The sequence below is a fragment of the Amblyomma americanum genome, chromosome 7 (assembly GCF_052857255.1).
Source record: "Amblyomma americanum isolate KBUSLIRL-KWMA chromosome 7, ASM5285725v1, whole genome shotgun sequence".
NCBI lineage: Eukaryota > Metazoa > Arthropoda > Arachnida > Ixodida > Ixodidae > Amblyomma > Amblyomma americanum.
The window spans coordinates 18,215,408-18,282,594 of record NC_135503.1 but is presented as its reverse complement, the minus strand read 5'-3'; the positions used below and the strand labels follow the sequence as shown (position 1 = coordinate 18,282,594).

At 46.7% G+C, this 67,187-nt stretch overlaps 4 protein-coding genes across 4 annotated transcripts in view; 2 read left to right on the top strand and 2 right to left on the bottom strand.

Annotated features, from left to right (window-relative positions):
* Window positions 1–12,469: 12,469 nt before the first annotated feature.
* LOC144098596 (uncharacterized) lies at window positions 12,470–14,151 on the top strand. The gene is made up of 3 exons (XM_077631363.1): window positions 12,470–12,661; window positions 12,949–13,170; window positions 13,576–14,151. Exons 2-3 carry the CDS (start codon window positions 12,955–12,957, stop codon window positions 14,062–14,064), a joined length of 705 nt encoding a protein of 234 aa, XP_077487489.1. The 5' UTR covers window positions 12,470–12,661; window positions 12,949–12,954; the 3' UTR covers window positions 14,065–14,151.
* A 13,422-nt stretch (window positions 14,152–27,573) lies between these two features.
* Window positions 27,574–30,893, bottom strand: Tcs1 (Threonyl-carbamoyl synthesis 1). The gene is made up of 5 exons (XM_077631362.1): window positions 30,694–30,893; window positions 30,258–30,450; window positions 29,766–30,000; window positions 29,541–29,677; window positions 27,574–27,734 (listed from the first exon to the last, which is right to left on the bottom strand). The coding sequence occupies exons 1-5, from the start codon at window positions 30,830–30,832 to the stop codon at window positions 27,671–27,673; spliced, it is 768 nt and encodes a 255-aa protein (XP_077487488.1). The 5' UTR covers window positions 30,833–30,893; the 3' UTR covers window positions 27,574–27,670.
* A 155-nt stretch (window positions 30,894–31,048) lies between these two features.
* On the top strand, window positions 31,049–47,848 carry LOC144098594 (putative ATP-dependent RNA helicase DDX10). Its single transcript, XM_077631361.1, has 19 exons — window positions 31,049–31,268; window positions 31,476–31,536; window positions 32,090–32,220; window positions 32,611–32,769; window positions 34,458–34,578; window positions 35,692–35,806; window positions 35,949–36,045; window positions 36,501–36,605; window positions 37,641–37,803; window positions 38,271–38,355; window positions 38,619–38,717; window positions 39,112–39,199; window positions 39,797–39,885; window positions 40,736–41,000; window positions 41,863–42,003; window positions 42,729–42,893; window positions 43,369–43,431; window positions 44,152–44,303; window positions 47,630–47,848. The coding sequence occupies exons 1-19, from the start codon at window positions 31,059–31,061 to the stop codon at window positions 47,811–47,813; spliced, it is 2,493 nt and encodes an 830-aa protein (XP_077487487.1). The 5' UTR covers window positions 31,049–31,058; the 3' UTR covers window positions 47,814–47,848.
* Window positions 47,849–59,293: 11,445 nt separating this feature from the next.
* LOC144098593 (uncharacterized) overlaps window positions 59,294–67,187 on the bottom strand; it is a 24,529-nt gene continuing 16,635 nt past the window's right edge. Inside the window, exons 6-12 of the mRNA XM_077631359.1 lie at window positions 66,810–66,992; window positions 65,914–66,003; window positions 64,709–64,804; window positions 63,111–63,233; window positions 62,252–62,386; window positions 61,426–61,542; window positions 59,294–59,558 (exon numbers count right to left, since the gene is read on the bottom strand). Coding sequence (XP_077487485.1) covers window positions 59,445–59,558; window positions 61,426–61,542; window positions 62,252–62,386; window positions 63,111–63,233; window positions 64,709–64,804; window positions 65,914–66,003; window positions 66,810–66,992 — 858 coding nt within the window. The 3' untranslated portion in view covers window positions 59,294–59,444. The remainder of the gene's footprint in view (window positions 59,559–61,425; window positions 61,543–62,251; window positions 62,387–63,110; window positions 63,234–64,708; window positions 64,805–65,913; window positions 66,004–66,809; window positions 66,993–67,187) is intronic.

The following is a 67,187-nucleotide window of genomic DNA, read 5'->3' as shown; positions in this document are numbered from 1 at the left end:
CATACCCACGGTGGGCGGTTGGTCAGGGTTTGGTGCAGATCCAAAAAGGAAAAAAAAACTCATCCAGGTTTATCTCAAGCGGCTCATTTGTGCTGTGATCTTCTTTCTTCTTCTTCGTCACCTTAGTAAACATGGCACATACCCTTGCGGGGGGATTGGCCAAGGTACAGTAGAGATGCTGTCATCTTCTTCTTCTTCTTCTTCTTCTCCTCAAGTAATATGGCACATACCCACGTGGGGGGGATTGGCCAAGGTATAGAGTAGAATGCCAATGAAGCATTTGCGCGGGGAAGGAAACGTCAGAAGACTGAATCAAGATAAAAAAATTGGAAAAATAATCTGCCGTCTGTTCTTTCTTCTCCTTTTCCTTCGATTCTTTTTGTATTGTGAGCGGTGTCGCGCATCAGAATACAGCTAAGACGCACTAACTAGTAGGCTGGCCGAGCAATATTGAATAGTTAACTTTTTAATTATTGCTGTTAGTCTCTTGTTTATTTAAATGCGTGCAGCCAACCTTATGTAATATTCATATCAGTTTTTATAATTTACAAAATTTTGTGAGGCACATCAAATTCTACCTACATCGCGCCGAAGCTTGCAGGCAAAGTAACGACTCCAGTGCACGTAACTCGTCGGAAGAGCCAACATTTGTTGGTCCAGAGCACTGAGGGGAACAGCGTTTTCGGAATTCTAAAAACTGATATAGACATTACTCACGGTGGGCTACATGCCTCTCAATAAATAAGGAGACTAACGGTAATAGTTAAAAGTTAACTATTCAATATAGGTTAACCAGCGTACTATAGTTAGCAGGTCTTAGTGTATTCTGATGCGCCACGCCACTGGCAATGCTATGCCGAAAAAAGCACTCTTCTAACTTAAAAAAGCCTATTTTAAATATCACAACATGTTAGATTAAACACTGATAGTCAATCAAGGACCGACAGTCAAGATAATAGTCAATCAAGGCTTAAGAATAAGAACAGGTAGCGAAAGCAGTTATGCGGAAGTCAAACTTAAATAAGTTTCTGGAAACAAGGAAAAAAATGATAGAGGTAGAAAAATGAGCGCTGTATTCCGGATGATGTATAGCAGTCCAAACTTTCCCGGAGCTACGCACAGCTGTGGAGAGAACTGAGACAGCTAACGTGTTTTTTGTTGCAGTTGTTGACCTCTTCCGCAGAGAGATAGGTCGTGGTATGGGGATGAGTGCTAAATAAAATGATCGCCGATATGTAAAGTTAAATGGAGGCTGTTGAAACATATGTGCCCAAAATTATAAAATGCGAAGAATTGAAGGAAAGAAAAGAATCACGAAACAGTGCGTCGCAACCGGGGTGCAGTGGAAGGAAGAAGAAGCATGGTTCCGAACCCGGGTTGGATCGGCGTACATTAAACCCGAGCGTGAGTACAGTCTCTACAACGTGCCCTCCCCCGGAGCAGAGGCCGCCATGCAGGAGGAGCTGCGGATCCGCGCGTCGGCGGAGGCCATCCCGCGCCGCATGTCCGCCATTCACGGCCGCAAGATGCGCATTGTGCTCATCTCCGGGGTGGCCTGCATATGCGTCGGCCTTGGTGCGCTCGCCGTCATCGTCCAGAAGCCGGCTACCTTCTACGAGGCACTGGACTTCCTCGGAATACCGCGCACCAACCTCAGTCAACTGTTCCTAGGTTCATCGGGCCCCTCCAAGGCTTTGGTGCACAGCAACGGCAACGGGTCCATCACGCTCTCCCCTGCAGCCTCAGACAACGCGTCGTCGTCGTGGCCAACAAACGTCACCAGTAGTCCTCAAGACCGGGATGGCACCAACCGAAGGCGTGAGGTTTCTCTGCTGGCCCCCAGTGACAACGGCAACCAGAAGACTCGCATCAACGATTCCATGGAGCCCGTTGCCGTTCAACTGAACATCACGGCGTTCTCTCCTTCTCCGAACAGAAGAGCACCAGTCGTACCACTGCATGCGAAACCTGCGGCAATGGAGAGCATTTACAATATCAGCGTGACGGTAACAACGCTGTCCAGAAATGTTTCCATCACCGTCGAATCGGGCACGCCGAGGAACATGTCGGAGGGATCCAACGTTACGTCCAGGATGGCGTATGTGGTATCGGGCACACCCAGGAACATGTCGGAGGGATCCAACGTTACGACCAGGATAGCGTATGTGGTATCGGGCACACCCAGGAACATGTCGGAGGGATCCATCGTTGCGTCCAGGATGGCGTATGTGGTATTGGGCGCACCCAGTGACATGTCGGAGGGATCCAACGTTACGTCCAGGATGGCGTATGTGGTATCGGGCGCACCCAGTGACATGTCGGAGGGATCCAACGTTACGTCCAGGATGGCGTATGTGGTATCGGGTGCACCCAGTGACATGTCGGTGGGATACAACGTTACGTCCAGGATGGCGTACCTGGTCGTGGGTAACGACAGTTCCGAAGAGAGAGGACAGCGGCCCCAACCTCTCCTGGTAGAGGCCGACACCGGCACTCCGGCGACGACGGAAAGCGAACCGCACACCCCGCCCTCCGCTCCTCCAGCCTCTCCTCGCAGTGAACTCTCTAAACTGTGGTACTACATAGGCAAGCCAGAAAACACGACCTCGGATGACGCAGAGGATGATGTCTTGGTTGTCGGTGACGACACAGAAAAGCCGTAGCCGTTGCTTGGAACCACAGCCACTTTTTTGTACTCTTTCCTTCCGCTTTGCTTTGTTTTCATTTCAGGCGGCCCCATAAACTTGCATGACGTCGATCAGTGTTTCCTATCCTGTGCTATTCTTTTTGTCACTGTGTCCACCGTTTGTGCCAGTCATAAAACCACATGAATCTGCAGGCATGCGGAACTGTCGTTCGATTACAATAACTGAGGGCCACACGTTCAAGAGCCCTCATGGTTCACATGTTCAGCGCGGATCTTGCTGTGCCGCACCAAAGTGGACGCACACTTTTTTTTTCACTTTCCTTTTGGTGAAGACTATAGCCGTTAGCGCGAACGCATTTCCTAAGAGAGGAAGAAATGGGCCTGGGCAGGGCATGTGATGCGAAGGCAAGATAACCGCTGCTCCTTAAGGGTAACGGAATGGATTACAAGAGAAAGTAAGCATAGCTGGGGGCGGCAGAAAGCTAGGTGGGCAGATGAGATTAAAAAAATTGCAGGCATACGGTGGGCGCAGCTGGCAAAGGACAGGGTTAATTGGAGAGACGAGAGAGAGGCCTTTGCTCTGCAGTGGGCGTAGTGAGGCTGATGGTGGTCTTGGCCAGAGAGCGCCATGGCCAACTTGCATGGTCTGCTCGAGGTTAGAATCAACGACCCATTCTCCCAAACATTTCGCCCTATAGAGATACTGAGCACCAGGCCAGGGGAACTATAGTGCAAACTGAAAAGCCCAGCCGTGCTTGTCGAAAGAGGGACGAGCCGTTGCAACAGCTGGACTCCTACTTTTTGTAAATACGTGAGCACTGCCCGAGGATCTCCCTATGGTGCGTTCGCGGCGGCCACGTTCTGGTAGAGGCTAAATGGGACTCCCCTCCGCTGAGCGATGTCAGTGCACGTTAAATAAGCCCAGGTGGTAGAGATTAACCCGTAATTGCCTCTTTTTCTCCTTACACTGCCTCCTCCATAACTTTTTTCATAGCCTTTTGTTGCTCTTGTGTGCCGTGACTCAGTTCCTGATAAGCAGCAGTCTGTCGTTGCAGATAACGAAGAGTTGAACGAACGTGTGAGTGTTCTATGCGTATTTCTACATCGTATCCTGCTCCCTCATCATACCCCCTCCAACATAAATATTTATGAACGAACCCCCCCCCCCCTTTTTTTTTTACAGCGGTAGCTGTTAGTATTTACCCTCGAAAATTAGACGTTGTACGGCGTCACTCTTGATTCATAGCATGCGTGTAACCACGAGGGTCCTCACTCTGCCTACACGACCGAGGGTGCGCGTCTGCGTAAGGGTTAGGAGTGGGCTTGTATGGAATGAGAAGGCGTTGTAGCAATCCCATGATGGGTGGACACCTGGAACATGCCTTGAAGGAAGGGATGAAGGGAGAGGTGAAAGGGGCATAAATTAAAAAACAACAAAACATTACAATGCTTACGATAGCTTTCGCTGAAATTGTCGATTTAAGCTAAGCTGTGTTTATGCTGACTCTAAACTTTGTAAATATATTATTGTTATTGCATGGCTGATAATCAATGAGCCCCCAAGGTTTCTTTCTGCTGCGAGGAAGATGTGCATATACGCCAAGCCGACATCATAGGTGAAGGCCGCTAAGCGTTCCACTGACGACGACGGAGTTTCGGCGGGTGATCTTGAATATGTCACCGAGCTCAAAGACAGACAGGAAGCGGCGAACAGGATCATGATAAACAACTACGGCTCAGTAAGGTAGAAATGCGTCGTCGTCGTAGCCATAGTGGCTCGGCTGGTTCGGCACGTTAGAGCAATAGCGCTCACAGGCAGTTCCTCCCGAATTTCTGAACGGGCAGTCTCGAATTCCTGTGGAAGCCAGGCTAACCGTATTTACAAGGGTTCGGCGTGTTCATCTCCTAGGGGAGCCTAGTCAGCCAAGCTTCTCGGGCTTATGACGAAATGGTGGCCTCGGATTAATTTCAGTTAGGGTAACAGGAGAGGAAAGGCGCGCAAAAACTGTGACACTTTTGAGCGGACATCTGCACTGCCATTATTGCCTTTTCTGCATAACACACGAATGTCCTGAAGGTTCGTAATGTGGCTCGTCATCGCACGCTGCAAATGGGTATTTGGCCAGACGTGCAGCCTTTATCAAAAGTAAAGAGACCATGGGACTTGATTCTAAGCCGCGCGCAGTGGGGGTCCTGCAGCATCCGTGGGAGTCCAAGAGTGTGGCCAAGAGTATGGCCCTAGCTCTTGTCTTCGAGGGACCTGGAATGGTAGTGAGGCATTAAGAGCTACACAGCATGGCCCATAAGCAAACCCGGCAGGCTGGTCACTTTTGGCAGGTGGTGTACATGGGGTCGGCTATAGTCACATCAGTAACGGGAATATGCTGCCGTTGAACGCCGGTCATCGAACGAAGCACGTGCGGACGTGATCGCCTCGTTTACCGGGAATATACTTCAGAAATAACGATGATGACCGACCGATCGAACTCAGATCCCGTCATTGCTGCGTTTTTCTTGCGTTTCTCACGGGAATCAATACGCACCTGTCCGGCCGTTAGCCTGTCTCGCCAAGTCGTAACATGTTTGCATGCCTACCCCTGTTATCTGAACCATTGTTCTAACCTACCGGGCTTTGTCCGCTCGCTGCCCAAATCAAAACGGAATATGTGCTATCGCTGCAGAAGCTTATTGTGCGGGACGGATTCTGCGCCGCGTAACACCAAAATTGGAGTATATAGGATTGGCAAATAACGTCGGCCACAAGATAACTGACGAGTGCTTGTTTTAAAGAGAATTAAAAAAAGGGGCGTTCCTTGAAAGAAGACACTAAAAGAAAATGTTCGTGGTAAGTCCTGCAGGCGCTTAAACGTATAGTAAGGCTTGCAAGCAGCACTTTAGAAAATACAAATATATTTTCATATTATTTTTTTTAATCAGGTTGGGGCACTTTCCGCCCAAGTGTCCTTTTGGTAGTCAATGCATGCATATGAAGCAAATGGTATAACAATTTTTTTCATTGAAACGAGTGCAAATATTTCCGAACTGTCAAGTGAACAACGAGAAAACGTAGACATAAAGAAAAAGAGAAACACAAAGAGAACTGCAAAAGGCGGCAAAAGTAAATACCTAGCGACAACAACAACGATGTAAATAAAGCACAAAACATAAAGTGATAATAAACAATTCCACTATTTTGAGGTTAGATTTTATATTTTCACGTGCAGTCTCAGCAGTTAGGTCTTGTTGACAATTTCGTTTGGGAATGCGTGCTGTAGTTATGGTAACTATAACAGGCGATGGATGCTTCTCAATGCACTGTGCTTGCGCATATAAGTCATAATCATTCGGCGTCGTGATACAGCAGTAGAGCCGAGCGGTTTCCTTACACGCTGATGCCGACCATATAATTGCACACGTGGTCAGATTTCGACAGGCATGAAATGCAGTAGCTTCTGCGTATTTATGTTTCACTGCAATGGGCATAGTCGGTCACAAAGCTTCATTCATTAGGCTCGCGGCAACTTCGTTGTCATTGGGCTTAAACTCATTAGTTAATAGTTATCCCACCCTCTTTCACCCACTTTTCGGCTTTCGTTTCTTTCTGCTTAACTTCCGCCTTCTTTCTCTCCTTCCTTAAGCTTTCTTTCCTTGTTTCTTATTTATCTTCCTTCTATTCCTTCGTTGTTCGTGTCTTCCTTCTTACTATTTTCTCTTCCTCCTTCGTTAATTCTTCCCAAAGCGGGCCAAGCTTGTCAAGGGCGAGTGACTGTGGAAGGAAGAGAGGCCATCACGCAGTAATGCAACAAGCTGGATATGCATAGTTCAAGACGCAGCACGGTTATTGCATGTAATATATGCACGCACAAAACATTCACCCAGGAAAACCGTAGAACTGCTTACAGGGCTTAATGAAACCCGCCCCTGTCCCCAGGCGTTGACTCGCTCCACGCCTTTTTTGTACGAATACCTGCGATATGAGCTGGAGAGGCTTCCTGGCTTCGTGACGTGTGTCGTGAAAGTATAGTTACGAATCGTTCATGCTGTATTGCCCGTGAGCAATAAGTTTGCTACTGAAGCAATTAAGTTAATGGCGATTTTCAGCAAATGCAGAGGGCCATACGAAAGCCTGTGTCCGCAGCCGGGCCTGTGCTTCAGGTAGGGGCGCGCAGCTGCCAGTGCACATGCGCAGTAACGTTTACGGCACGTTGTTGGATGGGGGCTCGGAGTCGCTTCGACATTTGCCATGCCTGCGAAGATTAGCGGGCGACGACCTTCAGCTCGCTGCCTTATTCCGGGAATGAGGCCACATTGGTCCCCTCAGCTTAGTCACGGCCATAGGGGATTAGCTGCCGCTCGGTCCCTGCGGCGGCCTCTCCGCTTCGCCAAGAGACCATCCAGTGTAGCCGCACTCGCTGCTGTCAGGTGCTCGGCGGCTGCGGCGGCGTTCCGCGGACCCTCGCTTCCCTTGCTTGGTTCCCGGAATCCACCTGGGCGACGCTCTCGGTACTCGGGTCTCGAACGTGGGAGAGATGCTTATCGCGTGGCTCGGAGCCATACCGAAGAAGCTTAGTGCTGGCTTCCAGCAGGTGAGCCTTGCTGACGACGCTGCCAACCCAGACGGGCGGGCGCCCGAATGTAACAACGTGTAAACGTTCCTTGTCTCTCGTTGTCGTGTCTTTGTTGCGCTAAGTTTTTCTCATTATGAAAAATCAGTTCGCAGAGAAACGTGCTTCTTTACAATGCACAAAACAAAATGAACAAAGGGCGAGGGAGAGCCCCAGTCCGCTAGCCAACGTTTCGGCGAGATGACCTGTCCCGGTTTTTGTCGGGGATTAGCCTAGACGAAGACGAGAGCTCTTGTCGAAACGTTCAACTAGCGGACTGATGCTCCCCGTCTGCCTTTATTCATTTCGTCTCGTGTTGTCAAGACACTCATCTTTCTACTGGCGATGCGCTTTACTGCAGCACATCTCATAAATGCAAAAGCTTTACTGGGGCAGACTTAGTCTTGCTCTCAGTTTCATGCGAAACGTGTAGTAATGATAATATTAACTTGAAGAAATGAAAGGCGCAGTAATTGTTTCACTCGGGGCAGTCACCTGAACTGCGCCCCGAGGTAAGGAACAGGGGAGACATTAGAGACGCCCTTATGAAGGGCTCCTAATAAGTTTCGACCACCTGGGGTTCTTTAATGTGCGCTGACATCGCGCAGCAGCCCATGGACGTTTTTGCGTTTCGCCTCCATCGAAATGCGCCTGCCGCGGCCAAGATTCAATCTCACGACCCCCTGCACCGCAACCGAACGCCGTAACAACTGAGCCGCCGCGGTGGGTCCAAAACGTGCAGAGTCGTGGAATCTAGCGCTGAAATATCAGCTGACCACGGACCGAATTCGCAAATATATTCGCACGTGAGGCCTGTTCTAAATTGGTCGACACTCGCGCGCTGACTAACAACTACAACAACCGATATATGACTAACCAAGGCCGTGTGCGAGGTTTTGCGGAGTCGGTCACCGATTAACCTCTACAGCTTCCCCAGCGCCGCATTGTGTTAGTGTGACAAAGAGCATTATTCCGCGGTGCAGTTGCCAACCGGCCACTTCTCACGTGCCGCTCGAGCAAGCAGAGAATGCTCCGCGGAGGGCGGCTTCTTGCCGACAGCGTGTCCGATAGCGCCCGATAGCACCACAGGCGTGCAATGCGGATAACCGACGGGAAGCTGTACTCTCTGGAATGTATCACGCACCTATGTACTACTACGTCCCCACAACTTGTTCGCAGTGAGGTGGAAGCCACAACTACATGTTTAGTACGTAGCGCTGTTACTTCGACAAAGGTTACCAAAATACAGAGCATGAATAGGTCCTTTTGATAACCATTTTTCAACGTTATTGCTTTGTCCACTACAGTATGAAGTACCAACAAACCCTGACAACGGGTGACATCGTCAAAAATGTACCCTCTCACGCTCGCGAATCAACCCCATTGCAGGTCTCTGAAGCCGTTGCGTCGCGCTCATGTACTCCTGCTAAGGCAACAAGTTGTGGAGTACAGGCTAAACGCAGATGCTGCTGAGACGCGAATCGCATGTGTACGCGCTGCGAACAGCAAACGATTCCCAAGTGAAAATGTCCAACTCGATGTTCTGCTAGTCTATCTGGGTTACATGTCCGCTTTCACTTTCGGAATTGATTGCTGTCAGTAGAAACTGATGCGGCGGGTGTCTCAGTGGTTAGGCGCTCGGCTACTGATCCGGAGTAGCCGGGTTCGAACCCGACCGCGGCGGCCGCGTTTCGATGGAGGAGAAACGCAAAGGCACCCGTGTGCTGTGCGATGGCAGTCCACGTTAAAGATCCCCAGGTAGTCGAAATCATTACGGAGCCCTCCGTTACGGCACCTCTTTCTTCCTTTCTTCTCTGAGTCCCTCTTTTATCCCTTCCCTTACGGCGCGGTTCAGGTGTCCGCCGAGATGTGAGACAGATACTGCACCATTTCCTTTCACCAGAAACCAATTTTCAATTTTTTCATTGCCATTTGAGCGTGAGTTTATTGAGGCGCTTTACTGAGTACGCCTTTAATTTGAAGGGCTGTGCTGGGAACACATGTCAACGATCCTCGTTATCGGCGCAGTACTTGGTGGGCAAATGCGGATTTCTGTTTTTCTAATACGGTAAAGGGATTTTTAACGTGTTTTTTTAATACGGTAAAGGGATTTTTAACGTGTTTTTCTAATACGGTAAAGGGATTTTTAGCGTGTTTTTCTAATACGGTAAAGGGATTTTTAACGTGTTTTTCTAATACGGTAAAGGGTGTTATGACGTGTTTTTCTAATACGGTAAAGTGATTTTTAACGTGTTTTTCTAATACGGTAAAGGGATTTTTGACGTGTTTTTCTAATACGGTAAAGGGATTTTTAACGTGTTTTTCTAATACGGTAAAGGGTGTTTTAACGTGCACCCAGTATTCGGTCCGTGAGATTATTCGCATTTCGCCTCCATCGAAATGCGGCCGCCGTGGCCGGGATTGAACTTCGACACAGATGCGGGAAAGCTGAACGCAGGAGCAGAAGCACTTCAGCGGCTGCCTGTTTTTACGGTTTCCATCAGAATTAAGATATTGGTGGACGTTGGTTTTCAGCCGTTGAGCTGTATATATAACATATACATAACATACATAACGGAAGCCAACAGTCTCCGAAACCGAGAAGCAGAGGGGATGCTTTTTTTTAATTTGTGGTGTTCATCAATGGAAGATTAATAACCTGGTTATTATTTTTTAAACATAATTAATTATAAAGCAGAAGAAAACACAACTATATGCCTCCGGTGAGATCCGAACCCACAACCTCCGAATTTCGTGTCCTGTGCTCTACCAATTGAGCTACGGCGAATCAAGAGAAGTTTATTGTACTGTGAAACAATGGTTACAAAAATGACAGGCAATCCAGAGGGGACAAAGAGGTCATGCACATCTGCATAGATGTACTGTACATACATATATACTCATATATATACACTTTTAACATATACACACACATATATACAATGACAACCCTGCTGCCTCGGCTAGAAGGAGCAAACAATAAAATGGTAAGACAAACCACCCGCTGAACTGCTATACATCGCACAAATACCACTAACAAAAATACACAAATACTATGCTTGTTTTCGGTGTTATTTATATGCAGCGTAAACGAACCTTGAGAGAACTTTTAAGGTGCTCTAGCGAATATTTGATCGCAGAGGCGCCCTAACATATTTGCAGAATTCCTTCGCAAGCACATCGTTTGGAGTTAGGTGGCGCCGGTGGGTCGTTCCCCTCCACCCCGTTCCCGGGAGCGGTCATCCCCATGGGAAATAGAGGAGTGTACGTCGAGGCGTGACGCCCGCGATTAGGGTGCCTCGATGCCAGCTACGGCACTAATCCTTTCGGCTCTGGCGCCGAGTAATCCCCTGCTGACCGGCAGGGGGCCGACGACCTTGTCCCGCGGAAAACATTCCTTTGCGGACAGCGGAGGAGACGGCAAATCCGATGCGTGGAAATCGATGGAATGCACATGCAGCGAGCTGCGCATGCGGAATCACGCGCCCTGCACGTTCCAGGAGGTGAGGGGTCAACTGGGCTCGGACCGGGGAGCCCTAGGCTCCGCCCACTTGCACATACGGTGCCACTGCACTGCTATTGGTTAAAACTGGGCGAGAGCTAGTTTACTAAAGCTCGGCCCAATTATCGAAGGGGTTAAAAACCCGCTGGAAACAATGACTTGGACGAGCGCGCCGAGTCTCAAGCTCGGCCGTTTTCAAGAGCCTTTTTTAAACAGCCTTTTTAAAACTGCACTTTTTGAACTGCCTTTTGCTCACCTGCCTTTTTATGTCGGTCCCGTCTTGAATAAATCAGTTTTGTTTGCCAAGAAGTTGGAATTGCTGCCCCAACCGGCAACGTGTCGCCAGACGAGCGGACGAAGACCGCTAATCCCTTCGTACTGCTAACCGCCGTATATCGATCACCGGCCAGCGCGCCATCACCATCCACCGCTCGCGACGAGCAAGCGACCAGCCCAAACCGGTCATCCCATCAGAAGGAGGGCAAGACGTTAACTAAAGCCCTGTTGATTTTGCTGCCACGAATCGTTATGCGTGACGAAAACCGCTGGCTATTTACCTGTACACAAGATGAGCTGGCTACTCTGAATAAAAGCACTTGTATAAACTAGTGAGGGGATTCGCGATAAGCATCACCACAATAAAAAATAAAAAATTTCCAGTGCTGCACTACTCAACGTGTAAAAGCTGACTGCACATGGTCGAAACTTTGGGAACACCCTATACTTTCGAAAACTTCATCTCATTTGCCCACCTGACTCTCTAACGCACTGCTACATTTGCCTTAATTTCCTTGGAATGCACAGTCACTTCAAGCGACCATGTTCTCATAAAATAACATGTCCCAAACGAAACGAAGAACAACACGCCATCTGAAATTCAAAAGAAAAAAGTTGCGGCTTCCACAGAGCGACCTTGATGCCCCGCCCATACAGAGTAAATTGTACGTAAAACACCTGTCTATAGGACCAAAGACTTGGTTAATCTATGTCCAGAGGATGCCCACCGCGTAGCACATTTAATCAACGGCATTAGATACGATGTTGATGTCCACCTGGCCGGGGCCACTGCAGCCGCACGGCTTTCTCAAGTCCTCACAGCTCAACAACAACAAAACGGCTTGATTCGGGCCACGATCTCGCGGCTGCGGCCACATTTGGCGGTCGATGTACGCTAACAATGACTGAGTTGAGATCTTTAGACCAGGGAGACTGTTTCTTAAGCGGTAAAGTTTAGAGAAAGCTTCGTTATGCATTTTCATTGCCACCGGGAGGTTGCACTGAAGCAGTTCGGATGCTAGGCGTCGTTAATTTCCTTATCAAAGGCTCCAGCTGTCCAGAGACCATGTTCCGTGCACAGTCGGAATAGCGCTTCATCGGTCTAAACCCTTAAAGTGCACCCCCCGCAGGAAGTAGAATAAACAAAAATTAAGGCTGTAGGAAAACTCGCAACCAACATGCATGTCTAAATAATCCCCACCAAATTAACCCCGTCCACAAGCGCTGGTAAATACGTTTCTCGAGTGAAACGCACGTCTCCCCATTTGCATTCGAGAACTGGCCGCCACCGCCCGGGTTCGTTCGGCCCAGTTTGCAATCACCGCTTCGGGTCAAGTTGACTGTGTCATCTCGAGGTGATAGGCGCGCGTCGAGGCCGCGGATATCGCGGCTGGGACGCATCGGCGGCGGCCAACGCCGCAGTGATAGCGCGCGGCCGCCGGTGGGGGCGGTGCTGCAGTCAATGGACGCATGTACGGAACAGTAGCGCCCGGTCGGCGGCCACAGAAGAGCCTATAAAACAACCCTGCCCTCACCCCTCCGCTGTCACTCTGCCCGCGGAACCGGTCCAGTCCACTCGGCTTCGCCCCCTAACCGCAGTTTCTTCCTCGGATACTCAAAAAGACAACAAAGGTGGGTTTTGAAGTGTGCGCGCTATATTTGCCCCCTACTCTTTGAGTACATAGTCCAGGGATGTTTCTTTGCAGAACAGCTGGTGCGACGCGTTATCGACGCAATTAAGATCTACGTAAAGCCTCGCAAAATATTGTAGAGATCTCGGGTCGTTGTCTTCCTTCGTTTGGAAGCAACTGAAGTGCAGCGTCTGCTTCTCCGTGTTATCCGTGCCGGTGGAATGCGCATCTGTTTAGCTGAACGTGACATCCTGCACCGCTCATGGCAGATTGCCTTCTCCCTTCCAGGCAGCAATGGCAACTGAAGCTGTTACCGGGCCTGAGGAGACCGTGAAGGACATGCCGCCTGTCACCGAGGAACAGGCAGGGGAACACACTAAGCCAGTGGAGCATGCCGAACCTGCTGCGGCCGCCGAGACGAAACACGAGGAGCCTTCGAAGCCTGCCGAGTCCGCAGAGCCCGCGAAGGCGTCGCCTGCTTCTGATAAGAGTGAAAAGGAAGACCAACAGGTTGGTTCCCCGAGGCGGTCTGCATTTCGCCGTTTCATATCGTGTTCCCTTGTTTGCTTGCTTTTAACGGATGAATGCAATCTACTTACGTGTTATGGGTATAGCAAGCTTTGTAACCAAAGGCCTCAAGCCTAACGGAACTGTTCTTCTGTAGGTTGTAAAGTACGCATTGCTGGCACTTCTGCACGACATTCATGGTCCTTGCGCAAGCCGATTTCCTTAGTTCAAACTTCCCCATTTCGACCGTGCCGGTCATGGAGGGGTGGCATCGATTGAGCTAGTGGGAAGGCTCCGCACACACATCGCTCCTAATACACGGAAACCAGCTCCGAGTGCGCCCCACGCAGTTTCCACTATCCTGTCTGCAATTCTTCGACCTGATTCCCTCCGTTTCTATCTCCGCAGAGCGACAAGCCGGAAAGCCAGCAAACTCCTCCCGCCGCACCCAAGTCTCCAAAGGCTGAAGCCGCTCCCAGCACCGAACCAGCGCCTGCGGCTCCAGCCACCAAGGCAGAGGCTAAGGAAGAGGCCAAGGCAGCAGGAGCCAGCGCCGCTGCAGATGCCGCAAAGTCGGAGGCCAGCGCGAAGGCGGAAGATGCAAAGTCTGAAGCCAGCGCCGCTGCGGATGCCGCAAAGTCAGAAGCCAAGGATGCAAAGACGGACGCCACAGTGGACGAGGCCGCCGACAAGCTGAAAGACCTCGCCGTCAAGGACGAGGCCGAGCCCAAGAAAGCTGAAGAGTCCAAGCAGTCTGAATCTGGCGACAAGCCTGCGTCTTCGGAGGGCGCCGAAGCTGCAGAGGCTTCCGAACCCGCGGCGACGCCGGAAGGCGACAAGCCAGCTGCCGAGGGCGACGACAAGAACAAGAAGCTCAGGCGCTGCGTCATCGTTTAACTATAGCTCTCTAATAGATTAGACATTCACTATTTATGAACATATTTTTTACAAAGTGTTCCTCAATAAACGTTTTACACAACCGCTGGCGCTGTTTTTCCTTTTTTTTTCATGGCGCCCTGTGCAGGAGACTCCGGTTTATTTGCGCTACATTGGAAGAGTTCGTCGCAGAGAGCACTTTACCGAAAGCCGGACTTCGAACGATTTCTGCTATTCGCCTGCTTACTTAGACGATCGCGACTGCATCGCTATCTTGTAGTCAGCGCAGCGGACTTGCGCATGTTTACAACAGCGCACTCTTATTGCATCCAGTGCGTGATATCCCGGGTACGATGAATCTGCTGCGCTCGCCAACGCAATCCAGGCGCATGTAGACTCACATCCTGTCTTGTACGTGATGCGTACGCGTCGTATGCACCTCGTCGACCGATATCTTTAAAAGGAGGAGGCGTGCCGATGCCTTTCTTTTCGTGGCTTAATCTTGTTGTTCTCGTCTATTGTTTCCGGCGAGGGGTGTTACGCTTCAGTCGCTATCGTTCACTGCCTCAATCGATTTACCGACAATAGGCGGCATTTTATTGCGGGCGAGGCTCGCACCTTGAGGTAGGCGGGACTGCATTTCTGCGGGTGCGAACTGTCACGTAAGCAGACTCGTTTTCAAGTGGCAGTTTGACGTGAACATTTTTTGGCGCTTCGTCTTGGAATTGTTTTAATGATGCGCAGTAATTTAATTGTGACAACCAGGTCACTAAGACAACGAATGTCGGCAATATACAGCCACGCGTGGTATTGTCAAATTGAAAAAAAAAAAATTCCTCGAGTGGTTCTCTGCACATTTTAAAAAGCGCTGTACAGGCACGTTATCACACGGGTCTTTCAAACCCACAACCAAAGCGTTGGAATATTTCCAAGTATCGGCATCAGTCAATCATTTAATTGACAGCATCTACGCACATCATGTGGACGTGACGAAAGCGGGAGAGAAATTTCGTCATCTCCGCCACGACTACTCATCGACAGTGGAAAAATGTGACCGTTATCATGCTCGCTCGACGCTGAGTGCAGAAATAATCTGCGAAATTGGTGCATGACTAACTTTATTTTTCAAACATGCTGACCTTTGTTCATTACTTAGTTCAGGTCGCCAACTGCGCATTTCCGCCGGCGCCGACAGAATTAACGAATTCCTGACGCCATTTCTTTCTGACCTTCATCAGCTATCCTGCTGCACTGCAGTGACGTCACAAGTGTGTCTGAAGTGAGCAAACGCTAAGCTTGCTAACTGCCGAATCGGTCGAATACGGAAGGTAGGCTGCATCACTGCAGCACTCACTTCTGCTCCTTATCAGTTGGCGCGAAACAAGCACTTGCATCACGCCTTCTGCTAGCATTTAACGCCACTCGCTCGCCGAACGGAACATATACAACAAGAGTGCCGCGAGCTTATAGTGTCATAGCATTAAAAGCGGCACAGGGCTAAGATGTGTCGTCAGTCATAAAATTCGCCCATTGGCTACAGGGAAGTGACGTCACGTCCGGTAAAGACATAACGCTATCGCATTGCAAACGGATAGTGGAATTAGGTGCCCCTGTGAATTTTTTTTTGTGACGCCTGCTACGGTTCTTCCCAACACGACATGGGTTCACAGATCCGATCGACAGTCTCGCTGTTCGTATTAACACCTGTAAGGAGACACTGCTGCGTTGCACACATGCTGAGGGGTGCAACAGCTGCACAACGGCTCCAATTTTCGTTGCACATTTTTTTTGCAAGGCAGTAATTCATTTTTTTTTATAGCGTTGTTTATTGCCTCTGGGCATAAGGGGAGTTGGGAAGAAAAGAGTGGGTGGGTGTTAAAGCAGGAAAGGTGAGCCGATCTAATGAAGGCGAGGAGGGAAAGGTGATGTGGCCCCTGCGTCCAATCAATATATTGAAAATTTGAAAATTGTAAGATGCTGTTATGGAAATATTGAAGGTAATGGTCCTTTCTTCTGATATATAGCAAAATTTCTCTTTTAAACTGTTTAAAAGTGTCTTTAAAAAATGCAAGACTGCCGTCGGGTGACCTGCGCATATATTGATTGTTATAGTGAAATGTTCCATTATATGAAAAAATTGCGCTCATAAACGTTTCACCGCTCAAAAACGCTTTTGTTTTCCTACTGGGTATGTGCGTTTAGTTGGGCTAGTTAGTACTGGATTTCGGTAAGTGCAAACCATTGCGACTGTCCTGTCTGCACCTGTGTGAAGTTCGTTGAACTTTCCTTAGCGCCAGTCGGTCTTGTGTTCGCGAGGAATGCCGCACCTGTGGAGTCACGTGGACTCAGAAGGGCGCCCGACGAGGACTCGGCGGCGGCTGTATTGTGATCAGTGAGTCGCCAACAAAGGGACCTGTCGCGTCCCCGTCCCCCCATCGGGCAGCGGATGTCTTTGTGTTCTTCGCGTCGTCAGGGGCATAACCCGTCTTGAAGAAGCTTAGGCAGGTACAGCCGTCGACATGTGTGCGGCGTCAAGGGGTTGCTGAGACTTCGGGAATGCAGGAGATATGTCTGGGTAGAATCAAGTGACCATGAAGCGAATGCTGAAGGAAGGAAGGAAGGAAGGCCTTAGACGTTGCTGGCACATACCCACTACGGGGAAGTGGCCAAGACACAGCGGGTTAATTGCTGGATATACGAATTCTTCTCTTGACAGCTGTCTTCTTTTTTTTTTTCTGTAAAGAATTTGAGTGATCGTCTGCTCGGCATACGTTTGTCTCGCGTGCACGTATGCGAAAGAGAAAACAGATGACAATGTTAGAAATGTAGTAACTGCTGTGCCGTGGGAAATGGTGGTCGTGTATGTGCTGTTTGTGAGCTTGGTTGCAACCTCTTTTTTCCAAAGTGTTTGGCTGGTCGAGGGAATTGCATCCCCCCCCCCCCCCCGCTACATCCCCTCCCCTCGTCCCCAAGACTGATGCCCAAAGGGCCAACATACGTCGAGACCAGTATCCCCCCCCCCCCCCCCCCTTCATAGCAACAACCACCACCACCACCACAGTTTTGGCTTCCATTTTCCCGACAATTGTTTATTCAATATTCTTTCCCCAATCTGCGATTAGTGGGCGGAAAGCTTATTTTCCTTTCCATAACCATTGATTGGTGAAGAGGGTCGCTTGTAACCTTATTGGTTGCTGTCCCCGCTAAGGGCGGAGACAGAGGGTTTAAAAGCAAGCGCTATGGGTTGAACCAGGGCTGAATTCGTCTGATCAACGGTTTAGTTATGTTGTAAATAGCTTTCTCGTTGCTCGTTTCTTCTTGTTTTAATTATGTTGTAAATAAATAGTTAACCTTCTCCTTTCCTCGAGTAACGTGAATGTTTGCGAGCTAAAACCACCGGGTCATGAAGAAACCCCGATGTTATCATCAAGAAAATGTTTCCTCTCATCGCCACCTGAAGGGGATTGCAACTGGCGAAGTCGAGTCAGGATCGCAACTGACGGAGTCTGAAGGGAAAGTCAACTATCTGTATTTGTATTTTATGCATGGGTCGAAATACGGCCGCAACAGCCGGGATCGAACGCATGACCCTGAGGTCAGCAGGCGAAAACAAAAGCCACTGAGAGACCAAATTTGGTCCCTGGTACTTTGCATATTCTCAACAACAAAAAATAAATACGAGAAAAACACATATCAAACTAAATACGCACGTGTGTCAACACAACGCACTCATATGTTTGATTGCCGATTGCACACCCTCTGAAAGTGCTGCCATTTCACGATGATAACGCTAACATAAAGTGTGGAAGGCCATATAAATAGCGCCCGGAGCGCGTGTTTGGAGATACGCTTAGTGAAAACAAGCTGTGTAATGGCTTCTTTTGTAAATAATTTACGTTCCCTTAGCACGATGAAACTCAGACACACGCACATTCCTCGACGTCGATGCATAACACCTGGTTGGACATTCATACACTATATCGCGGAACACTATATAGCGTACGAACACGATCGAATGACACTAGGTGCTGAACATAAAATGGCGAAAGGCTGCATGCGTTCATTCGATACACGGTGTTGGCATCTGATTCTACCTGTAAAGTAACATGTGGACAAACACGCTTCGCGTGGATACTAAGCAGTTTGGTAAAAAGTAAAACTGAGTCCAATTTTTAGGGGAATCCCCCAAGTTGGAATATATCTGTAATAAGGGACCAATTACTGAAGAGTTGGAATCTGCGTCAGAATTGATACATTGTCAAGAATAAATAAACCAGAGATGCGATGAAGGGCAGAGAAGAGACGAGGCAATGTGTCCGGGGTTCGAACCCCGGACCAGGAGGAATTTTGCTTTAACTACGAAGTTTCTGAGAAAGCTGTATAGCTTTCCTTTGTAGCCGTATGGCAGCGCTCGGGTGGACGCCAATGAGTAATTACCCCCTGATTATAAAACTGAGTCAGAAGGTCAGTGGGGGAAAAAAATCTAGTCTATCTTGTCGCAGAGTAGGTGTATGAAATGCATTGTTGCAAGGGGGGACGAGCGAATTCTAGGGCGTCCCGTAGATGGCAGTAAGGGCACTTGGTTGTCGGTCAGCTTTATTTGCTGCAAAGCCTTAGTTACGTGTTTAGCCGCCTACTAACCTTCGAGCAATCTTCGTTGAATATAATAAACCCTTATATATAGCCTTCATATATTACAATGAATCATTTGACTCAGTCAAAACCCAACAGTCATGCAGTCGCTGAGAAACCAGGGTGCTGAAAAGGCATATGTAACGGTACTGGAAAATGTCTATAACGGCTGCACAGCCACGGTGGGAAGGTGGCAGCATCCTTCCCAATCAGGGAATGTTTCAGGCAGTGAGACACGATCTCTTCATCACTATTCATAGCGTGCGTATACAGGAGGCATTCAGGGAACTTGACTGGGAAGAGGTGGGTTAAAAGGGCCATGACTGCCTATAGCTGTTATATACTTTATTCCAGAGGAATATTAGTAGACTGTCATTCATGATTAGAGAGAACTAGCAAAATGTGCTACACTGGCGCTGCAAGTGGCATGGGAAAGCGTCTACTCAGGGCAGGTAGTGACTGCAGATCCGGATCACGAGAGGGCAACAACTATAATAATAATAATAATAATAATAATAATAATAATTGCTTTTGGGGGGAAAGGAAATGGCGCAGTATCTGTCTCATATATCATTGGACACCTGAACCGCGCCGTAAGGGAAGGGTAAAGGAGGGAGTGAAAGAAGAAAGGAAGAGAGAGGTACCGTAGTGGAGGGCTCCGGAATAAGAGAATAAGAATGGAGTGGAGCGCATTTGGCTGGTTCTCTCAGATCATGAATGGCAGTTTACCAATATCCGTCAAGACAAAAGTATCTAACAGCTGTATCTTACCGGTACTCACCTACGGGGCAGAAATGTGGAGGTAACGAAAGGGGCTCAACTTAGGTTAAGGACAGCACAGCCAGCTATGGAAAGAAAAAAAAATTATAGGTGTAACGTTAAGAGACAGGAAGAGGGCAGAGTGGGTTATGGAACAAACGCGGGTTAATGACATCCTAGTCGAAATCAAGAGGAAGAACTGGGCTTGGACAGGGCATGTACTGCGAAGGAAAGATAACCGCTGGTCCTTAAGGGTAACTGAGTAGATTCCAAGAGAAGGCAAGCGTAGCAGGGGTCGGCAGAAAATTAGGAGGGCGGGTGAGATTAAGAAGTTTGCAGGGATAAGGTGGCCGCAGCTGGCACAGGGCAGGGTTAATTGGAAAGGTATGGGAGAGGTCTTAGGCCTACAGTGGACGTATTCAGGCTGACTATGATGAAGTCGAAGACAGCGCAGCGAGCTATGGAAACGGAAATGATAGGTGTAAAGTTAAGAGATAGAAAGAGGGCAGAGTGGTTCAGGGAACAAACGCGAGATAATGATATCCTAGTTGATCTATGCGGCCAGGGCAAAAATACAAAGGAAGACGATGATATGCGCGCGCACAAGCGCTGTTCACCCTTTGTGCAGTCTTCCTTGCCGCCGCTCTCTGCAGCGCAGGACAATCTAATCCAAGACCGAAGTTTAACCAGGCCCAGTTGTGGAAGACGCGATATGCCTAACCTCCGATACAAGGAAGTCTCGTAAAGTGCATGTTTATGCATACGGCAGTATTGGTCTTGTGGCGGGTGGGGTGGTGGGAGGGGAGGGGGAAGAGAGAGAGAGAAAATTTTAATGCGTAAAAAAAAGAGAAAAAGTTTAGGGGCGATCAACTGGATTTATGCGGATGAACTGTGATAGCAGTCTTCTTTCATTCGCCAATCTGTTCCAATTCTGATCCTATTACAATTATGAGTCCATTCCTTTCACATCCCAATCCATTCCAATTCATATTCTATCCCAGTTCCGACTGCGCAACTACGCAAAATCTGTCACTCTGACAGATCGCGGCGAGTCCTCATGCCACCACCAGCGCCGTAGCGCAGCGGTTAATCGATGCGCCACTGCACCGGACACGTGGCTCGCGATGTGGATTTTGAGAAACAGGTCGCTCTTACCGAGCAATGCAAAGAGGAATGGCTCCCGGAAGAATCATTTTTGCCCAGGTAGTTCTTCGGGAGGCTGCCTATTTTGCACGTAGGCCTGTTGTTGTCCGGGTTATTTTCTTGGTTGTCATTATCGTTTTTTTATGAATGATTCTTCGTCTGGCATCTCCCTCCTCTCCCCTATGAGTGGAGAGGGGGACGGTTGACAGGTGGAGAGAGGGGAATCCAACCAAACATCACCTGCCACGGATGGCAGGTGTAGGCTTTAAACAGTCGCCGATGGGCAGTTTTCACCTTCATGACCGCCCTAAAGAAAAAAACCCCCACTGAACAGCTAGTACTGTGTAACGCGGGCTAAGCAACTGCTGTGGAGCTGCTATCATTTCGGGATATATCGAGGTAAATAGTTTGACAGCACTCTCTTTAGTTTTCCACACATACTCGTTCTTTGACTAGCCCTATCTCTTATCTGGTCCGCCGTTCCAGGCTCACGTCGCCATATCTCCTGATGCGCTCTTGGGAGGGCCCGTTTTGCAGAAGCCTCCGCAGACGGCGCATGCCATATTCCTTCCCCTTCCACGGTAACCACCCTCCGATTATGCATTCATGCCCTCTCGCCATACCTTCCCGCTTCCTCGGCAACCACCCTTTGGTTACGCTGGCTGCGATTATTTGTCTTCTATGGCAGCCGTCGCGGTGGCTCAGTGGTTATGGTGTTCTACTGCTGACCTGGAAGACGCGGGTTCGATCTCGGCCGCTGAGGTGGAATTTCGATGGAGACAAAATTCTAGTGGCCCCTGTGCGGTGCGATGTCGGTGCACGTTAAAGAACCCCAGGTGGTCGAAATTTACGGAGCCCTTCACTATATACGGCGTCCCACATAGCCTGAGTCGCTTTGTGACGTTAAACCCCCATAAACACATATACCCTGCCTTCTATGACAGAGTGCGCGTGGTGTCACTGTGCTGTCATTCATGAAATCACCGTGTTCGGGCCATTCGCTGTGGTGCGTTGCGGTGGCGTTATTATGTTATTAAGAAGCTGATAGAGGAATTTAAATCGAGCGTGCTTTTGTCCCTGTTGCTATAGACCTCCTGCATGTTTGTAAACAAACGAGGTGGCGCTGCAGTCGCTAGCGAGCTCGTGGTAGGCAAAAGGTCGGGGAGTGGCGTCGGGGATAGGTGTTGAGCGCGGGTTTTCAAGGCTTGTAGGCGCGTTTCCAGTTTCTGCGAATCATAGCAGTGGTCGATGCTTCCAACTTGTAATTTGTAGAAGTACACGAGCTCGCGTTGGCCACGTGCGGCCTATAAAGAGAAATAGTTTGCCACTGTATTGCATATATGGTTAGTAGTAAACGTGTAGAAAGCGTTCCTGCCGTTTATTTATGCGCTAGGCATTGAATAAAACAAGTTTTGACACTCTGCACTAGTGTCACTGCACTAGTTTTGCACTCTGCACTCTGCATTAGGACAATAGTGAGGGGAAGCGCTGGCCTTGTTTTGTCGGAGCAGACATGCGCTCATCGTCTGCTGACATATGTACGTGTCGCACTGTGCGAAAAGTGGGGACAGCGTCGTGTCCCTGATCTCCTGTCTCGCTTAGCGCTGTTTTTAGCCGCATGACCACGCACCAGCCAGGCCGACTTGTCCTCTTGTTAAGCTGGTCGATTTGGTGAAAATTTTTTATTTCTAGAATTATTTTCTTTCCTAGCCCTGAAGTCTAGTTTCGTGACGAAAAATTATAGCAAAATATTGAGTACAAATTTATAAATTACGCTTTTTAGAAGTGTGGTCGTCAGAAATTGTGAGGTAATTTCTTTGATTTCAGTGCCGCATTTCCTTGACAAAAGCGAAAGCGAAGATGCCATAAACGAGGGAATAAACTTTAAGGTTCGTTTTGTGACCTCTCACATTTTCTGCGACTGGATCACTCACCTTCGTAATTCGCATGAAAATCAGATGATTCCATTTGTCGCAAACTATTCCTGAGACGTTGAGTAGCGTAATAAATCTCTCGATTTTTTTCCCTACACGTGCAGTAAGTACTGTGTTAGTTATTTCTTGTAAGAAACGTTTTCATGTAACTATGCATTCATAAGTACTGATCATATAGATAAAGAACTAATCGCGTCATCGTACAGAACAGGGCTTTATGTACATGCTGGCATAAAAAAACTGCTCACTATCTACTCAATTATTTGAGACCTTGGGGGGACTTGACGACGGTGTTAATTATAATTACCCAGAACTGCACCACGTATAGCTATACATAAAAGGAATTACTGAAAATAGCGTAGGAATTTCATATTTGCACCAAGTTTAGTTACATATCGCATGCATGAATAACGAAAACACTTTTCATTGCCGCGTCCCCTCTCAATCTCGCCACGTGTCTGTTAGTAGCATGCCTGCGGCTGCTTCTTTCCAAGCAAGCTTCGCGATCATGTACTACCACATGAAACATGACACATTCATGATGCAATGAAAAAGCATATGGCGTTTAGCACACTTAAGGTACGCTATTCTAAGCACACCAACGCGACCGCGCAAGGTTGACACAACTTACCTGACTTCTTTCTACTCGAATGAAACAATTACGTCGTCATATCAAGAAACAGTTTCAAGTAAATATTAAATGTCATAAAACGCGCCATTAAAACATGGTGTGCTATTAACAAAAAAAAACACATTCCTTGGGGGCGAGTGAAACTGTCGGCGCCCCGTGCACTCCGGCTCAAGTTGATAAGTACGTGTGCAGCTGCATATGTCTTTTTTTTTTCCTTGAGCAATTATCAGCCTACTATCCTGAAGTTCAGGTGAATGAACGCAGTAACTTGCATGCTATTAAGTGCATTGAGTGGCAGTGCCTATCGACTCCCAGACTTCGCGCTTTACTACCGTGGCCCAATGCCTGTTAGCCAGTTTCCGAATGCGGCATTTATGCGCGAGAAACCTATCGAGGCTAATTTAATATCTTTTATGCTACTACGCGGATCCAGCAGTGACGCAGCTGGTCAATGCATGCTGCTTCTGCAGTGCACAGGCTTGAAGCAGCCGCCGGTAGCTGCGGCAGCTGCGGTAGGCACGGGCAGACGGAACCTGTTTTGCCTACCATGCGAAACTCGCTGCTAACATCAGCGCCACCACATCTTCGTGACGTCGCGGGGTGAAGGAGGTCCATAGCGTTTCGTGCCTGGAGGGTATACTGCTAGCTCTATTGGATAGTCTGTTGGTGAGAACGTATCATGGTCAGACGCAGTTCTTCACCCCGACCTATATGGTGTCCAATTCCGCTGAAAAACAATGTGCCTCGCCCACAGGTTATAGCATAGCGCGATCCGGTACCGCAGGAAACCACTGCGCATGCGCCGATCACGGTGAGAGCGCTAAATGGTGAGACGGCCCTGGAAGGGTCGGAAGGCTTGAGCGCTAATCGTCTCAGATTAATGTCAGACATGGGACCGTGCCGGAAGAGAGAGATGCAAGGTGGAACAGTTAACAAAAGCAGTTTATTTTCTGCTCTTCGAGGGCGGGGGCGGGGGGGGGGGGGGGGGGGAGTATGGCGACTGGCTCACCGGGCACGCCGGCAAGCGAGCGAGCCGACGTTTCACGTACGATATACCCCAAAAAGTAAGCGCCTGAGGCAAGTGCAGTGAATAAGTGTTGGCTTGTTTGGAATAGCAATCAATTCTCCCTCTCTGTCGCGACAGAGTCCCTGCAGCTGCACTCAGAAGGTCACGTTGCACGTGCACGCTGTTATCGATCACGCGGCGGTAAACAGGCGTGTGCTACATGTGTTGCTCCTCCAACGCGTATCGGCTACAGCGCGCGTGGCGAGATGAGAGAGGGAGAAAAAAAAGTCATGAGCTCAGCCCGAGGGCGATACCTATATATAGGTATATGGACACCAACGTCAACTGCAAAAGCGTGCTTTGATTGCGTTCCGCACACAGGATCGGCAGCGCGCCCTCCCTGCCACCCTGGGAGGTGGCATGCAGCTAATGGTTGATCGCGAGAGAATGATCACCAAATGAACGCTGTGGCCTAGCTATTGCTGCAGTGACGCATGGTGGCCACAACGCTGTCAGCGCTAATGCATTCAGGCCACATCTCTCTCTCACCACCGCCACATGTATCAAAGCACGAATGAGGCGTCCGCATATCCAGGCAGCCAGTTATGCGTTCTTCCTTTTCTCAAAGCCACCGCCGCCTAGAACATTGTCAACGCCAACGCCAATGACACCAACGCCAGTAGGACACCAACACCAACCCGCCGCGGTGGCTCAGTGGTTAGAGCGCTCGGCTACTGATCCGGAGTTCCCGGGCTCGAACCCGACCGCGGCGGCTGCGTTTTGATGGTGGCGAACCGCTAAGGCGCCCGTGTGCTGTGCGATGTCAGTGCACGTTAAAGATCCCCAGGTGGTCTAAATTATTCCGGAGCCCTCCACTGCGGCACCTCTTTCTTCTATTCTTCTTTCACTCCCTCTTTTATCCCTTCCCTTACGGCGCGGTTCAGGTGTCCAACGATATATGAGAGATACTGCGCCATTTCCTTTCCCCCAAAACTAATTATTATTATTATTATTATTATTATTATTATTCACCAACGCCACGTACATGAAAGCGAGATTTAGGTCTCCACTCCCCCACGGAGCCGGCTGTGCGCCTTTTCTTTCCTGAAAATGAACGGTCTTTGCAAAGTTGTCCACGCTAATGAACTCTATGAACGCCGTCGGCTCACTTGTTCAGTTTGATTTTTGAGGAAAGGAAATGGCACAGTAACCGTCTCACATATCTCGGTGGACACCCGAACCGCGCCGTAAAGGAAGGGATAAAGGAGCGAGGGAAAGAAGAAAGAGAAAACTGAAAATTGAGAGTTTGATTTTGAGGAAAGGCGCGGCGAGGCGCGCGTTGTGACGTCATGTGCCTCCTCGGAGCACCGCCACGGCGAAATCGCAAGTGCGCGGCCAGTAAACCTTTCACTTTAAAGGAAAGACAATCGGTTACTTTTCCAGCGCAAAATGTCAGCAGTTAGGTTTCTACAGAGATGTGCAAAATTTCCTACAGTGTGTCACCATGGCTGGAAATAGCAACATTGAAATTCCAGGTTTTTGTCAGGGAAACAAGGGACAGTGGAGTCAGTTCCTGTTTAATTTATTAATAAATTTATGGGATAATTAATTATTTTCAGTTATCGCATGCTATAACGTTTACGACATTATTTATGGTTTGGTTTGCGGAAGTTTAACGTCCCAAAACTACTCGGGCTTTGAGGGACACCGTAGTGAAGGGCTCCGGAAATTTCGACCACCTGGGGTTCATTAACGTGCACTGACATCGCACAGTACACGGGCCTCTAGCGTTTTGCCTCCATCGAAATGCGACCGCCGCGGCCGGGATCGAACTCCCGTCTTTCTTTCTAATCAGTAGCCGAGCGACATAACGATTAAGACACCGCGGCGGCTACGGCATCGTTTGTCTTGAGGAGGTACCGTATTTAGACGAATACAACGTGGCTACAAAAATAGTTTGATTCCATGTGAAAACCTAAGCTTTCCATGATAATGGCGTCGTCTTCTGTGGCTTCAGTGTCATTTTAGCGGTAGTTAAGAAACGCGCGCGACAGAGCCACGCGCGGCAGAGCCGCATACGCAGTGCCGCCGCTTCTTGTGCTGATTCCCTGTGCTTCGCGCTGCCGTGTTACGAACGCATGCCCTTTTCTTCCCTCTTGTAGTCCTCACTACACTCTTGCTGGCTTTCCTTTCTCAGCCACCCGCGTCGACTTCTTTCTACGTTCACAGGCAGCTTTGCCTCACGGCCTTCAAAAAGTTAGCTTCTCCTTGCGGCTTTCGAGCTTACTGGTGAAGCAATCTCAACGGGCGCCGTTTTATCGCATTTGGTATCTATATGCCTCGCGATCCTAGACTTCGCGCGTGCCGCGATGTCATCATTCAGCGGGAAGTACATCGCCACGACCAGACCCTCTTTACTATAGCCGTCTATTCGAAAAATGTCTTTACTACAACCGAAAAAAAAAAATGTCTCATCCTTTCTTCTTTCACTCCCTCCTTTATCCCTTCCCTTGCGGCGCGGTTCAGGTGTCCAACGATATATGAGACAGATACTGCGCAATTTCCTTTCCCCCAAAACCAATTATTATTATTAAAAAAAATGTACAGTTGTCTATGCAAGGCAAAATGAGACTGCAGCTTCACTTAATTGGACTACATCCGAGCTTTTACTATAACCGAGTTTACTGTAGCGAGGTTCAACTGTATTATGCTACTTCCTCAAGCTTGAAGCAAAATTTTTCATTTTGAAGGCTGGTTAGAGTAAGTTGTTTCATTAATTTGCATTGCATGATTCGCTAGAGTTGTGTTAGGCCTGTTTCACATGCAGAGACGAATGAAAATATTTGGTGCAGTCAGCAATATTGCAGTGCAATTTTTGGTCCGTGATTTCACATGCAACGCATACCCAACGAATTCAGCCGGAGTAACAAGCAGGACTGCTTGATGCTTGCAGATGAAACCCATGATTAAACCAAACTGTAATGCAGCACATAATGTGTTTACATTACAATAGCTTACTTTTAAATGCATGGCAATATTTTGTACGTTTGGTTAGAATAAACAATTTTGCTTCCACTGCGGCAACTCCTTGCACGTTACCACATGTTGCAAGCTGTCTTTGTGCTCCCCATTGGTCAGTCGGAGAGCGAGCACATTGACAGTGCAAGTGAATTCCAACTGGACAGGAACCTGTTTTAAGCCGTATGTGGCTACACGGACACACTCTCCTGCAGCAGACCAGCAATAATCGCTGCATGTGAAAAGGCCTTATTCTATAGTTTGCGAAGCTTACTGCTCGATTTCATGCACAAAACTATTTATCAAAGGCAAATTGAAGCTTTGTGGATAGCCTTACTAGTTTTTTTTCTTTTGCAAAAACCACTCATTTCCACTAATGCCAAAAGAGAAAACAAATCAAGCAATACATAAACAAATGACAATTTGTGCTTTATTATCGGATGTTTATGTACAGGAATGAATAACAATCTGCAACCATGACTTGATGAAAGCAGCTTGGGCACACTACAGATGATGCATTTCTTTGAGGTGGAATTCTTGGAGAAGCTTTCTACACTGATGTGGCACACTGGAAGATAAACAGGATAAAAAATACTGCATACACATAAGAAAAACACAATTACCTGTTTTTTTTTTATAAATTTAATACCAAACACGAAACTTTACCATGTTTTTATGTTCGTTAAAGACTTTCGATATGTCCCTGTGTTAGCTAAGCTTGATTGAAACTTAACAGTTTTTAGCATATTCAACTCTTATTAAAAGAAAACTAAATCGCACTGTATTCCTTACATCACGTATTACCAAATGTAAGTGTACAAATAAAACAGCTTTTGTCAGTTTTTTCGCATGCACAATGGCTATATGTGCTTTACAGACTGATGTAGACCTGAATAACATGGTTCAGTCTCCTGAAAGTTTCCTTGACCAAACTGCCTTTCACAAGGAAAAGGTCATTTCTCCTACATAACAAGAAAGAGTGTCACAGGAGGTATGGCAAGAGTCCTGGACATTGTCACTGACAAAAAAAAGGTGGCTCGTGACATTCAAAAACTGTTCTCTAGGTGAACTTATGCCCACAAACAACTAAAAAAAAAGTGGTAGGGTTTCAATGTAGCTTAACCGAGTAGTGCGAAAGCATGTGTTTAGCCTGGTTGGCTCATGGTTTTGCTTTGCTGGGTCTTCGGCACAACTCGTGACGATATTAGTTCGATGTTCGATAGTAGTATTTGTTGAAGACGACGACAATGTGCAATGCACAGCGCGAGAGTTTGTTGCAGTTAAAACATGAGATGTAATTGGCTGCAGCGATAGCGTAGTGCTCCCGTGCAGTGGCCAGCGAAGCTGATCTGTATGCACTGCTGTGGGTTCTAATCCCAGTCGGTGCAATATTTACTTGATTTTATTTGTGGTATGCCATACGTCATCTTCAAGGTCAAGCTTCACATCAACCCAGAGAGCCAGTCAGGCCTCATGAAGTAGTTCTTGCACTAAAATATGGTGGTGGCAAAAGCAGCAACTGTACTCAGCAATGTTGAAGATGAGAACCACTGCCACACTCAGCTGTGTTTAATTTAAAGCTGATGAACTTCTGGGATAAGGCACAGAAAGCACCGATAACTATCACAAACGTAATAATAGAAACCACTGCATAAGGTTACAGTCTTTACAAAAAAACCTGATTGCGTTTTGCGTTGCAGGTAAAGTGACAAGGCCAAGTGCCGGTACCAATGAATAAAGAACACGAGCAAAGAATAAGTAAAACAGATGACTCTTCACTATGTGCTAAGCATACCACAGCAACGTTACATGACAGCAGTTATGTTGACCTTTCTAGATATAACTCTTTTGTTAGATATCCCGAGATTTGTGCACCTATGGTGTCCATAACGCATTAAATTATGTGGTTAGTTGGGTTATGGGGTTTAATGTCCAAAAGCCACTCAGGCTACGAGGGATATCATAGTGGAGGGCTCCAGATAATTTCGACCACCTGGGGTTCTTTAATGTGCACTTACATTGCACAGTACATGGGCCTCTAGCATTTCGCCTCCATCGAAATGAAACTGCCGCGGCCAAACCTGCGTCTTTCGGGTCAACAGCTGAGCTCCATAACCACTGAGCCACAGCGGCGGCTGTTGAATCATGTCATCAACCTTTTCTTTAGCAACTACCAGCCCTGACGGCCAGGACTTTCTGATGAATAAAATGATATTGAACCATACTGCAACTATCGTATTCCTTAAATTGAAAGAAATAGCCCCGTATGAAATGCAATGTCTGGTTATGAACAATATCATACTGTTATTGCGTTCCATTTTGGTGGCTCATGGGTAAAACAGAAGACCAGTGCCCACATCTCAATGAAACTTACCAGCCTTCTCGTAAGATCTTGAAGCAACCAGGCAATGAAAAGTCAATGACAGTAGATCCTTCCCTATGGAAGCCAGACAATGACAAGTCACCCCCGTCAAACACAGCGTCAAGGTATGGCCAAAGGCTCTGGAATTCCTGCAAGCGAGTGAAAACAGCCAACATAAGCGAATTCCCCACGCTCTTTTCATCAGCCAGAAATACGTTAGGGCCTAACACTCTTTACCTTCACAGTCAGTGTGCTCATTTCAGAGCTCACATTGGCACTTGTGAGTGCCAGTGGTCCACCGCACCGCTTGGTTGTTTCTCTGATGAAATCACTGTCTGGAACTCGTACACCGACGAGATTTGTGAGGGGGTTTAATGCGGGGTTCAGACGCGGCGTCCGGCAAAATACCGCAGTCACTGGTCCCGGGAATAGTTGACGCAACAGGTTCTCGGGGATAGAAACCTCGGCCCACCTACAAACAGGCATGAAAAAGCTTCGTTTCAGTGCTTTGCGAATTTCCTCTGTTTAGAAGGCGCTAACTGGTGGAAAGCCTCTAACTGTTCCAGGCCGATCTTTCTTCCAACAAAAAATACGACTCCTGAATTTGCTAACAAGCGCGTGAAAATACCAGGCTCCGGTTCATTCTAAAGTCAACACGTGGGCCGGCAAGACACGCAATATACGGTTATAGTCTCACTTAAGTTCGAATGCGAAGTTTGTACAACTTACAGCGATATGTCAGCGACGTCGTGTACGCATATTGCGACTGGTTTTCCGGCATCTCTTCTCTTCAACTGGAACAGCCGTTGCACAGAATCGGAATGCTGCGCGAGAGCTGCGACGCCGTAAATTGTGTCTGTAGGCACCGCGATCACACCGCCCGCTCTCAAAATAGAGGCTGCTTCTTCGGCCGCGTCAAATTCTGAAAAAAAAAAGACGAAATAAATTAAAAATCTGCTCAGCGCAGACAAAATGCTAGTACCGCCACTACACAAACACTTTACTGAAACGAAGTTAGCATGATTACTCCGACACTCATATTATGGGGCAGATAGAAACCGTCGCAAACCGAGACGAAGCAGGGCAAACTGACAAACTAGGCTCGCTAGATGATGAATGCTAAACTAACTATTGCGTCAGCAGTGACAGAATGAATGGCACCTACCGCTGCGGTTCAGTGCTGACTTCACTGCAACTATTTTCGGCCTACTGGACATTGTGTCACTATCTTGTTTCTTTACTACAGCTGAGCACAATCTTCGCAAGTGTGCTTTCATAACATTACCGCGCATAACGAGTGGCATTGGTGTTACCGCAGTCACGGCGCACAACTTGCATGCGCAGCGCCATGCTTGTAGTCTGAGCCGAAAGAATATGTGGAAAAACACATTATTATGGCTTGTTGAATAATAAATTACAATTTTATAATTTGTTAGCACTTTTAAAATTAAACAAGATAGTTAAGTTTTGCTGTTATTTGTAAAGTTAGCTCTTTTGATTATTCAGCACCACGTTTTTGATGTACTCAAAATGGCAGCGACCACACGTGAAAACATGGATAACACGGACAGCCGCCAGTCTACGGATAAACGCGTGTTTACCAAAAGAAAATGGAAAAAACCGTCGAAGAAATTCAACCAGCGTGGAGCGAAGGAATCAATGAAAGGTTACAGAAAAAGGCAAACGAGAGGGCTCACCGAAAGGGAAGAAATCGAAAGATTGCGAAGTCTCTACGAAGACGTAAGTGGACTGTGACTGCAGCATCGCTTTGCTAGCTTCGTGGATAGCGTTTATTGTTTCGCATTAACTGGACACTCTTCGCAAGGCAGTATTTTGCCGTAGTTTATTCTTTTTGCTGGAAGTTACGCGAGCACCCTGACCTCGGGTTCTGTGCACTGTCAGGCACATGGGATACATTTATACCGTCTTCCATTCTCTTGCACGCAGTTTGACTCCAGGACGGTTGAAACTTTCGAAGACTTCCCACTGTCGACAAAGACGAAGCTTGGTGAGTAGAAAAGAAACGTTTAGGTGAGCTGCTAAGCTTTAGAGGCAAGGACTTTCTGCCACACTTGAGGCGCTTAACTGGGCCAGTCACGGCACGTTACTTCCATCTTGCTGCATACGCTTGTGGTAGTATCCCCTTGGAACAACAGCACCAGTGGTGGGTCGGAGCTGAACAAGCTGAATTGCGACTGCAAGGGTATCCGGTTGTTCACCACTGGTCAGCTGGCTTCAGCAATAGCTAGAAAGACAGTGAAGCTGTGCGCACATGCACTCAGCAGAGGTTACGAGCAAAATTAAATCACTTGGCCCAACGAACCCGCCACGTTTTCCAACACTAGTTGCCTTCTGAAGGGTTGGATTAACTGCATTCCTTCATCCACACACGGCGTGTCTAAAACCTCTGTTATGTGTCGTGTTCCCCACAGGCCGAGTAGTGACAGTTTACGTTATGCGACTATAAAGGCCACACCAGTTTTCATACAAGCTCCACTAGTTCTGAAAAATCAGATGCTCTTTGTTGGTGATTCAAGGAGTGCGATTTGTGCCTACCACAGGACTGCAAGAAGCTGGTTATGTCATGCCAACTGAAATTCAGAAAGAGGCCATTGGACTTGCACTGAGGGGTTTGGATATTCTTGGAGCTGCCAAAACTGGCTCTGGGAAAACACTTGCTTTTCTCATACCGGTAAGATGCCGGACGGCTTCAGGGACTCCGTACATTGTTGTGTGCAAATTTTGTTTCTATCTATGCTTGCTTTTTTTATCACAGCAAAACTAGCACCTGTACAAACTGCTTTTATTCCAGTCATAAGGATTATGTGTGCTGATGCAGAGTGAAAGTGTGTAGCATAGCAAACGTGTCTTTTACTTTATTTTGTATGTGAGGTAAGGTCAGTTGAGGAAAACCACCTAAGTTCTATTTGATGATTTAAAGTAATGTAATGAATCTAATGATGTCTTCCAGATCACTCTTTACAGCAACAAAACTTGTGCAGTAGAATATAAGCATTCAGTATTTGTTTTCTCTTACCATGTCACAAACTGTTTTGACCTCTGTTTACTGTGTTTTGTACAGGTGCTTGAAAAGCTGTATTGTGAAATGTGGGCTCGTGACTATGGCATTGGTGCGCTGATCATAACACCTACACGGGAGCTCGCATACCAGATCTTTGAAGTGCTGAAGAAGATTGGTGTTCACCATGACTTCTCAGCTGGTCTTGTTATAGGAGGCAAGGTGAGAACATTGCAATTTCACATTTCATAACTGTCAATTTTCTGTTTTAGTGGCATCTGTAATAATTTTACAGCGACAGCTGTTAAGTGTGTGTTCCTGGGTTTTGTGTTGTAGTAGTAGTAGTGGTATGTCATAGTTGTCAGCGTAACCGGTGGGTGCCCTGGATGGTTACCGTGGGAGGAAGAGGGTATGACGTGAGTGGAGGAATCCGTAACCAGAATGGTTATCGGGATCATGCCTGTGTCATCCGCATGCATATTTTTACAGTGACAACTGTTAAGCGCTTGTTCCTGGGTTTCACTTTGTGGTAGTAGTAGCAGTAGTAGTAATAATAATTTAGTATTTCCCTTAACTCAGCAGTATATTCTTTACTTCAGCATATTATAAAATATAAATACTTTAACAGCTGTCGCTGAATCTTATGTTACACAATTCGAAAAGACCAGTGCGGAAACAGACAGGGACATGAGAAGAAAAAACACTGAAGAGAAGAAAAACATGAGAAGAAAAAGATGCCACAAACAACTGTAGGGTTGCATGACGTTTTATCTGTTTTTAGATTTCTGACTCTGCTTTTGCTTCGCTTGCTTGGGCCCTTTTAGGCTCGCTCTTTGTTGTTGTTAAAGTGTTCTTGACACCGCCCTTTGGCCACGATGTTGTTTGGCACTTGTTGTTTTCCTTGGTTTTTTTGCTGGTTGAAGTACTTTTGACATGCTCGCTTCATAAAGTTTCACCCCTTTTTTTCACTGTTTGTGGTTTTTCCTTCTGGTTCAAGCATGTGTTGGCCGCCCCTCGATGACTGTGGATTAGGTTGCAATCTTGGGCCCCCTGACTGTCACGTGGTGTTTTGGCATATATTGTGCTGGGTGTTCCTCGACAATAAAGAGTTGTTAGTCAGCGCTCGTCCTGTCGTCAGTGTTTTTTCTTCTCGTGTCCCTGTCTGTTTCCGCGCTGGTCTTTTCGAATCATGTCACACCAACTCGCCCAAACGGCAATTTTGATATGTTACACAATAGTAGGCATCCTGTTACCGTGGTAACCACCCTGTATTTTTTTCTCCTGTTGTCTTTTTGGTTGTTTTTTGTGTAGTGCACTTGGTTTAGAAGTATTGTACTACTTCGATTTGTAGCACAGTTTATCCCCACTAAGGTGTTGAACTCTGCTTAAAGGGAGCTGGTCTCAGTCAAACTGCAGAAATGAACTAAAGGTTTTATTTGATTTAATTTATTGTTCCATGGCAATGTGCACTCGAGTCTCCAAAGCTACAGCTTGTGAAACTTCAGTGCAGTGCTCAGAGTAAGCAGAAAACTTCCAGAATAACTGTGCTTTTCAGTAGGTGTTGCAGTCAATGGTATAAAGCTTTTCAGTTCACAATCCTCATGTGCATTCAGTAGTTCATTAATGCTCGTTGATGAGTTGGCTGATTGCTCTGTAAAAATGCACTTGCTTGCATAATCTTCACCATCACTTATTTAGCCTTGTGGCCTTGTCTTTATATATGTATTTGTACTTGTGATTCACTCACCTGTTGTGTTCATGTGGGGTATCCAGGCCAGGTTCCTTCATAGTGAGATGCTGGTAGCCGACCTGCTTTTCAATTTTGGTGCATCAGCTAGTGCTGACAGTTTTGTTGCTGTTTAATTCTTTATGGTGTCGTTAAAATGTGCCTTGCATTGCTGCTCTTGTAGGACTTGAAGTTTGAGAGCAAGAGGATGGGATCTTGCAACATCGTGATCTGCACGCCTGGTCGCCTGCTTCAACACATGGATGAAAATCCATTGTTTGATGCCACCCAGCTACAGATCCTAGGTACAGTGGCTAGGTAATTCAATCTACTGTGCGCAAGCCAGAAGTAACTCGCTCTGGATGTTGAAATTTAGAACTGAGTGGTAGACATGCTTCAGTTATTGCATGTTGTTATGATAGCAAGCTAAACTGACTTGAGAGACATCATTATGACTGTGGTGTGCTGAAAATATGCTTGCCTTGATAACAGCTTGCAAGCAACATGTTAAGCTCATGTTTGGGCACAGAGGCAAGCTCAGCTCTCTCTTTTAAACTGTTGCGAACATTCTTGAGTCTTTTGTTGGACTGGACTAGCCGCCGCGGTGGCTGAGTGGTTATGGCGCTCGGCTGCCGGCCCGAAGGCGCGGGTTCGATGCCGGCCGCGGCGGTTGAATTTCGATGGAGGCGAAATTCTAGAGGCCCGTGGGCTGTGCGATGTCAGTGCACGTTAAAGAACCCCAGGTGGTCGAAATTTCCGGAGCCCTTCACTACGGCGTCCCTCATAGCCAGAGTCGCTTTGGGACGTTAAATCCCCCATAAACCATCTTTTGTTAGACTAAAGTGTTAGTGGCCTTGCTGCTGTGAACAAAAGAACTGATAGAAGATTCTGTGCATGCAGTATCAGCAACTTAACTGTTAAAAAAGTGTTGCAAGTTTTGGCTTCCTTTGAATTATCAGCGATAAATGTCAAGTGAGTAAATACTACACTGTTGTCTACATGTGAGTCATAAGCACTTCCAGATGGCATCTGGTTAGTATGCTGTGTGTGCTGAATTAGGTGATTTGTTTAGCACTAAATGTTGTAATCAACATTAGACCATTTTTCAAGGGCTTAAGTTAGTGTATTTCAACAATAATAATTGCTGTTAATGTTAGTTGCATTTACATATAGCAGCCATTAGTCCCGCTCAGTTTGATGCTAGCTGCAGGTGTGACCTCGTGGTAAAAATTATGTTTCCAATAACTCGATTATCAAGAACAAGTGCAAGCATGCAAGCAGTGTTTTATACTTCTTGGCAAGTTCATAGCGGAGATCATGTCCTTTTTCGTTGTGCCTTTTGTGTGAGCTGCAACGTTCATCTCGCAATAGTTCCTCGCGAAATATTTATCCCAAGTGTAATGTGTTGCATTTTTCAGTTTTGGATGAAGCGGATCGTATTTTAGACCTGGGCTTTCAACAAACTGTCAACGCTATTATTGAAAACATTCCACTTGAGCGCCAGACATTGCTCTTCTCAGCAACGCAAACTAAGTAAGTAATAGACTGTCATCATGTTTGGGTGCCAATTTTTTGTGACGCTTTAAAATATATATTGTTGAAAACTTTAGCCCATTCTTCCATGTCACAGTAGTTACCTTCTGTGAACTATTTTCTGATTGCTTCTGCTCTCTAGATCAGTGAAAGACTTGGCGAGGCTAAGTTTGAAGGACCCAGCGTATGTGTCAGTCCATGAGCATGCAAAGTTCACAACGCCCGAAGGCCTCACTCAGGTATCTTATTGCTCTGTGCTGCGTTTTGATATTGTCCGAGTTGTGGTAAATTCTGCGAATTGTTCACTTGGTAAACAGCCTCTGGAGGTCATTATTTATTATTTTGAATGCAATTATGTTCATAAGCATGATTATGAATGAGGTGCTTGCTGTAGTGCTGGATAGTCGTGCATAATGCTTCTTGGCAGGAGTATTTCTGTGCTTGCCACATGCGAAGTAGTTTATTTTATAACATGCATACCCGGGCATATATTTTGCCAAGCATTGCGAGGGAGCCATTGCCGAACATTTTTGAACTAATGTTGTGCAAAAAGCTATAATCCCCATTTGTGCTGTCGCTCATTTGCGAAACATAATTTGAGTCTTTTTGGAGGTTACATACTAGAATTGGGATGCGCATTCTGCATGTTGACAGCGGGAAGCTCCTGACTAACACGTCTCGTTTCTCTGCCCAGAGCTATGTTGTGTGTGAGCTCCACAACAAATTGAATCTGCTCTGGTCGTTTATTCGAAACCACCTCAAGCAGAAGATTCTTGTGTTTCTGTCCAGCTGCAAGCAGGTGTGTAGGTCCTTCTTCTTTTTTTTCCTATTTAATTGTAACCAAATTGTATTGGGCCGCCGCGGTGGCTGAGTGGTTATGGCGCTCGGCTGCTGGCCCGAAAGACGCGGGTTCGATCCCGACCGCGGCGGTCAAATTTCGATGGAGGCGAAATGCTAGAGGCCCGTGTACTGTGCGGTGTCAGTGCACGTTAAAGAACCCCAGGTGGTCGAAATTTCCGGAGACCTTCACTACGGCGTCCCTCATAGCCTGAGTTGCTTTGGGACGTTAAACACCCATAAACCCATAAACCCAAATTGCATTGGGATATGAGTGAGTGGCTGTATGAGTAAGGAGGTTTTATTTATTAATATTGGTTTTATGCGGTTTAACATCCTAAAGGGACTCGGGCAGTGAGGGAGGCTATAGTGGTGGAGGGCTATGGATAATTTCGACCACCTGGGGTTCTTTAACATGCACCGGCATTGCACAGTACACTCGCCTCTGGTAATCTGCCTCCCATTGAAATGGAACCGCCGTGTCCGGGATTGAACCCCCGTCTTTCCGGTCAGCAGCCAAGCACCATAACCACTAAGCCACCACTGCAGCTTTTAGTCAGGGGATATGAGTGAGTGAAATAACGGAGTTTTTTTGTATTGTGCACCTGATTAGTTCTTCGTTGAGAGCTTCTCATATCTGGCAGTTAGTGTGCTAGACTGATCTTTTAGTTAGGCTTGGTTAACAGCCTGAATGTCCCGGATATCTTCCTTTGTTATTTTTATCTTGTTCATAAAGTTTTCACATGCCACTTTTTGTTTATTTATATGTATGATGGCCCCTTTGTGGTGAGCTATTGAGGTCTAATTGCCATGGTTGTCCACTTAAAATTAACCCACAATGCAGTTCTGAAATTGGTATGGTTGTCATCATATTGACATGCCTGAAACTTCCTACTTCCTGAAATAAAGCAGGCCAGTGGGAGCATTGACGAGTTGGTTTTCTCTCACGGGCACTGACTGGTTGCATCTTTTTTCCATTAATGTTCCTGCCACTCAGGTCAAGTACGTGTACCGCGCCTTTTGTCGCATGAGGCCCGGTATGACCATCTTGGAACTACATGGCAACATGTTCCAGCTCAAGCGCATGGCTGTCTACGATGAATTCTGCCGCAAGCAGAGTGCTGTTCTGATAGCCACCGACATTGCAGCACGGGGCCTGGGTGAGAGGCTGCAGATTTTGAACTTTACTCTGTGTGATGGAGGCCTCGGGATGGTGTTTATTTTAATTATTTATTTTGGTGCCTTACTTTTTCTTTCCATTTGCTGATTGTTGACATCATTGTGAAGGCATTATTCTCAGCTTGCGAGTTGAACCTCAGCTGAAAAGCCCATCTGTGCTGTGATGGGAGGCTCTATTTTTAGATGTGAATAACACTTGAAGCATAACTTTCATTTTGAAATATCAAGCCTGCAGACCCTTGGCAGGGCCTCGAAAACTTGTTCTTGAGCTTTTTATGTTCTCTGTACTTTTACGCTGTGCACCAATGCATGTTTAGTGCTGATTGCTACCTTGCCCTAGTTTCTTGTGGTCGGTTCTCATGATTTATACCCTCTTAGTGATATTGTGAACAAGTTTTTTACTATCTGCTGTGCACTCAGTTTGGTCGTTGTGATCACTTTGCTGCAGACTTTCCAGCTGTGAATTGGGTGATCCAGCTTGACTGCCCTGAAGATGTCAGCACGTACATCCACAGAGCTGGAAGAACAGCCAGGTTTGTGCCTGCTGACCTTACATAGGGTGCCACAAGAGGCATGCTTTATGACACCCTGTCCATGTTGTGTCCAAATGCTTTGCTTGCTGCAGGATTTTTGTAGTCAGTTTCAAACGTGTCTGGAGGGTGGAATGGTTAATTTCCTGTCTATTGTAACTTTCGTGCAGCACACTAGGAAGACACTTTTTTTTGCAACATAGCCCTGGATATTTGGTGAAGTCACTGGGATCAGTGTAGCACAGCTTTTGTCACTCTGTTTGCAGGTTTGAAAAGGATGGTGAAGCACTGCTGATCTTGCTTCCATCGGAGGAATCAATGGCTGAACAGTTGACGAGCAACAAAATACCAATTTCAAAAATACAGTGAGTGCTGACTGCATGAATTTTTTGTGCTGGATATTAACAGCAGAAGTAGTTGTTTCTTGTAAGCCTTGCCATAATAGAAGCTCATTCTTGTGCTAATGTTGAAAGAAAAACCTGTTTCTTGGTTTCTACCTCCAGACAGACAGCCAGGCTACTTGTGGCTGTGTTCAAGCTACTGTGTAAAGCAGTGAAATATGTAAAGAATTTCTTTTTTTTTTTAAACTGCCAATTGGCTGGCTGTCATTTGTGCTGAAAATGGGCCCACAATAGCATATTAAAATTGGCAATGGCATATTAAAATTGGTCATTCTCTGACGCTAAACACATTTGTATTTTGCTGTCGGCTGTGACTGGCAGTCTTTCAGTTTTAACCTTATTTTGGTACCAATTGCAGGGTGAATCCCAGGATGTTCATGAATGTACAGAAGAAACTGGAGGTCATGTGTGCCAGAGACGTGGCACTCAAGGAGAGTGCTCAGCGAGTGAGTGCTTTAACCATGCATGTTTTTCACATACACTAGCTTTTTTGAATGAGAGACGTGTAGAAGGTATTGCATTATATCACCCAGATATGAAAACTACTGAATGGTGCAAAATAATCATTCAGTTTTATGCTAGTCTCCTCTTAGCCAGGTCTTTTCTGATGGTTCTTAGCAATATCAGTGCCTCATGCTTGTCTCTGCCCATGTAAAGATGTGTTAGCATCCCATTGTATTATTTGGTCAAGTTTTTTCATATACTAATGAAATCTGGTGTGGCAGTTTCGTTTTTAAGCACTCAGAAAAATGTTTCTCACATCTGTAATGTGTACCTGGCTAGTGCTGTGTCTTTCTGGGTATGAGTGTGTACTGCTCTGCTAATTACATGCTGACATATGTAGTTAATGATGCCTACTTTGTTACCTTATTTTGCTCTATTTTGTTACTTAATTTTGGTTTTAGCTGCCAGCGAGGTTGCTTGAATATTGTCCTAAAAAATTGAAGCATTTACATTGTGAATTTCTTTGTATGCTGCATTTTCCTTGCTCACGAAGGATATTAAGCGTTATTTTATTTATGCCCATTATCTTTCTTTTTCAGTGCTTCACAGCTTATTTGAAAAGTGTGTTTCTCATGAAAGACAAGGCTGTGTTTGATGTGACCAAACTTGACCTGGATGCATTTGCAAGGTATGTTTCTGGCACCTTCTTGGGCAAGGGTGTGAATGCTCTAGGAAGGGTTTTAGAAGGCTAGAAATCATATGAGTTGTCATGTTCTTGAATATATATTAAGTGTAGGGAAATGGGGGGCTCATTATGATAAACATAAGAAAGAAGCGAACATTCACTGAAACCAAGGAAAACATAGAGGAATGATATCTTTTTTTTCTTATATTAAGTGCATTAGGTAATGGCTTCTACAATAATATATGAGGCTATTTAGTCTGCTTTCAATGAACACGATGTTTTGGTTCGTAGCCTTAGACATGGGCAAGTGGAACTGCTTAAACACTGCACTCTGAGTAGTAAATACAATCACACACATGCATATAGTTACTGATCTACTGCCTTAAATGCAGCCGTGTGTTCTAAGAATATATTTTTAATGATTTATGTGATTACAGCAAGTTTCAATATTATTGTGAGCTTTCATGGATAGATTTAGTTTTATGCTTTTGAGTATGGCTTTTAATTTCTGGGCTGAATATTTTGTTGCTGTTGCTTAGGCTGATCTTTGTTGTGAGTGTCATGCTTCAGATTTGATAAATATTCATGAATGGAGGTTGTATAGCTACAGACTCCCAAGTGTTGATTTTAATGCTTCTCAAAGACTGGCCAAGCAGGAAACTACACATACAAGGATGGGACATGCACACGCACAAACTTTCAACTTTTTTCCAAGTTTTTTTTTTGTGTTTTGTAGAGCACTATTCACTGGAAAGTATACTTCATAACCTAATCTTCATTATGTTTAGACTGTAGGCACTGACCTCCTGTTCAGTCGTGAAGCACAGGTGTAAACCTGTCCTTCATGCCACAGGTCTCTGGGGTTGGCTATGGCTCCCCGAGTGAGGTTCCTTCAGAAGCATATAAAGGAACTCGAAGCGAAGGAAGCCAAACAGAAAAAAATTATTGAAGAGAAGGAAGCGAAGGCACAGAGCAAGAGCAACAGTCAAGCAGAGCAAGGTTCCTCCGCAGCACCCATAAGAGGCCCTGACACCAAGGCATTCCAGTTTGATGTGTCAGATGATGAGAGTGAAGACGACATCTTTACGGTCAAGAGGACAGTCACCTACAAATCAGATGTAAGTAATGTGCTGCCCTGTTGATGTTTAGTGCATTTTAAACTACGTTATTGAAATGTCTGACTGTGTGTGGTTTGAAGAAAAGTCTGATGCAGTCGACTACACCCTTCTTTGGCTACATTCTCTCAGTGTAAATAAGACTTGCTTGTGGACGGCATTAAGAAAACTGGCAGTACAAATGTAAAGAGCAGTCAAGCCTTCCAAACTCAAGCAGTGCATGAAGCAATTGTAATTTCAGGCCTTCTGTTGCAGTTTGGGTGCAGGTGCTTTAAACTTTGGTTGCAAAGCAAACAATGTTTCTTTGATGCAGTGGAATTTCTTGACAAGTTTTTGCCTTCTGAACTGTAAATACTGGTTCTGTCCGAGGTTTTATTACAGCAGCTGCCTTTAAGCAAAAATAACATTACATTAACAATGCAATAAAGTCTCTTGCAGGAAATATTTTGTGAACATTATATCTGAGAAGAAGGTTTAGTGATACACCATTCTTAGGTTTTTAATTAGTTGACTACGTTGTGTGCCTGTATTAGCAAGAACTGCAAATCTTAGCATGTATTACTTTTCTGCAGCTTCTCTTACTCAGCTGTCTCACTGTGTTTGCCAACTGGGAAACCTTGGATACTGGTTACTGTGGTACACTTTGAGACAAAAAAAGGTTTATTATTTATTGCTTAGTTCTGTGTCTTCATTGATCTGTGGGTCATGAAGTAGAAAAGCTGCCTTGCATTGGCTCTTGCCAGGAGCTTGCATGGAGCTGCAGTCAAATGTAAATTTTTTTGTCTGGTTAGGCTTTTCAAATGCCTTGTCATCCTGGCTTAACGCTTTTGTCTTGGAAATATTTGCATTTTTCTATTTTTTGTAGGACAATGACGAGGACCCTGCACTGGAAGAGGAGGGCAGGAAGAAGAAACAGAAGGCTGTAACTAAAGTTGCCATGGCCAAGAAGCTACTAAAAAAGAAGGTGGTGCCTAACAAGAAGCTCGTCTTTGATGAGGAAGGCGAGGTGAGACTTGTCACGCTTCATCCGCTGCCTTTTCTGTGGGCCGAGACTTTCGGACATTCAGGCAGCGCCAAGTGCTTCTGCACATATAAATGCATTTGTTGGCGCTCGCTAGTACAGTCCTCAGTACAGTAGTTGAAAATTGTTAATTCACAGGTTACATTTTAGGGGCTTATTGTATTACTAAATGCTACAAGTCATCATCACAAGTGATAGTGTAAATTAGTTATCCAGATCAAGAACCGATAGAGTATACATTTAGCATTCTCTACTTGCAGATGAAGCTGCGCTATGCTTAATTATGTGACATCATTGGGAAGGTTATTTCTCTCAAGTTGTTGCTTTATGGTTACTTGGGTGAGGAAGCGTGATAGGTATTCTGAAATCATTAAGGTCTGGGGTTCTCTTTTGAACTTGGAACCAAGTTTGACATGAAATGAGCGTCTCAGCTGTTTTTACGGGAATCTAACATCTTTAATTTTTTGTTGCGGGCTGTCACAAGAGTGGCCAGGTTCTGCTATAAAAACACTATGCTTAGCCTCTGTGAGAGACAGCTTTATATAAATGCAAACTTGATACACAGTTTATGCTGCTGAACATAAACTCATTGCCTGGTTCCATTTGCTGTACACCTACATGCATTCATTTGGTATCATGTTACTGCAGTAATTTTCAGTTCATGTGGCTCTGTTTGTAGCTTCCTTAACTTGAAGTGTTAATGCCCGCAGGCTGTTGAAGGCATCAACGTCCAAAAGGCAGATGTCATCAAAGAGTTACTCAAGGAAGAGAAGACACCCTCTGGTATTGACCTGGAGATTTCTAAGAAGATTCTCGAGGAAGAGGACAAATTTGACAAGCAGCGTTACCGTGAGAGGGTCAAGGCGATGCACAAGGTAAGGTCATTATGGTTGTTGTCAAGAGCCAGTGACAACTGCCTAAGAAGAGCCTGACTCTGCACTGTTTTCTCTTTGAGGTCTTTCTCGTTGAGGTCTTTCAATGCAAGCCTGGTTTTATGCTCCTTGTTGCACAAACTTTCTGATTTGCTAAGTCAATGACTTTTGCTGAGATGGTGCAGGCTGTGTATTGATGGGTTACAGCATCATTAGCAGCAGAAGCAGGGCTAATAGGCATGAAACCAAATGTTGAGTATATATATGTAATTGTCTGTAGTAACCGGCTCTAGTCAAGAGCTTTTTGTTTAGCCCTTGAAGCTGCATTCTCTTTAGGTTTGAAACAATATGTTAGAGACATGCCTTTCTTCATATTGGTAGAGAAATGTTTAAAAGTAAATCAAGACTTCTCAAAATACTAACCTGTGGCACTATTCTCATGTTTTGTTGTTTAGAACTCTTATTTTTCTCATTGCAGATGAAACGGCTGAAGATGCGACAAGAGCGCAAAGAGCAGAGTGGAGAGGCGGCAGCAGAATTGGTACAGATAACTTTGTGTCTCTGTTTGAGCTCTGTATTACCTTTGTTGATCCATTGTTGACCATCAAAAAATACATCAAAAGTATTGTTAGATGATTTTTTGTCGCTTGTTGAGGCTGCACGGGAGTCCACATAATTCAGCTGTCTCAGAAAGGCTATAGCTGCTGAATAAATTTACTTTTTCACTTTCACTCGCAAAGCAGCCGCAAAAACTGATCACGTTCTTCTTTCATGCTATTTTATTATTATTGCTGATAGGCTGTTTCTGTACGTTGTTCATTGCCATAAACTGGCTCTTCCCTCGTGTAACGTTTGCTGACGACAAGTTATTCCGAGAGAAATAGGTTTATGGGGTTTAATGGCCCAATGCGACTTAGAGAGAGAGATAATAAACTTTATTAGAGAAAAAGGAATTGCATGTAGGTGGCATGGGTTGCTGTGCGATGTCGGGGCACATTAAGGAACCCCGGGTAGCCATAATTAATCCTGAGCACATTAAGGAACCTCGGGTGACCAAAATGAATCCTGAGCCCTCCTCTATGGTGTCCCTCATAGCCCACGTGTCTCTTCGGTGTGTTAAACTCCAGAATTTGCAATTTTTTTTATTAAGAGCCAAAAGTAGTTCAGTAGTTTGGCAGCCAGGAACCTTATCTGGTAATAAAGGCTCTCAACTTAAATGCTGATGCACCAAACTGCAGTAACTTCATTTTGCTCCTAATAGGGCGCTGGCAGTGGAAGTGACGAAGAAGAGTCGGAAGAGGAGAGTGAAGAAGGACAGGAAGATGAAGAGGAAGCATCAGAGGCAGAGAACAGTGACGTGGCAGGGCCCAGCTCTGAGGCCGCAAGCTCTGAAGATGATGAACTGCCACAGCGGTTTGTTGGCTACTTTTTTCCCGCACTGCTGTTCCATGGAGTGGATGTGTACTTTTAGCATGCTAGCACCTATAGTGGCCATCCCTGCATTTATCCATTGTGTGTTTGTTTGTTTGTCTGAGGCCTGCTTTGTGGCAGGCTGCCCACCAGGTTGTGGGTGACCTGCCCATGTGTGTATTTATATATTTACATACACCTGCAAGTCGCCCACTGGCCACTGCACAAGTGCGTGTGTCTGCATGTATGTGCATGCGTGCACAGTCACGTGACCTTGTGACGTCATCACAACCTGCCAGGTGCGTCTGCAAACACTAAAGTGTGAGAGGAGTTGATTAGTTGGTATGCTTGGTCATGTTGAATATTAGCTGTGGCCTTCTGCATTGTGGTTGCTTTTGTTCTTTCTTTGCTGTTTTTTAATTGGTTGCTGAACACATGCAGCGTCCTTAGATCTTTACGTCCTACAAGTGGAAACTACAGGCGCCTCTCAGCCAGGCCTGCCTACAGGCTAGCTGCAGTTAAAAGCTCATCACATTAGCATGTTTTTAACATCTTTTGTTGGCATTTTAGGCACGTAACTAGGGTCGTTGGGCAAAAAAACGATTAAGCTGTCCAATGTGCAAGCTTATAGGAGTCCTGAGTCAAGGTGAGCCTGGGTGAGTCATGAGTTGAACTGTGCAAATGATCCCGAATGAGCCAGCGCAGATGAGTTGTGAGTCCAGATCAGTCGTGAGTCGAAATGAGTGAGTCCAAGTGAGTCATGAGTTGAAATGAGTGAGTGAACCTAGACGAGTCGTGAGTCTGAGTGAGATGTGAGCCGGCATGGGTGGTTGACTCCAGATGACTGGTGAGTTTGAGTGAGCCCAAGTGAGATGTGAGCCTAAACGAGTTTGGGTGAGCCTGGGCCTCTTTCAGTGTGAGTTTGAGCCAGTAGGTTGGCCAAATTTTTGTGAAAGAGCCTGAGTGAGCACTCATGATTTTGCCGAGGTATGGTACACACACGTATATACACCTGGCAAGTTGTAATGTCTTCACAAAGTCACATGACCTAGGTGGCAGGTGGAGGATAAACAATGCGAAACAATAGCCACCCAGTGCTAGCGCACCTTTCGGATTTGGCTTAACTGCGCCAATCCACCACAATTTTTTTTGCTTCACTTCACTAATCAGAGCTGCATTAGTGGCAGCAAGGCTTTGTAAACATCTTGGATGCACTATGTATTGCACCACAAGCTTAATGTTTAAGCTGACATAGTTGCATACAGAACCTGTGGTTTAGTAGTCATTGTTATGTGCCTTTCATATGAACGGCTTGTTTTGAAGATGCTGGTGGTAGCTGCTTCATTTGGTAATGGTGGGGTGTTATCTGGGATGTGACACAAAATTTGTGAAAAGAATTGTTCACAATGGTATTGTGTTTGTCTTTTCCGTTGTTAGATTTTTCATACAATATTTGTGAAATGGTGCTAGTTACATGACCACTGTGTTGAACAGCGAATGATGACTTATCAGGCTCCCTTAATTTATATATATATATATATATATATATATATATATATATATATATATTGTATGCAAATGTAATTCAGTCAGCACTTTTCGCATATTGCATGCAAAAACAATATGCTTTTAATTATGCTAAATTTTTTCGCTGCTTATTTTCGAGGTTATTCACCTTCGTATAGCTCGGCATCCTATCACTCTGAATATCATTGCTACGTCTGAATGAACATGACCACCAGCCTCTCCAATCATGTGCTTATTTATTCAATCATTTTGCTGTACTCATTTTGTAGATAGAACGCTGCTTCAGTTGTGATTTTAATGGAGTAGAGTACCAAATTTTTGGAGACATGTTTTTTTTGGAATGGTGCGTAAGACAGTAGTATGCATTAGCCATGATGTGGAATTTGCCTACTGAATAATTTATAATTGATTTTTTTCTCGTGTTGTTTTGGCTTCGGTTTTAAAAGCTGAATGATGGCAGTGATGTAACAGTTGAGGTCAGGTGAGACATGCAAAGATTGTGATATAATCGCTTCTTGTTCATTTTTTGTCATTGCATTCTTGGGGAAGGCGTGTGTAAGGGCTGGTATGAATTTAAGGGCAGAAAGCAGCGACCATACTGCAGTTTTTGCATGCCTGACATGACTTCCATCGTTCGGCTGTTGGAACCAGAACTGAAACAGCGCGAGAGGAAAAAAATTCTGTTATAAATTATTTACCGCTTTCTGGTGCGATCCATGGTTTTGTCTATCTTTTCTTATGTGATGCGCATCATTCCAAAGAAAGAACACAGCTAGAATTTAGTGTGGCTATTTCTTTAATGTAATCTAAATAATGTCTCTTATTTTAGTCAGTGGTAGAAGTGGAATGGAGTTTATCGGACATTGTTTTTCAGTGTTGGAAAAAATGGTGTAAAGATCGATTGGAGCTGCAGCTGATATGTGGCTTCATGACACTGAACCCATAGTTGCCTCATTTGTTAATTTTCCTTGACGCAACGTTATCGCTTAGTGTGGAAGCAAGATGTTGAGTTCCTGCTACCACTATCTTCACTTGTGTCGCCAAGTCAGTCTAGCTATATGGGTACATGAGGAGTGGCCAGGTGATCAGAGAAACAAAAGCATGCACCACGTTTCTTGAGTATACTTATGTTCACAAAAGCTAGAACAATCCGGCGGCAGCATTGTGACAAATGCTGCAGCAGCTAGCAAACTAAAACAAATGCCATGTGTCTAATAGCACACTTGAGAGAAATTAACAAAGGCACAACACTGTGAGCAATACATGTGGCAGTATAATATTGCATTATGGTGTGTGATTTGATAAAACGTTTATGCAAAGCTAACAGCTAAACTATTGACTGTGTGTAATGACTAATAGGATGCAACTTAAAAAAAAACAGCAGTTGCTAATAGTGGGATATGGTCCACAGTATCCTGTATTGCTTCATTGACCAGTCACAACAGTAAACGAAATCACACTTTTGATATTAGACTATATCAGACATGCCGGCATCAGAATTATTTAGCTTATAATTTCGCCTGGTAACAGCAGATGGTAACAACACAAGGTAACAAGAAAAGCTTTAACAACTGGCTATTTTTCTATCGTGAAACGGGTGGCAGTCCTGAATGTGAGTGGAGCTTCACTGCAGATGCAAATTGTGTCTGCCCATAGTGCTTTTATGGCCTTGACTATTGTCATTCAATAAATGAGCACATCAGTCAGTCAAGTGAAGTGGTTTTTGATCAGTGAACGTTTTGTTCATATTACTTTTCGTAAACTTCTAAGCTTTGGTTCCAATTGTGGCTGTGTACTTTCAGGCGGAAAAGGCTGGCCAGCCAAGGTAGTAAGCAGCCAGTTCCAAAGAAAAAGCTGGCTAGAAAACAGCCACTGTATGCCAACAGCGACAGTGAAGAGGAAGATGATGAGCTTGCACCTATGGACACTGGCCTTGATTTGAAAGACGATGAAGCATTGGCTCTGCATATGCTGTCAAAACGGTAATTTATAAGGTGTAATAAAATGTGATGTTAATACAGTGTAATGGCTAAACTTTTTTTTTTTTTCTAGCCAGGAGACGTGCTGTGCCTGCACTTAAGTTTTGTTCAGTGCAAAGTGATAATTCTGGTTCACTTTTGACAGAAGCCTTGTTTAGGTTCAGGGAACAGGGATACATTTTCTTTTACTGACAGTCTAAATAGCTTATAGGGTCATTTGTCTCCCTGTCTCTCAAGCCTAAGATTCTTATTTGCAAAATGTAACTTACCAATTTGTGTCCGCAAAAATGTGTCATTGAAATTGGGCTGCAAGGAGGCAAAGCTTTCTAAATCTTGAATGTATAGGGATTTCAATGGAGAGCGAGTGTACATGGTCCTAACCAGTACCATGATGACCGCTGATACCATAATACTGTAGCTTAGCATTCCTGCTTTGTTTAAGATCGAGGTGCTAAGAAGTAAAAAGAATATATGTACTTTTAAACAGTTCATTGCTTGTTGAAACAGACTTTAATATCGTATCTCTTTTATGCAAAGGTTTTGTTAAAATACACTGGTGGCCAAACCGTTTATAGAAAACTACAACGCTTCCGAGATGGCATTGCACGGGATTAGCATCACGTCGTATCTTTACTTTGCCCCCCTGCTTTGTCGTGACTAGGTGATTTCTCGAGCGTCTTTATGGGGTCTTGAACAGAAATTGCGTTGAGCTACTTTGTAGACCTTTAAGTGCTACATTTATTTAAACGCACTGTATCCTCATGACATACGATTAGCATATAGCCAAGAAGATTGGTTGCGGTTGCACTTATAACAAACGCTTCCGTAGTACGAAGAACTGTGATGTGGCTGTGACAATGCTCACTGGGGCATTAAAAACAAATGTCTGTGGACATGAAACTCGTTTACAGATGTTATGCAGGACCAACAAACCCACATGTGTAGAACACTTGAGGGAGGAGGAGGAAAAACGTTAAGTGAAGGGGAGTTGGGCGAGCTTATGGGCGGGGCTTATTCCAGGGCTCCTTTGGCTTGAGCTGCCCTGTGCACCTATTGTATGAAGGCCCATTGGTACTCCAGGTTATCACTGGTCAGTAGCGCCTCCCACCACTCAAAAGACGTGTTTTCCGTCCGTAGAGTGTTTGGTTTGGCCCCACATCCCCACGAAATGTGGAAGAGTGTAGGGTGGGCCTGGCACCAGGGACAGGTGTCGGAGTATAATGTTGGGTGTATGAGATGTAGTCTATGGAGGTTTGGAAATGTGTTCGTCTGTATCTGCCACCAAGAGACGGCATCTGGGGTGTCTAATTTCCTACGAGGTGGAGGAAAGTGTCTCCTTTGAAGACGCTGGAACTCGAGGCGTTCGTTATACCTAGAAGGTAGAGGGGTAAAAGCGGGCACGGTTTTGGGGTGACTCCGCTCGGGAGTTGTGTTTACTGGAGACGCGCAATACGGGCTTACGCATCCAGACGGTTTTCGTTCGTGACGTATTGGACTTCAAAAGGGTATGAATTATGTGAAATAATGTGCGGACGATGTTATACCTCAACGCGAGTTGAAACAGCCGAACGCAGCGAATGCCATCCATTCTTCATTCTGTTTTATATCGCGCGAATGCAGCGTAGTTCCCAGAGCATATGCAAGTCGGTGGTGCTGAAGGCGGGAGCGACTGTGCATTGCTGAGATTTAAAAAAAGATTGACGGGACGTTTAAATTGGCATCATTATGATTTTCAGCGACAGCTGGTGTGGTGCGAAATAGAAGAGAGGATAGGAATTGGAGGAGGGAAAGGGAACTAATGACGTCACAAGTGACGTGATTGTGCTCGGAGCAATGAGCGTGACGCATCGTCATGACGTATATATGTTCTTCGGCGACTCCCCAGAAACGGCAAACGTGGCGCTTAACAGCTGTCGCTGTAAAAAAAAAAAAAGTTCACCAGATGAGCGCTGCATCACCTTGGGATATACACCCTTGACTTTCCAGTTAAAAAAAAAACGCCGCACGTGTGGGATGCCAGTTACATTCTGTTGCTCTTCAAGCTGAACTGTCTGTCTTTTTTTCCGGGCCTTGAAGAACAATGCCTCTGCTGCTGACCTGAAAGACGTGGGTTCGATCCCGGCCGCGGCGGTCGAATTTCAGTGGAGGCGAAATTCTAGAGGCTGTGTGCTGTGCGATGTCAGTGCACGTTAAAGAACCCCGGGTGGTCGAAATTTCCGGAGCCCTTCGCTACGGTGTCCCCTACAGCCCGAGTCGCTTCGGGGTCACCATAAACCAGAAGCCATTATAAAAATGCTACAGCGTCTCAAACCACGGAATCCGACGCGATCTCGTTCTGCTGCACACTCGTCAGATTGCTCTATATCAGGACTCAAAGCTTTGCATTTTCCAAATATTCTTAGCTGAATGTCTAACGCTGCCTGTGCTTTCCTTCTCTGCGTTTGTGTGTTTTCTGCTAATTCTGTTGTGCAATCAAGTCCAGTGTGAGGGGAGAGCATGATGGCGGCAGCCTGAATGTGCCTTGCATTCTATAACAGTGAAATGGAAGGCAGCACTACCCAGAAGCGTGATCTTTCATTTTCAGCTTGGTTCATGACATTTACGCTTTTACAATTAAGGGAGTTGCTTCAGATCTTTTTGAGTGAGTAGTAAGTATACCTACAGCTCCTGCACGATGTGAACTAAGAATAAATCTGGGATTAATGCATGTACTGTACTGTATCAATACTCCCCCAGAGGAGGAGGAGTCCATGGGGGAGGAGATGTTAAGACAAAAGAGGTTTGCTTGCAAAAGGGGAATCGAAAAGCTTAGAGATGAGAGCTGGACGAGTTACTTCTCGGCACTGTCGGAACGGTTTATTTCTAATGCATGGCGCAGTTTCGTAAAGGAAGGCTTGGGTACTGCTAAATGCAATTAGAGAAACCCGGCGATCTTAAGTGGCATTAATTCACCGGTTGTGGCCGGAATAGTGCTTTCAAAAGCTTATTTTCCCTTTTTTTTTTTCAGAATAGCAGACCGGTTTCTTGATCCCTTTAACCTTGCCGTATTTGCGTCTACTCCTAAAGGGAAGATAAAAATCCAATTAGTTCCTGGCGCCTCTTAGGTTTGTGAGTGGTAAGCAACATAGCTTTCGTTTGTAGCATAAAACAAAGGCAATGCCCCTTCACTTAGGGCCACGTCCGAGCGCTCTCGCCCCGAAATGATTGCAACATGAAGTTCCTAGAGTCACTGGATAAGTTATTTAGTGACTTTAGAAGTTCCGACATTTCAGAGGCACCTAGCGGAAGCATTTTGCTTGAACCAAAGCATATATTTCGGCAGACTTTTCGTTGCATTCTTCCTCGCAAAATTGTTATTTGGAAACAAATATATGAAATTAATGTAAGACTTCCGTCAGTGGGGGCATAATGACGAGGAGACATCTCTTACTTTAGCCGTATAGCTATAATTATTACTAAGGATGCGCTAAAACCAAAACCAACAGGAAGAAGTAAAACCCACTTTTTTACTCGAGTGCTTAAAGGGCCACAGAAAGGGGTGTACGAGACCTCAAAAGCGAGCGGGAAATTTACATTTTTAAAAATACCCGCTTTCGCACCTTGCGGCGACGCGCGGTGCCGGGCTTTCGCACGAAAACCTGGCAGACGACGTCACGTCTTGCTAATGACGTCAACAGCCGGGCGTAATCATTGGTCCACAGCACCAAATTATTGCAGAAGTCACGCGCTACCGCGGCCAAGGCCACTCCGCCAGAATCACCTAGTCTAGATGGTTCTGACTCCGCGCGCGCCGCAGCCGGCGGAGGACCGCCGTTTTGGCGTGCGAGAGGAGAGGAAAAGGCGCGAAGACGCGGAAGTTCAAATTTTGTCTGCATATAACTCAGCTTCCACAAAACGCATTGAAATAATTCTTGCTGGAGGATAATTATGAACTGTCCTCTTTTAACATCCCAGACATATCGCACCTTTATTGAGACCCCCTTTCTGGGTCCCTTTAACATCGCCGCCCGGAAATAGTACAGCGCTCGTTTGTCGAGCTGTGCCACCCTGCCGATCTGCTAGTCTCGTTACAGTCAACACATCCAGCGATCGACGCATGCTTATTTGAGAAGCGACAACCGTTGAATTGGGAGCAGACAGTCCCACCACTATATGTATGCACCACAGCGCTAGCATATGGGAAACATTACATTGATGGAGGGAGTATATCCTTCGTTGAACTCCTTTTGTGTGAACTCCCATCCGCGAAGCAAGAGTAAACACTCCATTGAAATCCGCAGGAAATTTCGACGGAGTAAACAGCCTCTGAGGAGTGCACAGCAGCCCGTTAACTCCGGACGCGGTCCTCAGCTTTTTAGTGCGCAAGAACAGGATGCATGCTGCTTCGTAGAGTGAGCACTGAGGACGTTGAGAGCTGGAGGACACTATACGGGCAAGCTCTCAGCGCTGCCGTTTTCTTACGCTTGTAAACGGTGTTATTAGAGAGCTTTCGCGTCACACCAAGGGTCAACACATTCGGTGACGCAAACGAACGCAGCCGAAGGTGCGCGTGGAAGCGGGAAAGGCTCGAGTGCAGAAGCGCTGTCTCAGCATATGAAGGTTTCTCTTTAGTTCATATGTCACTGCGACATATCAACGTCATATATCGTTAGTTCCTTGTCGTAGCGGTACACTCGCAGTCGAAAATATATGGAACGCAATGTAAGATCTCGCTGGCTAATGCTGGGCGTTTGCGTCGTGCCCGCCGGGGACAAAAGAGGAATAGAGATTTTGTCGAACACACTCGAAGGCGAGCGCGTCCCAGCGCACGGTCCTGGCCATAGAGTTTCTAAATACTACCAAGAGGGAAAGCTGGCGCCAGCGTCTATTTGAATTTCTTAAAGGGCAATCTCATTCATAGAGTTTCTAAGTATAGTAAAAATCTCTATGGCTTCATCCACCGCGGGAATGACGGGAAGACAACGGTATCGTACTTGGCTTGGCTAGTGTTAGCCATAAAGCATAACTATGACTGCAGAAATACAAATGGCCGAATGGTTCAGGCTTTTGTGAATAACATACGCCATCCCCTATCTCAAGCTAGGGCTGGCGGAAAAGAACAAAATAGAGGGGATCATAAGACAGGCATATAAAGCAGCCCTGGGACTACCCCACTGCACCCCTACGGAAAGACTTCTTGGGATCTATAACACCATCGCGGAACTGTGCGCGGCACATCTAATCACACAATTAAGACGGCTCGCCACCACACATACGGGATGTAAGATCGTGGCCAACCTAGGACTACGTGATAGAATCCCGAAAAAAAAAAAAACGCGCAGGCAAAACTACCGACTGAAGTGGGGAACTCACTCACTATTAAACCGCTTCCAAAAAACATGCACCCTGCTTTTCACGAAACCCGACCGCGGCGGCTGCGTTTTTATGGAGGAAAAACGCTAAGGCGCCCGTGTGCTGTGCGATGTCAGTGCACGTTAAAGATCCCCAGGTGGTCTAAATTATGCCGGAGCCCTCCACTACGGCACCTATTCTTCCTTTCTTCTTTCACTCCCTCCTTTATCCCTTCCCTTACGGCGCGGTTCAGGTGTCCAAAGATATATGAGACAGGTACTGCGCCATTTCCTTTCCCCAAAAAACCAAACCAAACCAATTTTCACGAAGGCAGGAGGCGAGCAAGAGCAAAGGCCCTTGAAGCCAAGCTAGAAGGATTGGAATACACTGCCTACGTAGACGCGGCGGAATACAATGGAAGGCGACTCCTTTGTGGTCGTGGGCGTGAACGGCTCGGGTGAAACATTAATGGCGGTTCGGTTAAAACAAAGAACTCGGGGACAGCGGAAGAGGTGGCTATCGCCATGGCAATGGTCAACACCAAAGCAGTCACCATAATTAGCGACTCCAAACTCGCTATAAACAATTTCGCGAGGGGTATGATCTCCAAGGAGACAGAACGAATCCTAAGGCATGAAGACTGGAACCAAAGAGAGGTGGAACTAATATGGGTGCCGGCACATTCGGGGAACAGGGGAAACGAGTTGGCTCACAGCATAGCTCGAGGTTATATCAGCAGAGCAGTGAGCCAGGTTGAGTCCACCAATTTCACGAGAGATGCATTCATATCCTTTCACGACTACACAAATCACTTTAAACTGGAAAGGAGGATATATCCACCACCAGACAAGAAGCTCGACAAAAGGCAGGAGGTAACGTGGCGTCGGCTCCAGACGCGAGCCTTCTTTAGCCCGTCAAAACTAGCTCACATGTACCCCGACACAATACAATCCAACTTGCAAAGAATGCGGCGAGATAGCCGGATACGACCACATTCTGTGGAGCCGCAAAAAGGCGCCGCCACTGCCGGACCTACTACCAGTCCCTTCTCTATAGAGTGGTGGGAGGCTATACTGGCCAGCTCAGACCCGTTGACACAAGTCCGGGCCACTGAGTGGGCTCACAAGATCGCCGAGAACCACGGGCTCGAGGCCATCTAGTATAGCGCCCACATAAGGTGCTGACAATAAATGTTTTCCAATCCAATCCAATCGCAAATACTATTTTGCAAAAGAAGTGTTGCTTTACAGTCAATATATCCTGTAATAAACTATGATTATGGTGCACTGCAATAAATGAGCAGGAAATCAGACGCGTAAACGAGCACCTAATGTGCCCATGGCGAGAGAGGGCCGTCTCGCCGCCAAATATTGTGAACCGCGGATTTTTTTTTTTTTTTTGCGTTTAACAGGCACACTCTTCAGAGTAAATATTCTTTCAAAACAATTCCTAACGCTTAGAATAGTACACTGTAGCAGCTTCCGTTTTCGCGTTCTGACAAACAGAAACGTTTCATTGGTGTCAAACATATTGACTAACGCATACACAGACAGGGACCAAAGTAAGAGTATGAGAAAGGACACCCGCGGGTGTCCTGTTTCTTACTCTTGCTTTGGTCCCTGTCTGTGTATGTGCTAGTCCTTATGTTTCACAGCTACAACCAACTAGCCCAAATGAAAGCCTTAGCATTTACTGTTGTCATTAGTGTCGTCTGCTATTGCAGGTTCGCGCCCCATGTTCGAGCATAGGCTACATGGTTCGTGCCATGAGAAACTTGCCCGAACCCTCGCTCCCTCGTTTTTCTATGAGAAACTAGTTTGCATGTACTGAGTGCCGGCTCTCGGCATTTCCTGGCGCTGCGCTCACAGATTCTACCAAGAAAAATATGAATTAGAAAGCGGAAACCTGTCGTACCCGTAAGTGACTGCCCTGTTCATGCTGACAAGTGAAACATGCGGGTATTTGCGTGAATTAATTCATGAAGTAGAAGTTGTTCCTGCATGCAATGCGCGGCCAGCGCCAGTCTTCGAAATGAAGCAAACGTAATCCTCGACGAGTACGGTTAACATAATGTTGGGCTTGTCGAAGTACTAAATTTGCGCTATTCGTACATCCGAGTCTCCTACGAGAAATGTGCAGAGTGGTCACAGCAGCACACTGTTGAGTTTTTAATTCCCAAAAAACCGTGTTCCCTTCTTTCATCTTTCAATGCACAGGTAGCACAGGCTTCTGCTGGAAAAAGCCAGCTTGCTGCGTAAATCGCTCCAAGCGATTGGGGCGAACGGACTTCAGCTGGCTTGCAGGCACCGGAAACTGTGCTCAGCTCACTTCGAGCGCCTTCGGATGCCTCGGATCTTACTTAAATTAACAAGGTGCGTAGTTGGATAACTGCATCACCACGAAGCGCACGTGTAAACGAAATCTGAAAACCAAATATTTCACTCCGTAGCATAGTCAACAAGCCATCAGTAGTCAATACGATGCTGACATCTTCCCGGCATGCCTCGGGCGTTCATGGTGGAAGAAGTTCAAGGCCGTCTGCTTTCCCTCCAAGTAACTCTATGGCGACCTTGCGAGGCGGCTTGCGCGGAGAGAAGGCTAGAAATAGGTAAGTCCTGGGCATCTGGCATGCCGCTCGCTACTGGAAATTTCGCGCACGTTAAAGACACCCGGGTGATCGAAATTATTCCAAAGCTCTCCACTACGGCACCTCTGTCTCTCTTCTTTCAATCTTAGTTGAGTTGTATATGCTACAGGTGGGATTAGCCTTGCTTATTCTGCCGGCAATTGCTCCACCATAGCGTCACTTCTATGTTAATAATGCCTTAAAATCTGTCGTATCTACCCCGCTATGCACTCCCACAGTCACCATCTATGCACACATTCACTCACAGCAGAACAAAGTCCACTCCAGAAGTCACCATCTATGCACATATTCAGTCACAGTAGAACATAGTCCATTGCAGTGCCAGAATCCATACACACATTCACGTGATCACAGTATAACACAGTCCACTCCAGAAGACACCATCTACGCACACATTCAATGACAGTAGACCATAGCCCGTTCCTGCTGTCACCATTTAGAAACAAGATCAGTGTCCTGCAGAAATGTAAAAAGAAGGCGTGCAGCCTCCCTTCTGCATGTCTGGTTTCCACTCGGGTAGAGAATGTCCTGAACTGTACTGTGACCGGTTCCTGTCTTCTTGAAGGGAGCGGACATCACATACCTTCACGCGTGGTACTCTGGGCAGTACATAATATAATGTTCGATATCCCCGCACACACTACATAAAGACCATAGCGGAGATGATGCCATGCCCGTCTTATGCATTCAGGCAGGAGTGTGAGCAGAGGCTGCGCGAATTCGATGTAGTTGAGTCGCCTGGGATCTTCTCAGTCCCTTGGTGACACGTGGCTTGTGGGGCGCACTCCACAGGGTACTGAAATGATCGAGCACCGTTTTTCTGAAGACTTTTTCCATCTTGAGGTACTTTTTTTTATGGATTCCTTGACAGAGCTTTATGGGCGAGACTGTTTGCCACCTACCTCATTGCCTGAATTGCAAATTCCATTTGCAACCTTACTCCTTTCCCTTACGGCGCGATTCCGGTCTCCAGCGAGATGTGAGACAATTACTGCGCCATTTCATTTCCTACCGCAGCCTGATCGGTCTTTTTCGCTTTTTGCATCGCAACCAGACGCCGGTTACAAACAGTGATGATGGAAGCAAAGTCGAAGCGCTGCAGGCCAAGGAGATAAGAGCGCTCGCTTCACCCACGCGGGCCACAGCCGCTGCCGCCAGCGAAACCGCGCTGCGCAAGTTCCAATGGGAGAAAGTATATAGTATGTGGCGCTCCAGTGGGAAAGCGAGAAAAAAGAACGTCAAAAGAAACAGAAGGAAAACTATCGCAGACCGGAAGAGTGCACACCTATCTTTGATGACGACAGGCAGACAGAGTAGATCTTTGGCCACACGCTCCGCTGTTCGCATTTTATTTGACGTCGATAGTATACATATACTTCTAAATGTCTAGCAGGGAATCGGGGCTGCCTTCGCGCTTCATCGAGGACCTCTTTGAATACTTCCATTCGCGAAGAATGGAGGCGAAGAGGTGAGATGTCTCGGCAGCAATGCGGGATGATGACTGTAAACTGCGTCTTCATGGGAAGGATCAAAACACCGCAAAGACACAGGGAACGAGACAAACACTTCCGCTGACTAGAAGCGAAATGATTTATTGCGACATGCGAGGCAGCATGTGAAGGAAATAAGGAGAACAGAAATGACAAGGAGAACCACAACCACACATCCGGGAAGAATTATTTAGCGTCACTAAGATATTCTTTCAAATTGTGTTTTAGAGCGCAGCGCTTCCCTTTCCTGTGTTGAGCTGCGTACCTCGGCGTCGGCCTCGGCGTAACCGAGCGAACGAGGGTATCGGCGGATAAAGCCCGTTTCACATGCAAGCGAACCGCTCGCGAACTCCGCCGCGGCGGCGAGTACACCCTCTCTCAAGCGGCGGAGAAAGCCCCAGCGGCTGGAGCGGCGAGGTTCGGGCAAGTTGGAAATTTTCGCGGCGGCGACGCGGCAGCACCGCATCTCAACCAATGACGGCCCGGCGTTGCCACGCGAGTTTGTACGCCGCACGTACGAACTTTTGTTTAGGAAAGAAATTGTATAAAGCGCTGTTTAATGCTTAAAACGCAATAATTACATTTATTTAAATAAACTATGAAAAGAAATGACAAAATAATGCTTTTATATTACGCTTTTTTTTGTGTTTGCAGGCCACCAAAACCGGTTGCAGGCGCATATCTTTTGCCCGCAACATTGGTTTTCGCAGCGGTGGGAAACGCGGAGCGGCGATGCATGTGAAACGAAAGCTCGCGAACCGCTTCGCAGCGCCGCGCCGCTGTTCGCTCTGTTCGCCAGTTCGCTTGCATGTGAACCACCCTTAAAAGAGAGCGAACGCAGAGCGCGAGGGGTAAAGCGGTAGCCATGGCGAAGGCGGAAGGCTGTGACGTTGGCGACCTACGGTTCGGATGGTTCGAGCCCTCTCGAGAAGTCAGTGGAGGGAGAGGCAGCTTGACGCAAGTTGCGGCGCCTGCTCTCTTTCTCTGCGCAGCCGCCCGCTTCCAGAAATTTCGTGCTTGGTTTACCGAAAGCGCTATACGGATCATACTCACGCGTCGACGGCTTGATCAATATGCTACCGCCCTTGGCGATCGTCTCTCCCCTCTTTTTCCCATTATGTCTGAGTGGACTCGTTCCTTATCGATATTATCATGTTGAAGGGCAAATGTCCCGGCCGTAGCAAGTGGCATGTGCGCGCGCAATCGTCTTTCTTCCGTTTGCGGCCGTTTTTACTTAGTGATGGGTGACATGTTGTGTTAAATGATGTAGCGTAATAGCAAATAGTGTGCAGTATGGTGTGTTACGTGAGCAGCTACGTACGCGATTGATCAATCCCTCAAGATTTAAGGAATCTGGAGAAGAGGGGAGACGGCGAATAAGGCACTGAATTGCGCTACAGAACGCACAGAATTCCAATCAACTGCAATAGCCCCTTGCGCCGGGGATAGTGACAGCGATGTTTGTCACACGCTGGCGTTCAAAATTTTCGAAATATCACTGCATTCACGGAAGGATTTGTTCGCTTCTAGTCTCGCTTTATATTTTGCCCTTGCTGAGTTCGGATGCTCTGAAAAATTGGGGGACGCTTAAGCTTCGTCTTCAAGAGTACGCACGCATCGTCTACTCAATTACCTGATTACTAATTAGCATACTCATAATTACTCATTTAGCCATCAGTGCATGTCTCTAAGACACTCCACTAAGTAAAAGAGTGCAACGCATTCACTTGCTCCACCTTTATTCAGCTTGAACCAACAAGCCTTTGTGGCCTATGGGCAGCGTGCCAGTCTCGAAAAAGGTCCTGGGTTTGGTTCTCATCCATACCAAAATGAACTGAATTTTTTTAAATTCTTCGCTTCCATCGGAATTTTTCGCTCATGGCCAACGACGCAGACAACGACACGGACTTTTCTGCGACAGAGGGCCCTTAACGCTATCGCGTTAATCACTATCAACACACTGCAAGGTTATACAACCCACTATGTCGCGGCGTGGGGCGGGAGCAGATATGTGGCAAGTTTGAGCAACATTAAATGACGATTTATTTCAGGAACAGGCGACGGTGTCAGGAAGAGCGGTTTGTTCGGTTCGTTACTGGGGTGCGCCCAAGGGATGGCCGCGCGTCTCTCGGAGTATGTATCGATGATCGATGCCGTTGGCGTCCTCCTACTACGCACTCTTTTCGGCGTAGCAAGCACACCAGACCTGGTCCCCATCGCTTCCGCGCTTGATCTTGGCCTCCCATCCCTGCTTCAGGTAGGCGTAGTCGTCAGCCGAGAACTCCTGCAGGCAGAATAATAACCAGTCCGCGCAGCATGAAAGGAACGCCGTCATTGGAACACCTATAGCTGACCAGCGACGGATTCAAAATTTAGTGTTTTTTCCCCATAAATTTACATTACGGTATGCACCATCAGAAAGGTGTCCGCAGGACATGCGAACTGTAACGAGCTCCTTCCATTAGCGCATTTTAGGTGTTTACCTAAGCCTCATCGCTTTGAGCAACAACTAGAGAATGCACGATGTTGCTTGACGACATTTTTACTCCCCCCCCCCCCCCCCCACACACACACTTCTTGGTTCTCATTACTTTCTTTCTCGCTCTATATGCGATTCTTGCTCTGAATATTTGTTACCTGTTTTTATTTTGCATGCCTATACTCCTTTCTTCATTTGCCTGCGAATTTCACCCATACTACATGAACTTTCTCCTTATGTGATGCCCGATGGAGCTTTTAATCATAAAAAAAAAGTGATGACGGTGTTTGTGACGGTAATGGCGACGAGCTACGATTGGATTCTCAATGGCCATGCCTCTAATGACTATAGGTATACGCTGTCAGACGTGCTACCGCGCACATTATAAACTGCATGCACTAAGAGTTCTATGAAAGCTTACAGGCACGAACAAGAGAGAAAAAACTTGACAGCTACGACAACCGCTGTCACATCTCTTGGAGCTTAACTGGATGCGAAAAAACAGTACATGGGGGGCCTCCCCCTGAAAGCTTTCCATTGTTCGCGTGTGATTGCGCATCAGCTTGGACCTAGAATTTTTATTTCGTTTCGTCGAAATTTGCACGGATGCATCACAAGCGAGGCTGCATGATTGACATATGCATTTCACTTTTAGCTTCTAGTATAAATTAAGTAAATATAAAGCAGAAAATCATTAGCGAGCCATAAAAGCCAGCCCAATTAAAGTGAAACTGGTGCAGCTTGCAGGCAAATAGGACTTCGCAAAAGGAAAAAAACTTCGTCCTAAAAGCGCATTATGCCTACGCACTTCATCGCATCATGCCTACGCACTTCATCGCATCGGGCCACTTGAGCTTAACGCAATGGAGGTGCATTGGTGGCCGAAGTCCCCGCATGCTTCGTGCCTTATCAGCGCGCACTGCACTATATGATGTGAAGCGAAAATTGCAGTATACGCTGTCACCTTCGGCTCGTTCCAAGGAACACTGCCAGTGACCGTATATTGTGTTTTATTACTCCTCTAGGTTCAGAACGTAAGCGCAAATGTAGAGAAGATTGGTAGCCGAAAGGAAGCGTGGTAAGATGAGCAGATGTTTATATTCGTCCATAAAGCTGAGAGAGACAGAGCTTGGAGTGCAAAGAGATGAGGCGGTGAGAAGGATGCGGAGATGGAAGAGTGTATACGACATTATGTTAATGGGATATGTTAATAAGCGCCAAAACGACATCATGAGATACGAAGCATGCCGTATAGCGGAGGGCGTCGGGTTGGTTCTAGACCACCTCTGGTTCCAGAGCTGGCGCCGCAATGTCAGTACACGGCCATTGTTGCAGTTTGCCTCTGACGAGATGCTTCCACTGCGTTCGGGCAGAACCCATCGATTTCCTGCTCGGTATTCGAAAGACACAGTCACTGAGCCACAGCAGCGGGTCAGTATTCAAGTTCAAGGCTGTTTATTGTATACACGTTACTCTAACGGAGCGAGTATAGAAGGAACGGAGCGCGAACATGAGATTCGCGATAGCAGCACTACGCTCTGCATTATCTGCTCACAAATCTTGAACTCCCGAATCTCGTCCCCGATATCAGTAATCTGAGCAGCGTATTGCTCAGTTTGATTAGAATGCGGAGTGGCTGGCGAAGCATGCGCATGCAAGTGCGTTGCATCACCTTGAGAAAATCCTCCTTCCTGCTCTCCAGCCTCTCGAGCTCTCGCTGTAGCGCCTTGACGGTGTCGTCGCTGATGTCCTCGGCCTGGACGTTCACGAAGCCGGACCTTTTCAGGAGCTGCGTTGAGAGCGATCGGGCAGCGAGAAATCAGTCAGGACCAGTCGGTGCACAAGAGCGTTTCGTTTCATGTAAAGCTTGTTAATGCATAATGCGACGCAACGCACTTTTTGCACGGTTACGGATGTCCAGAGGCTTGGCCATGGTTAACGCCCTTACACCATTGTCTTCAAGTGCACAGCCGTTTCTCAGCAGCAGCGCCGCCACCAACGTTCATTGTGTGCGTAAAGGGGTCATCTAGCACTCATTTTGCGCACATCCATTTTGATAATAATTTACATTATCAGCAACGATCACAAGCACAAGTGTCTAGGCCATGAACATCGGGGTTTATGATATACTGAGCCTCAAGAATCTCTAGAGGGTTCCCATTATTTTTTTTTTGGGTGGTGGCTGGCGTGGGAAAATGCTGCGAAAGTGTCAGAGGTGTGTTGAGGAGAACTGGAGGTCGCCACGAGCGTTGATCAGCCCAAAGTGACTTTGTGCAAGAGGTGGCTATCAAAAAGTAAACTAGTGGATGAGTACGAGGCATTGCTTCTGGGCTGTGCTAGGCCAGGACCGTGGGGTGTTCAGAGGGGGCCTAAAATGACTGTGCACGTCAGATACAAATGCGCCTGACCCATCGAACTCCTGCATGCAACCGACAGCGCGATGTGCTGCGGAGAATCGCGATGACAGCCTATTCTGTATACATAGTTTGGCTACGTACCTGCTCGTATTCGGGGACGGTGAGGAGGTTGTACTTCCGCTGGGCCACGTAGCTCTTGAACTCTTCCGAGTAGTCCGCTTTGTCTCCCCTGCAGTAGTCGGTGAAGAATATTCTGCCCCCAGGCGCCAGCCATTTCTGCGTGTGAATGGCGTACAGGCGTGTGAAATAGATTAACACTTAATACCGCGAGCATTAATTATTCGATTATCGACCGTCCAGAAATATAGCCGCGTATAAACGTGCTGCATACGCATGAAAGAGGCGTGCTGAACAACCCTTATGTGGGAACAGCGCGCCAGCTGGTCATGTAACAGAGCAGGAGGGGGGCGGGGGGGGAGACTCGGTTTACGGCACATACCGAATGACATTACTCGAAAATGTTAGCAAAGGTATTGCACCCGTTCGCATAGAGTGAATATAGTTACGAATTAACCGCGCTTTATGCGAGAGGACGCCTCTCATGCATCTCTCTTTCCTCCATGCATAGTGGTAAGGAGCGACCACTGTGTAATTTGAAAAGGGTGGCATACTTATCATTACGTTTCATAAAGATGATTAAGTAGCAGCTACAGCACCCTTTAATGATATGCGCCAGGAGCTACGGAAATTTGGAAGCAGCCACTCTCATAGAAGACCTGACCTGAATAGTCCTTCACATGTTTCTCCAACTTTTTTGTAAACGTGGCGAAATCAAATAGGCACGGTCAAGAGATACAACCACCCTTGAAGACAAAGCCAAGAGAGCGCTACCAGACGGAAAACGCTGCAGAGAACAAAGTAAATTGGCTTCTTGAACTATCGGCTGTGCTCTCTGAAGCGATGACGGCTCCGCGTGTCGCTGACGTGGCGCTTCACTTACGTGGAAGAGCGCGAAAAGAGTGTCCTTGTCCGCGATGTGGAGCAGGGCGTCTCTGCTGTAGATGAGGTCGAAGCTTCCCTCGGGAAACTCCGCTGTCGTGACGTCAGACATCTTGAACTGGATCTGTAGCACGTAAGAAAACAAGCAACTGTAGCATGGGGACAGGTGCTGCACGGCGGTGACTTTCTGACTGAGTGTCAAAGCCGGTCGATCACTTAGATTCTGTCTTCCACAAGCTTTGCCAACTGTCTCTCACAAGCCGATACTTAATTCTTTCTGTGGTTACCACTGCGTACCAGTCGAACATTGTTCGACTGGTACGCAGTGGTAACCACAGAAAGAATCATAGTCGTTTTTTGTAGCGATAGTTACATTACGGTAGCATTTCGTGGTGGCGGAGCCACAGGGTGGTGGCGCCGCCACGCTGTCACGTGGTTGGTCACATGGGCGGAGCAGCTGCCGGCGGCGTGGCGCCGTGGCTGATCACGTGGTTCGTCACGTGACCAAGTTCCACTCAGCCAGCTGTAGCTATCGCGTCACTCCAGGTTTAACCAGAGCTAAACCACCGCCAATTTTTTTTTTTCATTGTTGAATTCGCTCGGCAAAAAAGCAACACATTATGAGGAATATCATACGACTAGCCTCTGTTTTTCCACACGTACGTCTTGCGTGCGGGCAAGGCGAAGCTTATTATTTTCATACGATTTTCGTAGTTTTCGGTATGCAGCCCGCGGACTATACATGTTCAAAGTTAAAAAAAAATTCATCCTTTGCGCAATATCTACAGGTGCGGGATTTACAGTATCTTTGCATAAAAAATTTCCCGCCGTACTATACCACGTGCAACATAATTCTTGCTATTACGACGCTTATTTTTTAACGGTTGAGCTTTCTTGCGTTTCCCTCGCCACCGCGCAGCTGGCCCCAACGCATGCTCGCTGGTACTTACTGCCGCACTGATTTCGAATAATGCGTTTAGATCGACTTTTCTCTGAAGCGAAAATAAAGCACGCGTCTGTTCATGCCTGACCACCGTAATGTATGCACTGCTGGGCGTCCCATAACACAGGCAGGGGCACAGTGAAGTAAGTGCGGTTGAAAAACTTGGCTTAGTCTTTGCGAGAGGGGTGTGGGAGTAAGGGGGTAGGAGTGTATAGGCGTGCGCCCGGCGTGACAGGCGAGGAAGGGTGTAAGGATGGTGTGTGGGGCTGCAGTTTTGGTAGTGTTGAAGTAGCCGGGTTCAGTAAGCAGTAATGGAATGGGGAGGAGTTGGTGAGGCATGCACAGATGACGCCGGCGATGCCATGATTTTTTTTTTGCGCTGAACAACGCACATACAGCTGCCGCCAGCGTACGGTTGAAAGCGCCTATTATGCGCTTTCAGTGCATCTTGGCGCTTGCAAAACCCGCAAGTGTTCGTGTTGCTGAGTACGCTGACACACGATTTCCGAACTGCAAACGTATGCGGTGTTGTATGACTTTCAGAACTAGCAGAATATGAGCCGGTCAATCAGGCGCTCTCTACAAACGTTCTCTAACATTTGCACGTCAACAATCATCTTGGATGTATCTGTTGGACATATTCGTCGGGGACCCACCTTGTCTGCGAGATGTGGCCTCTGGGCGAAGTGCTCCAGCGCTATGGACATCATGTTGACGGACAGGTCCACCGCCATGATGCGAACGTCGTACTTCTGCGTGGTTGCGGATGAAAAAAGGCGCGTGTACGATGGGCGGGAATTAATGGCATCCAGCGATCCGCTCACAGCGCACGTAATAAAGCAACGCCTGGGTCCGCAGAAATATCAGGACTACTGACACAACAAATATAGTACGCGTATATGCGAGAAATTTTAGGGAGACAAATCGATGTCTGTCTGTACTCGTGTAGAAATGCGCTCGCTTGAGAAAGAAGAGATAGCCGGTACCCAGACAACTGGCGCGACTCTGATCGACTAGAGAAGCGGGCTTGCGGTGTTTTAATCGAGCATGCATGCTCGAACAGAAAATAATAAACTAGAAAAACTTACTGCACGAGTGTACCAGGTACTCTAGATGACCAATGACACAAGCACGTAATAATAATGAATCGGCGAAACGAGCACTCGCTAACTCCAAAGGTCGCTGACATATTTGTTGTACTTCACCGCTTGCGGTTATGACTAGGGTAGTTCACCCCTTCCGTATAGAAGCATTAATGCGTCCCTTAATTTCCGAAAGCCCAGGCGCACCACCGCACTTGGCATAGTACAACAGCGCATAAGACATCGGACAAAAGGAAAAGGCAAGGTAACACGGCGCTATTGACAACACAACGCCGTGGTGTCTTGCCTTATATTTGCCCGTCGTCTTATGAGTTGTAACTATGTGAAGGGCGAGCCCACTCGCCCAACTTTCATTGCACCAACGTTGTTACACTATATTATAAGTGCGTTCCTTCAACTTTTCACCCGACCGATGAGGCCACCTTTTTCCAGGGCTGGTAGTTAATTCCCCAGTGCTATCTAAAGGTTACCTTTTTGTAAAGCCTCCTGGACCCTCCTCGAGCATTGCATCCCCTATTCACATATTGGAAAACTTTCCTTCCCACCTGCTACATGCACACCGTCCATCACTATGTCTGCTTTTGGTGACCACATCACCAGCCACCATGCCAACTCAGACTAAAGCCTCAACTATATCCGCCGGCTGGATTTCACTACCCGGATATGACAAGCTTGTTTTCCCTCTCTTTTCCTCTTTCTCTAGAAATGACTTTACCAGGATACACTGTAGTCACTGACTCGTGACACTGGTTCCTTACCTCCGCCATGTAGAAGTCATGTCCTCCGACGCCACAGCCCACGTCCAGAATGCGGTCGCCATCCTTGACTCTCGCCTTCGTCACGCCCCACTGCAGCGGAACAGAGCGCAGATGTGATCGACAGAAAAGCACGTTGCTGAGCAAGTTCATTCAGCATATTTACAAAATCTTAGCACAACAGGGAGAGGACAAAGAGCGCCTGTGAAACTCGTCCTTTGTCCCTGTCCTGCTCACATTGCGCTATGATTTTCTGATGATGTAATCGAGTTCTTTGACGGGCTGAATTTGTAGCAGCACAGCCTGAGAGTGTTATGAGACCTCTATGGCATTTAATTCGTGATATTCTCTCTTCGTCCAACATACTGAAGCTGGCAGGAATTCCTAGGCGTCGCTCGGGTATTTTCACCGTTCGCTGAATTCCATTTCCGTTGGGACTGGAGAGGCCTGTTCGAGCCGAAACAAGCCAACAGCACTGACACGCGACACGAGTAACTTTCCTTTGAATTACAAAGATGCTTCAACCAGTTTACTCTTTTTTTTTTCGTTGTAATAAAGAACCAGTAAGCTGATGCTTGGCCTCAGGTGCCACTTGTCACGGGGCGACACAAACGAGAACTTCTCGTAGGGCAGTGGATGCAAATCAAGGCTTTTTATAACCACTGGGCAAGAAGCACCGCAGTAAGACATGGAGAACCAGCGGATGTTCTATGTTTGTCTCATCCTTGTCTTATACTTATCTTAATTGTGGCCTGTTTTCTTGCGCAGTCTTTTACTAATCTTCCAAGAGCCCGCGCACAAGCCCCGATAAATTACAACGGCTGCTGCCGCCAAACGACCGCTAAAACAGCTAGCGTAGCCCCTGCGTACAAAGCGCGGCGCGAACCCCTTCTTTTCACCTCTGTGGTGGAGAGTCCGCCCGTGCTGACGAAGGTGTCGCCGAAGATCCACTCGTACCGCCGCACACCGTCGCGCGAGTACTGCTGCTGGTCCAGGAACTCCTGGAAGTTGTTGAAGTCCTTCACGGCGCGCCGACGCATCTTCCTGGCTAGAAAGCACAGCTGGCACGGGTTCTGCTTGTGCTGCAATGTGGAACGAATGAACAAATTTTATTATACCGCTCGGCTCAGCGCCAGCTGCGCTGGCAGCGGGCGTGCATGCGCGGTTGGAAAGTAACCACATAAACAAATGGAAAGGAGAGCGCTACACGTTGTGAAGCATTTGCGGTGCCCGAATCACAACGCTGTCTTCCCCGGTAGGGGAGAGGACGTAGGGGG

Coding starts and splice junctions, on each gene's coding strand:
- LOC144098596 (XM_077631363.1), top strand. CDS start 12,955: ATGGCAACTGAAGCTGTTACCGGGCCTGAGGAGACCGTGAAGGACATG. Junction 13,171..13,575: donor GTGAAAAGGAAGACCAACAG/GTTGGTTCCCCG, acceptor CTATCTCCGCAG/AGCGACAAGCCGGAAAGCCA.
- Tcs1 (XM_077631362.1), bottom strand. CDS start 30,832: ATGCCACTCGTTATGCGCGGTAATGTTATGAAAGCACACTTGCGAAGA. Junction 30,451..30,693: donor GTCAGCACTGAACCGCAGCG/GTAGGTGCCATT, acceptor TTTTTTTTTCAG/AATTTGACGCGGCCGAAGAA. Junction 29,678..29,765: donor TGAGCACACTGACTGTGAAG/GTAAAGAGTGTT, acceptor ACTCGCTTGCAG/GAATTCCAGAGCCTTTGGCC.
- LOC144098594 (XM_077631361.1), top strand. CDS start 31,059: ATGGCAGCGACCACACGTGAAAACATGGATAACACGGACAGCCGCCAG. Junction 32,221..32,610: donor CACTTGCTTTTCTCATACCG/GTAAGATGCCGG, acceptor TGTTTTGTACAG/GTGCTTGAAAAGCTGTATTG. Junction 32,770..34,457: donor GTCTTGTTATAGGAGGCAAG/GTGAGAACATTG, acceptor CTGCTCTTGTAG/GACTTGAAGTTTGAGAGCAA.